A 72,089-nucleotide genomic window follows, 5' to 3' on the forward strand; every position below is an offset into this window, starting at 1 on the left:
GTACAATAGGTAAGTACCTTGTTGAGAAAGCGTTGCTTTACTTAGGAGCCAGTGTGAACTTAATGCCATACCATGTGTACCTTAAGCTAGGACTTGGTGAGATGGAACCTACCCAGATGACACTTCAGTTGGCTGATAGGTCCGTTAAAATTCCTCGTGGTGTGATCGAGGATGTTCTTATAGAGGTCGACAAGTTTATATATCCAGTGGATTTTGTTATCCTAGATACCCAACCTGTCCCTGACCCAGAGAACCAAATACCAGTGATTTTAGGTCGCCCGTTTTTAGCTACATCCAATGCGATCATTAATTGTCGAAACGGTATTATGAATTTGTCTTTTGGTAATATGACCATTGAGCTGAACATTTTTAATATTAGTAAGCTAACCTCTGAACTAGATGATTCAAGCATATCATAGGTGAACATGATAGAAACATTAGTCGAGGAATCATTACCAAATACTTTGTTAGAAGATCCATTAAAGAAATTCCTAGCTCACTTTGGAATTGATTTTGATGATGATAATGTGATTAATGAAGTGAATGATTTGTTAGATTCAACCCCTTTGTTAGATACTAGTAATGGATGGAAACCTAAGTTCGAACCACTACCAGTTTCTAAGTCTACCCTAGTTCCTTCTTTAGAAGAGTCTCCTAAGTTGGACCTAAAACCATTGCCAGATACCCTGAAGTATGTGTTTTTAGGCCCGTCCGAGACTTTACCTGTGATTGTTTCTTCCGACTTGGATAGAGATCAGGAAAGTAGGCTAGTAACCGTCCTTCAAAACAACAAGGAAGCTTTAGGGTGGACCATAGCAGACATTAAGAGTATAAGTCCTACTGTTTGTATGCATCAGATTTATTTAGAGGAAGATACCAAACCTTCTAGGGAGATGCAATGTCGACTAAACCCTAATATGAAAGAACTAGTTCGAACTGAGGTTCTTAAGTTGTTAGATGCAGGCATTATCTACCCCATTTCAGACAGTAAGTGGGTCAGCCCTATTCAGGTTGTTCCCAAGAAATATGGTATTACTGTAGTCCAAAATGATAACAATGAGTTAATCCCGACCCGAGTGACCACGGGTTGGCGTGTTTGTATTGACTATAGGAAATTGAACAAGGTCACTAGGAAGGACCACTTTCCCCTTCCCTTCATCGACCGGATGCTAGAGAGATTAGCTGGACATAGTCACTACTGCTTTTTAGATGGCTACTCTAGATATAATCAGATTGTTATTGCCCCAGAAGACCAGGAGAAAACCACTTTTACTTGTCCCTTCGATACCTTTGCGTATAGACGCATGCCTTTCGGGCTATGTAATGCTCCCGCGACTTTTCAGCGTGCATGATGAGCTTATTTTCTGACATGGTGGAACGGTTCTTAGAGGTCTTTATGGATGATTTTTCAGTGTTTGGTTCGTCTTTCGATGAGTTCTTGCATCATTTGTCACTAGTGTTGACTAGGTGTAAGGAAAAGAATTTAGTGCTTAATTGGGAGAAATGTCACTTCATGGTTCGTTCAGGAATTGTTTTAGGGAATATCGTATCTTCTATGGGTATAGAGGTAAATAAAGCCAAAGTTGATCTTATTAATACTTTACAGGTCCCAAAAACCGTAAGAGATATTAGGTCATTCTTAGGGCATGCAAGTTTTTATCGTCGATTCATTAAGGATTTTAGCTTAATTTCTAGACCTCTTTGCAATTTGCTTGAAAAAGAAGTTAAGTTTGTCTTTGATGATGCTTGTTTAGAGGCTTTTGAGAAGCTTAAGACTTTACTCACTACTTCCCCCATAGTCCAGGAACCCAACTGGAACCTACCATTTGAGATCATGTGTGATGCTTCAGATTATGCAATTGGTGTTGTGTTAGGTCAACGAGAAAACAAATTACTTCATGTGATTTACTATGCTATCAAAACTCTGAATGATGCCCAGTTGAACTATACCACTACATAGAAGGAACTTTTAGCCATCGTGTTTGCTCTAGACAAGTTTAGACCCTATCTCTTAGGTTCTAAGATCGTAATATATACTGATCATGCTGCTTTGAAATACCTTTTGTCTAAGAAGGATACCAAACCTAGATTTATTAGATGGATCCTATTGCTGCAAGAATTTTCTCCAGACATTAGAGACAAAAAGGGCGCATAAAATGTAGTAGTAGATCACTTGTCTAGGCTAGTTGTTAGTTCCCCAAATGATTCCCTTCCTATAAGGGATAACTTTCCTGATGAACAACTGTTCCTTGTCACCCAATCACCTTGGTATGCGAATATAGTAAACTATCTTGTTACTGGTCGAATGCCCCAAGATTGGGGTAAACAAGATCGTTCTAGGTTTTTAGCCCGAGGTTAAGTACTTCTTTTGGGATGATCCTTATTTGTTTAAGTATTGTCCAGACCAGATTATTAGGAGATGTATACCGGAGAGTGACCAGTCTAGTATTATTTCCTTTTGTCATGATCATGCTTGTGGAGGTCACTTTAGTGCTAAAAAGACTGCTGCTAAGATATTGCAGTGTGGATTCTATTGGCCTTCGTTGTTTAAAGACTTCCATAGTTACTGTGTTACTTGTGAGCGATGCCAGAAATTAGGAACCATTTCTCGTAGGAACATGATTCCCTTGAACCCTATTTTAGTTATTGAGGTCTTTGATGTGTGGGGTATTGACTTTATGGGTCCGTTTCCTAATTCTTTTGGTAACCTTTATATCCTTGTCGCCGCAGAATATGTCTCTAAGTGGATTGAGGAGGTTGCGTGTAAAACCAACGACCATAGGGTTGTGATCGAGTTCTTGAAAGAAAATATACTTACACGGTTTGGTACACCGCAAGCTATAATTAGTGATGGAGGTTCGCACTTTTGTAATGGACCTTTTAGGCTCTTGATGAAGAAATATGGTATTACACATAAGGTAGCTACCCCGTATCATCCACAAACTAGTGGTCTGGTAGAGGTTTCCAATAGGGAAATTAAACGTATTTTAGAGAAAACAGTTAATCCTAATAGGAAAGACTGGTCGTCGAGGCTTACTGATGCCTTATGGGCTTACCGTACTTCGTTTAAAACACCCATTGGAATGTCACCTTATCGTTTAGTATTTGGCAAGGCATGTCACCTGCCTGTTGAGTTAGAGCATAGAGCCTATTGAGCTATTAACAAGGTTAATTTTTCACTTAACAAGGCAGGAGTTCACAGAAAGCTCCAGCTCAATGAGTTGGACGAGATTCGAAGAGATGCATACGATAGTGCTAAGGAGTATAAGAACAAAATGAAACTTGTGCATGATAAGAATATTTTACGAAAGTCATTTTCTCCAGGTCAAAAAGTTCTTCTGTATGACACTCGTCTGCATCTATTTCCCGGGAAGTTGCGCTCTCAGTGGACCGGTCCTTTTGTGGTCCGTACTGTTTTTCCTCACGGCCTTGTTGAGATTGAGACACCAGATGGTAGTAGTTCTTCGAAGGTTAACGGTCAGAGATTGAAGCCATTTTTAGAGCCTTTTCATATAGGTGACGTTGAGGAGGTCCCTCTGGAGGACCCTGTTTACCTTGATTGACCATCGAGGCGGTTTGTATGTTGTACAATATTTTTGTGGTTTTTGGTTCCACTCCACCCAGGTACTATCTTTCCAAAATTCTATATTTACTGATTCCTCATGTTATTTACACTTTTGATACTGTTCTTTCATTAGAAACATTGAGGACAATGTTAGATTCAAGTTTGGGGGGTGGGGAAGAAACACTTTTTGGCTTTTAGTTGCAATAAATAAACTCCAGAACCTAGAAATTTATGCCTATTAAGGATAACACTAACCAATCTAAATGGATGGAAGAATTTTGGTTTTAGGAGTTGAGGAACCAATTTGACTAGATGGAAACATATATAAGAGTCTATTCATAAAAGCACAGAGCTCAGGTGTTAGATAAAAAAAAAACATGGTAGTTTCGCCATATCCTCGTGATGGAAACATCGAAAGAATCCTGATCACTTCTTTTTATTTTATTTTTACCATTACTAGGGTGAAATAGAGTGACTGAGATACCAAAAAAAAAGTATTTAGACCAGACCATTAGACCAACCGGAATAAATACAAGAAAGTCGACCACTGGTACCCTTGTATATGCCAGCTGAGTTGACCTAGAGTTAGGATTATCAACCACTGGTACCCTTGTATATTCAAGTGGGTTGATATTAGCCCAGAAAAGTATCTCAGTCCATTAGGATAGGTTCACCCTAGTCAACATAATCTACGCTTTTATCTACATCCATCTTCTTAATCTACCCATGTGATTGGTTGACTCCGGTTTATGATGTCCAGAAACTATCTGAGTAGAGCTCTGTCACTTTATATGAATTTTAGTATGCTTGAGTGCAAACTCGTGTACAACAATTGGAATTTCGCATCAGGGTACTTCCTCCAATAATCAATAAGTATGCCAACCAAGGAGGTTCTTTAGTGCTTTCCAAGGTTCTGCGTAGATAGCTAGGGTCTGGAGTAAAGGTTTTGTGGGTACACCTCTGGTAAACCCTCCCGAGATTAACTCGGTCACTAGGGACACCTAGTGAGTTAGGATTTTATTTCGTAGTTTTGATTTTCTCGGGACTAGCAAATAATAAGTTTGGGGGTATTTGATAGACGTGTTTATGTGTCTAATATATCTCAATTGTATATAGTGTTAGTGCTCGATTTTGTACTTATTTGGTTATTTTATTTATTTGTAGGTGTTTTTGGAAAAATAAGGTTTTGCGGCGAAATTGGCTAAAAATATGGCATTTGGACCTCCGTAGATAGCATACTGGAAGCTCCCCAGAAGTATACCGGAAGTACCTCAGAAATACCCTGGAGGAACACCGAAAAAGTGCGGAAAACATCCCAGAAGAATTGCTAAAGGCACCCCTAATTTGGATAAGGGGCACCCCATTTCAGGGCATGTACTAAAGGGACACCGGAACGGGATAGGGGGAGGTCATCTTTAAAGTTTCAAAACTGGATTTTGGCGGAAAAAAAGGCAGCAGCGACAACAGTTTTTGAGCAGAGATTTGAGCGACTTAGGAGGAGATTCAATGGGCATATTTGGTACCTACGGACTCTAGAAGACATAACAGGCCTAATGCAATCATCTAGATCCATCCAATTGGGCTGGGTAAGTCGGAAAATCCACACAAAGTCAAGACAGCAACACGGTCCATGTTTAGGGTTTGAGATTAGTTTGAGAGATTTAAGGGATTTTCTTGCGTGGGATATACTTCAAATAAGTTGAGTCCAAGTCCTAGAAGATATTTGAGACGAGAGAATAGCTAAAAACAGGGTGTAACGCAACAAGAAGAGGATTATTCTTCAAACTTCCCGTAGAGAATAATGGATATTTCCAACGAGTTTGATCGAGTTTCAAGGTGATTCAAACCCTATAAATAGTTGGGTTTAAGTCATAGAAGGGGTAGAAACCCTTAGGAGAGAGTTTAGAGTTCAGGATAGACGAGAAGAAGAAGTTACAGGAGATATTGCTGCTGCTGCTGCCATTGAAGATCCTGAAGAACACAAAGAACAAACTCGCAGATTCCGTCGTTCTTCAACAGTCTTAATATCAATACCCAAGTATCGTTGTTCTACAGCAGTTTGCATCTATCGATTATATTCAACACTTACGCCTTTGTAACAGTGACGTTGTAACACTTTTACAGCGTCGCAAATTCCTGTTTCATCTTATATTCATCAATAAAAACACCTATTGTAGCCATGAATTTATCTTGTGAGTGTGTTTTTGGGATGAGGAGCTAAACCCATTAGCCGAGACGACGGAGGAAGCCATTGGCACAAAATTTATTGGTATAATTCTAATTTTTCTAATTATTTGCAATATTATTATTTAATTATTTGCATGAATTGAATTTGAATTATTAGTTTTTATTGAATAATTGTGAATTAACTTGATGAAGCATGCTTGGTTTTAATAACTTTTGATGTTTTATATTTTTTGATTACAATTATTACTTCAAAAACATATTTGAGGCAAATATTAGAATTGATTTTAAAGATAGAATTGCATAAAAACTATTTAGAGTTTACTATTTATTTGGTCAATGGTGGAATCCTGGTCTTGGTAATTTTCTCTAAACTTGAATTATTTTATTTATTTTCCTTTTTAAATTAAATCTAAAAAAAATTGTTTTCTTCCCAAGTCTGAAAAGACCCAGTTTTACCACTACAACTACTACAACATCTGAAAATCTATTAATTAGTTTTGCACAATGCTAGATGTCTCCTTTATATAGCCTTCAAATCAGGGTTTTGCCTTAGTTACAAAGCAATCCATATTCACCGTTAGATGAGAACCTGATTCAGATTCAAGCTAATATTTCTCAACCGTTAGATCGAAAAACCTAGCTTGTCACACACATTTTGGTAAACGTTTACTGGGTTCGTGAAAACCATGCCCAAACGTGTACGTGTATGTTGGTTCAACATAGTAACCCAAAAAGGTCAACCATATGAGCATTTCATATTAACCTTGTTCTTCTCCACCATAACTAGTTCAATTGACTCAAATGAACTATTTAAAGAGTTGCTATGAGATCTTATGTAACCACACAAGACACAATTGAAACAAAGATGATTCAATTCGATTGAATCGGCTCATGAACTTTATAGACAAGGTTTGCATAAAGCATTTCTTAGTAATTTAAGTTTCATGTTCAGAGCACATCTTTAGATCATAACCTCTTAAGTTCACAAACAAGTTCGCGGACTTAAGTTAATCGGTTGAGTTTTCCAAACTCAACAGAAATTCTAGGAAAGAGGACTTCCGCCAGTTCGCGGACTGAGTTCGCGGACTTAGCACACAAACGAGTTTTGGAAAATACAACAAAAATTCTCGGTCTACAACTTCCGTCAGTTCGCGGACTGAGTCTGCGGACTGGGTTCGCGAACTTGGCAAGCCAATTCCACAATCCTCCCTATTTCTCTTGATCAACAAAGTTCGAAAACTTCGGTTCAAGGAATACATGATTATGTAATCTAAATTCTTATTTCAATCATTGAGACATTCTCTGAGGACGCTATGTAGCTGTTATTCACAGACCGATTCACGTCAGAGCAATTCTCAAAGTGATTAAAACTTTTCATGACTTTCGTCACTAGGTGAAGATAAACTTGATCAAAGCGAAACGCTTTACCAACACATGATTTCGAGATATAGATAGGCGAAATATACTCGGCTAAAAATATGAAATGTGTATGATCTAGTCTATATAGCATACGACTTTTGTCTCATAAGAAGTAGGAGATAGAAGAGACGGACTTTTGAGTGATAGATAAGTTCAAGTCTCCACATCCCTTTTTGTTGATGAATTTCCACGGTTCCTTGTATAGATCTTCGTCGTTGTATGATGAATCGCCATGAAGTCTTTGAGCTCAACTGCACTTTTCTATCCTAGTTCGAGACTTAGCTATGTAGGCTAGAAATCAAGACTTATAGTTTTGATCACTAACATTGACAAACATGCTTGAGATAGAAACGCATGCGAGGTTGAATGAGCTATGCTCTAAAATATCTTGCATAATATGGTTGTAGGAGATGAACATCGTGACCCTTTGTGGAAATGTGTGCCGGATCCGCGTCATGCACATATAGTTGGGACGTTGGGGCAGAAGAGCGGGGCATTACAAAACCCAGTTCTTCAAGAGAGTCTCCGTACCGATCTTGCGAGACATATATGGGAATGACACAGTCAAGTCTGAGGGATGGTGACATGCCTGGAGATATGATAGAAAACGAGTTGGATTCGGGAGAAGACACAGACCAGGTGGATGTTGATCAAGACTTTTACGACCCATAACAAGATTTTTTGTTGATAGACAATAATTTAATTATGTGCACTTTTTTTAATTTGTGTAAACAGTGAAACACGATTACTTAAACCATCTTTTATTTAATTGAAGAAAATAAAAAAAACAACATAAAAGAAAAACACATCATCTGCATAAGGTAATACATAAACATTACATTGGTTAGACAAGTTACTGAATAACAAAAGTAACATATTTATATTTTTAAATAACTTAGTAGATTATTGGATATATTCGGGATTTATTATTAGATGCGGTCCAAATATCTTGTTACGCTAGACTGACGCAACAGGCCCCTTCCTAGTTTTCCATACGCAATCATTGCCTCTTGAACATTATTATTTGATTTGCGTAGACATATTCTGAAAATCCTACAATTACTTTTGATCCTGGTTATGAGACACCAAAGTGCTTTGTTGGTTCTTTGGTTTACACCCACTCTCGTATGAAACTCGACGGAAACATCGTTAAAAAAAGTTTTTACGACCAAATTCAAAAAATTGGGGTGATCCACGACGGCGCAAAAGCTTCTGACCAGTTGAATATCTTCTTGTTGAGAAAAATTAACCATTTTTCTATCGACAATAAAACAAAATATAAACCAAAGATATATGAAAAGTTTGTGTAAAATTAATCATATATTTGAACAAAGAACAAGGAACGTGAAAAGTCTGGGAGTAAGAAATATGAAAAGTTTGTGTAAAATTAATAATGTCTTCCCGAGGATTTTATAGAGTTTTCTAATTATTTACGCTGTAATGAAACGAATAATCACTAGCCGTTTTATAATTCTAGCTGTAAGATGCAACGGAGTCGTTGTTGATCCAACTGTGGTGAAACTAGAACGGCCAATCACCAATTGTTTTACGGTTAGTCGTTGCTCGTTTCAATTATCAACCGTTTGATCTTCAACGGCTCTTTTTATCTAGTGGCTTATATTTTAAAACGGGTAATCATCACCCGATATTCAACAACTGCAATCTCGAAAACATCCTATATATATTCGAATGTTTCTCATTAAAATTCTCACCACCAAAATATAATTATCACATTACTCCAAATCCTTGAAAATCACTGGAAAATTTGGATGTCTGCAGTTATTTTATTTGGTTTCATTTATTTATTTAACTAGTTCAAAATCAAAATGGTGAATTTTTCACAAGCAGAACATCTGGCTTTAGCAATAGCTTATGTAATGTTTGGTTCCAATTCAACAGTTGGGATGTATCTAGACTATGATACTTTCTGGGACAAAATTGAACCGGAATACCATCACACTTTTTGGACACGTACAAACCGGACTCGGAAAGCTCTTCAAAACAGAATGAGCGCCCTCAAAAGCGATTGTAGAAAATTTGCAACAGTTGTTGTGGCTTATCTCAGGAACCCGCCGAGTGGATGGACTGATGAACAAATAGTAAGCCTTCATAGAAATATTCTTATTACTTGTTTTATTAACTCATACGTTGATGGAATTAACACTTTCCAAAAATATGGTTGCAGTCCGTAGAATCAAAAGTAAAATTCCTAGAAGGGAAGGGTGGAAAACCTTAAAAATATGACGCGATTTTTGCAGTATTGAGGGAGCATGTGGAAGGTTGTGATCCGGAGAATTTAAGGAACCATCATGGACAATCAAGTCAGTCTGCCCAAACCCAAGTCCTATGGTTTTCCCAGAAACTGAAGATGGTGATGCTACTGGTGCAAATACACAAACATAAACACCACCAACAACACAATTTATTGCCAAAGATAAACCGAGGGGACTTAGTAGAGATAAGGATAATATGGAAAATTCAATGGTTAAATTTACAGATGAGGATAGAACAACATGATTATTTATTTTGAGAAAAAAGATGCAGTCAAACATGAAGAGAAGTTAGCTAAAACTGAGATGACACGTCAGTTAGTGGAACATGCGGCAAGGTAAACCTTGGCAAGAGAGAAGAAAGCCCACAACGATGAAATGGTCATTAGGCAGAAAGATATGGACATATTATTATTAGATGTCCAATCGCTTCCTGAATGGAAGAATGGAAGAGATATGCAGTAACTAAGATGCAGGAGGAAATATGTGCTCGGTTGGGATACAATCCTCCAAATTAGTGAACTAGTTGTTTTTTCAATTTGTCAGTTAGTTGTGTTTTTAATTTCCGGTTAGTTCAGTTTAATGTAAAACAAAAAAAATAGTTTAATCCACGCTTTCTTTAATTTTAATATAACTCCGCTGCTCGTTTAAATAGACGATATTGACACGTAAATATTTATTCAAAATTATAACGTAGTACAACGTCTTTTAATTGCTCTTATAATGCATCAAATTTAAAAGGTTTCTTTGTGTCTTCGCGGTATTCGATTCGAGCTTTAGTTTTCTAAAAAATAAACAGAAAACATTAACATAAGAACTCAAACTAAAACATGAGACTAACCAGGTTTTTTATGGTAATTAAAATATACTTACTCGACCTTCGTGTGACGAAGATGTTATTTTTCACTGATCAGGTTGAAGCTATTTTTCACTGAGTTTTTTGATCTTCCATTATCATTTCCGAGAAGATCTTCGAAACCTTGAAAAACACGGTTCTAAAACTCGGTTGATTGAATTTCTTCTCCTGGAATCGTAGCTCAGTTTGTTTTTAATATCCATGCTTCCACAACACCAACATCTTCTTCATTACTAGACCGCATCACGAATATCTTACAACGTTATTGGTTGATCTTACTGGCTATGGAATGAAAGTGCGCTCAATGGAATCCATTTAAGGACTGCAGGCATGAAAAAAATATGACTAGACAACAAATTAAAGAATAACATAATTAAGACTACACGAAACACATCGATATGAAAGCTGGGCAGAATGAGACATTGATCTGAAGAGTCGTAAATAATGATGGAACTTGATTCACATAAAAGGACATGAACACGTATTAGTATTCGTCAAATACAATATGACAAAACGAATATTAAAAAAATCCAAAACTGATTTGAAAACTCGTAATAATACATTTCAATGAATGACAATAAATGCCAGGAACAGAAGTAGATAATAAAAAAGGATGTGAGGTGATATGACGAAACCATACAAATACATTAGTACGTATACTCAACTATAGAATCACAAATAATGTTAAAAATTAATGAGTGATTTGACGAAACAGACGCACGACAAAAATCAATAAAGTGATTTGAAATTTCAATGACCCAAAGAAACCTAAATTTAGTATAAATAATGTTGCTCTCCACCGGAACATCACAACCAAATTAGCAGCATCCTCTTTACTGAATATATCTTCTCCTTTATTTTCTACATCTTCTTTTATTATTTTATAAGTCATGGTTGTCCGATTCACTCCTTCTGAAGATGCAATTATCATTCAGTCATGGATTAATGTCTTTGTTGTCGAAGGATAACATGAATAATGGTTTCAGGGGTCCATTTATGGGAGTTCGTGGTCCAACATTTAATGGTTGGGAATGGGAACCCCAATCACATAACCAGCCAAAGTTTTACAAATCCGATTTTATTCATACAGAATGAGGTTAAGCATTACTTATTAAGCTTTGGTGTTCCACTGTTTATGAACATCCCATCTTGTTGGGACTATGGAGCAGTGTGCAAGTGTTTCCCATTTCAACTAAAACTATATTAAAATAATATTTTAATAAAACACAAATTAATATTTGGTTGTTTCATATAGGAAATGGAGTTGCAAGGCAGATACGAAGCTGCAACCTGTCAGGAATTCAAATTATACGAATGTTATTTACTCATGAAGTAGAGGTTGTCCGAGTTGTATGATCCCGAGGTGGTATGCCGTGATTCTGGTGAAGATGGTAATGAAGATTAATATCGCTGCACCGGCAGCACAGATTTTCTGGCAAACCCTCCCGAGACTACATTCGGCCGTTAGGGACACCTAAAGGTTTAAAAGCTTGATGCACGGGTTAAGTCCAGTCGCGTTACCTGCGACAGTGAGCTAGGTTTAATTTTCAGTAATTATAAGTGTACTACGCTGTGTTATATCTGAATAAAATGAATTTATTTACGCGTATTTCTCGCTTATATTTTCAATTATCGATCTAAATACGACTTATCGACTCAATGTGTACGCTGCACCCCGTTAGGTAGATTGCCATTTTAAGATTTGGTCAGCACAATGCGCCCTGAACACGTTGATCCAACACTACGAAAAAATTTGTATAACAAGAAATCTCGGAACTATCTACCCGGTCCAATGTAAAAAGAGTGTTAACAATCTTTGGTTAAGTAACACTGAAATTGAAAATGAGTGTGAACGAAGTGTAAACGAAAAAATATTAAGGAACGACAATGGATAGCCATTCTCTGAAACTTCAAAACGGTTAGCGAGTAGCCATTCCTTTGGAACAGACAATGGTTATCTGATTTTTTCTTGTAGAACGATTAATGGCTAGCCGTTTTCACCTTTTTGAGAACGGCTAACCATTGCCCATCCCGAGAGTCTTCCCGCTGGGATTTCCACATACCAGGAAAGGGAAGAGGGGCTTTGGACCACAGTTTTTCAGCTGGGAAGAGCTTGGGAAGCTCATAAAACCCGATCCCAGAGGCACAGGTGATATTGTGTGTTTGTGTCAATATATATGGAAAGATAAAAAAAGAAAAAAAATAGTGCTCCTCAGATATTTCCACCACCACAATCTGTATGGGCATATTATTAACTTGAGTTTCCCATTTTGACAAAGACATTTTGAAATGTAAAACCAAAAAAATTGCATATCTTTCATTCATCATGTATTCATCAACAAAAAGAATCCGTTAACACTCCAACCATTTCATTCTTCTTTTCATAATCATCACTATTATTATTGAAACTAGGCATCTGACCATAAACTCTCTACAAAAGCTTCTTGAATGTAGAAATAAGTTTTGGGGACAATAATAAAAAGAAAGCTAAAACTGAACCAAAAAACATTTTGATTATGTAACTCATTGGATCTGCTTCTGTTTCTTCAGAAGTGACTTCTGCAGTTGTAATTGCTTGGGCAGAAGGAAGAGCTTCAATCACAGCATCTGCGAGATCGGATATGAAAGGAGGGCTAAGTCCTAAAGCTGGAACCCTTCCCCAATTTTCTATGCCAGATTCAAGAGCCAATTCCCTGTATTCCATATCAATCTCTTCTAGGGTCTCTATGTGCTCGCTTACAAAGCTGCAAAAGATGAAACAGTTTCAACAAATCTAAATATATTTGAAGATGAAATTCAAAATCACAAATGTTTTTCATTTTAGAAAAATAAATATCAGACAGATAGAGTTAAGATAAGTCATAACAGTACATTTCCAAGCTACTTCTCTTTGTTTTATACTATTCTATCTCCTGTACAGTGAATTTAAGGTCACAATTGCATGGTTCCCCAGCACCATATGGGGTATGGTAGTAACCATCATATGAACTTCACAGCGAATTCCACAAACAAAAGAAGGCGTGAATGACATGGACAGTGGGTTGATTTTGCTAGGTTTAGTAAAAGACTTTATGTGCAGCAGTTTCATGGAAACATGTAAGGTGGTTAGATTTATTGCCTATTAAGTAGTAAGATGTAAGTACCCTTTTAGTCCACAATGGATATAAAGTCTCAACATGTGAGCCAAGTCAAGTCAATGTCTTTTACAGTGGTAATACACTGTTACCGACAAAGAGTAGCGGAAGGTGGAGAAAATTATTGTATAGTTAAGCTTTACCATTGGCAGAAACATTGATGAAGATCGTGGAAGCTAAATGTTGACATGGATTGGGACTCAGTGCAAATGTTAAGTGAAAATTATGTTCTATTTATTTATTTATTATGTGCTTATAGGGAACTCAGATGGGCAGAAACAATGATATAATAACTTATTTCTATTCCACTACCATTCAGGTCCAACAAACGAAAGAAAAACGCACCTTACTGGAACAGCTAAGAGGCTTTTTACTCCATTTTTACCAAGCTCAACAAGAACTTCATCAGTATAAGGCTTCAACCACTGTACAGGCCCCACTCGACTCTAATAAAACAGAATACAATGTTTGGTGAGTAATAGTCCAATTGCTGACTCACACATTTGTAAGGGAGAGCGGAATTAGAAAAACAGCAGCGGACTGAGAAGAAATGAGACAATTTGAAATATAGACAGATTCCAATTAAATATTTCAAGCTAACCTGGTAAGCAAGAGTGTGCTCATTCAAGGTTCCTCTAGCTTTCAGCTCTTGCATGATCAATCTGATGCAATCCTCCATCTGATCCTTGTAAGGATCTCCTGCGTCCTCGACATAGCTAACTGGTACTCCATGTGCGCTGAAGAATATCATTACCTAAAATGCTATCACAAAGGTAAGTAACTAATGGAAGCCACCAAAACAAAAGAACAACATCAATTGCGGAAATTAAGAAATGTTCTCGTTTATGAAGAGGAAACAAACAAGGAAACTACCTCCTCAGGATTAGAGAATTTTTGTAGCTCTTGCTCTATCAAGTTAGCCATGGACTCAATATAACCTCTACGTTGATACCACGACTTTATAATGGAGACAGGTAGCCTTGACAGATATGAGTCTTTGCTGAAACATTGAAAAACTTGGTCAATTAGTCACGGCGACATAGAATGTATATTTTCAATCATAAGATTCAAACACATATTAAGAACTATCGATGAAGAACCACCTGAACATGTCTTGAAGAACACGGATGCTTGACCCACTTGTAGATATGGAGTACTGAGGGTAAAGTGGTAGCACAACAAGTCTCGTGATCTTATCCTTTTTAATCTGTAACAAAGAGGCAATACTGTCAGTCTATTGGAAGTTTGGCGCTATCAACCTTACTTATTCTACTGTTGTCATTAGACCCCATACCATACATTAATCTTAGTGGTTGGTAGATTTAAATAGTTAGTGGTGGTGGTGGTAGGCCACTACGGCTGTCTAGCTAGGTTTGATTGGTGTCGAATGATTCTTCTATGCTTCCTACTTGCAAATGCTTGCTTAGCTAGTAAGTTTATGACCAATGAGACTACAAAGTTGGTCTAGTCACCACCATACAACTACTACATTCGTCATTCCAACTTATGTCAGGTAGGTTATAAAGAGTTAGAATTTAAAACAACTTTACTGCTTGGAATGGAATGGGTGCATTGAGCTATTATCTATCCTTCCACTCCTGTTGTAATAATGATAAAGGAAAAAACACCATAAATGAAAACAGGAAAAGAATAATTTATGTCGTTGTTTGCAGATCTTCTGAACATATGCCAATAGTTGCCTATGCTAAAGTAGCTAAAGTTGCACTTGATTAGTAGCCCTAACAAAAAATATTGTAAAAATGCTAAAGTTGCACTTCATTAGTTTCTGGGTCATCAAAGATTATGCTAGTAACTATTTGCAAGAGACATCCTAATGCAAGAGTAATTATTTTTCATCAAGCTTCAACATATCATGTCCTTTATACAAGTCTCTCCAGTCTCCACTCTTAGGTCCTTCGTTCAATATTAAGATCAAGCAGAACCACCGGATTAAGTGTATATATATCCATATCACTACCCATATTTTACATCTTCATGACTCACATAACAACTCATTTCAAAGAAAAAAGAAGAAGAGACCAAAAAATCAGCAGTTAAGTTAATCGTTCGCTCTCTACAAAGAATGTATTAGTAAATCTCTTTCTTCACAAGTGAAAATCAGTTCCATTAATCACCAAACAATGCCCACAATTCAGCCGGGTGACATCTTCGAGGTTAAAAAAAGTGAATCACATTATCCAATCCATTATGCATCATCCCATTAACGAAATCTCTTTTTGAGGCGTCCAAACAATTTCCTGCCACCACACATCAGATGGAGCTTCAGAAATAGCTGTTCCCAGCTACTTAGGTTAATGTTAACAGCAAAATGCTGAAACTGTTATAACCAAGATTTTTGTGAGTTGTGACTGCCAGATGTGAACCTACTTTCTTATAATCAACTAGAAGATCAAATTTGTCCTACCAAACCCAAAGAATTAAACAAAACTCAAAATTCAGAAGTACCATATAAGATCCCTAATAGTACACCACAATTGCCTGCACGATTAGTTACAAACGCTTGCGCCACAATATATCGTGTGAACCAAAACCTTACGAGATCCAGAACACGCGGATATATTTTGTCAGTGCATTCTTTGAGAGCTTCAGGTGTCTTTGCATAGAGATTTTATAGTCAAAGCACACACAACATTATTTATTGATCACTGTAACAGACGGTGTAATGTACTAGTTTTGGGCTAAAACTAAAGCAAGCACTATCCTTGGTTTTCCAAAACACACAGCAAAAACTAATCATAACATGTTACACTATTTACAGAAAATCAAAATCATAACACAAACAAAAGACCTGATGTCAAAATTGCACAAGGAATGTGCAAATAGAGAAATCAATAGCTACCAAAACAAATAACGACATACCTGATGCACTGCTTCTTCTGTAAATGGGAACCAGTACCGCATTCCAACATATACATTTGCAGACATTTTTTTCTCTTCCAAAGCCATTTTCAGTGCTTCCGCCTAAATCAATATCAAACCAGTTACACTACAGTCCTCCAATTAAATCAGGCAAAACAAAGAGAAAAAAAAACTATTATACCTGTTCATCAGTTATTCTACGCAAAGGTGATCCCCCACCTATAGCAGCATACCCTTCTTTGCTTTTCGGAGCCCTCAAAACTGAGATCAACTGAGCCAAAGGCCGTTGAAGAAACCTAAACAATCTCGGCAATCTAATAATATCCTGCACCAAACATGCCAAATACGTTCAGAATTTGCACCTTCACTATCCTAAATGCGTTTTATTCACATCAAAGGAAAGTAGCATACCGGATCAGCAAATAAATTGAACAAAAACGGTTGCACGTCTTGAAGCGTCTCAGGTCCTCCTAGATTAAGCAGCAACACTCCTAATTTCTCTTCTGCCGCATGAGCGTGTGATCCTTCCAAAGCATGTTCACCATATATATATGCTCCTCCACCTGCACCTGATCCCGCCGCAGAGCATACGATTTCCCGCTGCTTCTGAACTGGACCATACAATAATCCATTCCCTCTACCACCATTCCGTCTCTCCAATTTATCAAAACCTTGTGATCCTTCAGATGAAGAACAACTGATAGATACAACAGATTTCGTCTGCGAACTGCATAACGAAAAAAAACTTAAAAATTCAATCAAATCAAATCAGGAATCGACTAATTCATAAAAACAATTCGAAAAAAACAACTAAACTTACATTGATTGGGATGAATTACGGAGCCGAGAACCAGAAAGATTGAGATTGGGAACAACTCTTGTTGTAATTGCATCCATTAAAATTAGGGTTTCGAGGTCAAAAGAAATATGGAGAAAGAATTTGGGAATTTCTGTTGTTATTTCAACAACTAGTGCTAATAATGATGGAAGGAGACGTGCATTTAGTTAGTACACCTAACTCTGCTACTGCCTATTATACTTGAAAGAGGAAAATTCAGAATTTGAGAAATGGAAGACGAGTTTTCACAACAGCCATGTAAATTTTTGTAAATGGCTGAACTGCCCATTTGGTTTTATTTTGACTAAATGGTTTTTGACTTTTGAATTGTTGGCTAGTGGGATTGTGGTGCCGTGCCGCCATCAGCGGTAGGGGTGGGTCTGTTTGGGTGCGACTCGGTTAGTTATGAACCTTAATGGTCCCCCCCCCCCCCGAAAGAAAAGTTTCATATATTATAAAGGAACTTCACTGGGGTATAGACGCTCCATGGAATCATTTGCTACAATTACATTTAAGAAGGGCAAGTATTGTTCCATATAAGTATTACAATTTTCCTGCTGTTGTAGTTGCCTATCTATTGCACAGTTCGCCAATCTGTCCGCATCCTGGTTTGTTTCTCGGTATGCATGAGTGATCTTGTGTTCTCCCAAGGATTGAAGGTGTTGTTGGATTTTTGATATCATGTTGCGTATGATCCACGGTGTTTGGGTATCTAATCTCTCGATCAGCTTTAGCAAAACGGTCGAATCCGTTTCAAACCACACATTGTTCCATCTTTGTGCCGTTGCCATTTTGGTAGCCAGGAGTAGTGCCCATGTTTCTGCCAGCAGTGTTGTTGTCATTCCAATTGGTGTTTCCATTGCCATTATGACTTCACCTTGTGTATTTCTGCAGAGCCATCCCGCCCCTGCCAAATTTTTTGATCACACCTTGAACGTCTCTACTCGCTCCATCAATGTTTATCTTCATCCATTGCGGTGGTGGTGGGTGTCATTTCACCCAATTTTTTTTTTTTGAGGCCAGTTGTTGATGATGTCGACGTCCTTTTTGAGCCGCCATGTCTAGGAGTTGATGCCGAATCAGTTGTTTTTGGGCCCATAAGTATTCTTGAGATAGCAGTAGTGCAATCTGAAACGTTTGCTTTGGAGTTTGTATTGTTTTTTCGTAAACCCTAGCATTTCTTGCCAGCCAAATATTCCAAACCATAAAACAGGCTAATGTGAAGGCCTTTTTGTTTGGTGAGAGTCGGAGAAAGCTGTTAAAGTCGATTGGCTCTTCCCTGAGAGATGCAGTATGTTGTCTTCAAGCGGCACCTGGTGTTATGCTTCTTCCTTGACAGTGATTTGGTATGTGATCAGTATGTTGGGCTATTCCATTCTGCATAAGGTGTGGCAGAAGATTTATGTTGTTGTATGGATTGCATTCTCTTTTTTCTTCCATCATTTTTAGGTGTTCTCCCATGATCAACTTAATGGTCCTATGATGGTCCTATGATCAACTTGAACAATGAGTTCTGTTTTGTCATGTTTGCCTCGTTCATTCAATGTTATTTAGATGGTGAAGGTTAACGAAGCTTCACCTTATCCAGGATTTCTCTAGGCAAACCAGTTGAACTCGAGTTTAATTAGATTAGAAACATTAAGCTTAACTAGATTAGACTAGAAATACAAAGTGGGGTTTTTTCTGTGTCAAGTCTATCACAAGAAGATTGCAACTTGGACATTATTCAAGGCAAAGGAATGCAGGTTGCAAAATGTTGTTTCCTCTGTAAAAAACTGGAGAAATAGCCACCCATTTGTTTTTCCATCGCACTATCTCGACGGAGATATGGAAATACTTCCTTCATTCTTGAAAAGGGAATGGGTGATGTCGAAGTGTATTGATCTGATTATTAAGGGCCGAAGGGTTAAAATTATCTCAAGTGCAGGTCAAATGCTTTGGCAAGTTCTGCCAGCAACAATCTCTTGGACTATTTGGACTCAACTGATCAGTCAAACAAAAGTGCAAGCATTTTTTTGTGCAGGAGCAATGTAACTTTTACGGGAGATGCTAGGTTGACCGTGAGAAATACCAGGAGAATTCCAGTGGCGCTAATAGAGGGTGGGTCCCACACGACCCCTAAAATTAGTAGGGGTTCACCCCTATTAGTGCCACGGGAATTCCTCGGGTATTTGTTGGCAATCTTGTGTATATACTGCAATAATAATAAGAATAGAGAAGAATAATGCAAACCCAATTAGACAAACCAAAGTCGAGGCAAGGATTATATATCGTCTAGGCTCTATCCTTAAAACAAATTCACCCCGCACTGGTGTTTACGGATTATCGATGTCTGTCTCCCAAGATACAACGACTTACATCTCGATATAGTAACACTCCAAACTTCGAGAAACGGTGAACCAAAACATAAAGTGATGAACTCTCTCTTTGACACAAACCTAATTGATAATTGTACAATGCAGTAGAATGATAATTAGGTTTCTAATTGATTGATCATTCTAATCTAAGTGTGTAGGGTATTGATAGATTATACTAGTACCTCTTCATTGACTCATTGCGATGCTCCATGGAGTTTTGTTCAATGGTTTCGTATGAAAAGTCAAGTCCTTTCATGTTTATGTTTCTGATAACCTTTCGTTTGGTTTCCAAATTGAAACTAACCTAACTAACCGGATCAGAAACTTAATTGGGCCAAACCAATTAACTCCATTAGGTAGTAGACGCGGATTTTCCATTCATCCACGAAAATTGGATTCAATTTTCTGACAGTATTTCTTACCGTCACAATATCATTTTCGAAATTTTATTTCTTAAAAGTTGTTTTGATTTTTTAGTTTAGATTTTCTGTCTGTTTGGAATCAGGTTAATGAGCTTTGGTCAGTTTTCTCTAACTTTGGGTTGTAGTTCTTTGCTTACTCCCTGAAAGCCTTCTTAATATATTCTTACTTTTATCGAGGAAAAAAAATAGAGCAGAAATATTAAAACTCGGAAAAGGAAGTTTCCAAATCGCACATGTTATAACTGCAATTTCTTAATACTAAGTCTAACTAGAGTATAATCATTCACAGCTTCGCAGTTATGTTTTCAATATAGCACGACTTGAAAGAGACATAAGGAATGAAACAGTTCAAGTCAAAACATTACTAACCTCAAGAGGAAGGATGATGTCGTCGATGTAGCTCTTTACTTCTTCATATTCTTCAAGTCTTCGAGTAATACTTGTGTGTCTCATATCCTAATAACTTTCTAGTTTAACCTATACGAAGTTGACTCTAGTACATAATCGAGTGACTCTTCAAATGAGTTTTGGTTCACTAAAATATGACAACCAAACTTGACATACCAATGCTTGGTGGTTTCAACCGAGCAATGCTCTAACAATCTCCCCCTTTGTCAATTTTAGTGATAAAACTCTTACATCATATGGATAAACAAATTACAAGAATTCATTATACATACGCTTGATTCCAAGTTTCAACAACACAATAATCTGCATAAATTCAATTCTTAAATGTCGGTGTTGACATTATAATAACAAAGCTAATAATCCCCCTAAAGGTGAGATAGGTAGATTTTCAATCCGCACATCTTTGTTATTTTCCTCTTGTAGTCTGGTGATATTTTCAATGATGTTGTAGTAAAGAGTTCGTTGAGGCTTGTGAAGGCAATGAATTCTGGACTTAATAGAACTTAAAAATATAGAAAACTTAACTCAAAATTGATTTCAGGTGATTGGAAAATAACCAAGACACTAGATTCCACTATTACACATGAATGATGTCAAATATTTCATAACTCTAATTATCCTTTTAATCCTTTATTTCTTAATCCACAAATAATCAAACATATTCTCAAAAATTAATTGTATCCCCTAAGCATAGATTATCTAACCAAAGCATAACCTATCTAATTGAATCACAACTAATGAAGAAAATTATGTAAACTTTTAAGAACTCTGCAAAAGCAGTGACTGAGTGAATTATAATTAAATATTAGAGAAAATGAAATAGTTACCCATTGTTCATGTGTGAATAGCTTCATCAATTGCCTTGGTTACAAGAGAATTAGCCACTCATCATGTTGGAAACACGCTCAAAAGTTTATTTCATTTATGCTCAAAGGGTTACAAATGATGAATAAGGGAGAATTATAATAAAAATCGAGTTTTCAACGCTTATAACTGTTGCAAAAACCGTTATAAAGAGCCGTTACTGTTGTTGTTGCGTTTTTAAGTCTGCCTGTAAACTGCGACCCACAGAATGAGTTGCTGTCACTGTTCAAAAACGACTGCTGGTGCAGGTCCGTTCTTCGTGTTCTTCAGTTTTGCAGCAGCAGAAATGGCAGCTCTGCAAATTTGATTTTTCGCTCTGTGGTGCTCTTTTTCTCTCCCAATCTCTCCGCCTCCCTTCTCTATGATCCCCTCACCCTATATATACTCAACAACAGCAAAATATCACGCCATAACTCTCACAAATTTTCATTAAACTCGGCAGTGAAGAAAAATATTCTGGGAATATTTTCTTCCCTGTTTTAGCTTCTCACGTGTTTCTATAGCTGCAAAATCTCCTCATTTATCTTCTTCACGGTCCAGAGTGTTGCTAGAGTCATCATACACGAGCAGACACGCATAAATCTTCCAAAACCCGTGAACTATTCTTCTCATGCACGGGCTGCCCTGATTCCTTGGCACGAATTTTCCAGCCAAATTTGATTGAAACAAACACCCATACCAGCTCTTTTATGACATATCACAACTACCCATGAAGTTTCAGCCATTTAGTCCACCTAGAACATCTTCAAATTTCGATCGAAACATTCTCAAAGAGCTGCCACATTTTTCCCGCCAATTTTTAAGTTTCAAATGAAGAAGATGGTGTCCCCCTAACCAGCTGTGGGGTGTGAATAGCAGCTTCCTTTTTGGGGTGCCCCTTAGTAATTGAGGTGCCCCTTAACCAAATCTGGGCTCCGTATAGCAAGTGTCCTCCGGGGGTGTTCCGAGTGATTTTTCGAGCCGATTTTTCCAACAATATTTATTTTCCAAAAATACCTAAAAATACACAAAACACCATAATAAGGACGAAAACGAGTACCAACAATATGAAACATTGAGGACAAATTAGACACATAAATGCGTCTATCAAATACCCCCATACTTATTATTTTCTAGTCCTCGAGCAAAACTAATAGAAAAATAAAATCGAGTTATTCTTGGGAGGGTTTACCAGAGGTGTATCCACAAAACCATACTTCTAATTGGTCACAAGTATCCAAAGAGCTATGAGGACATACATATTCTCAACCTATCTCCAAGTAACTAGAATGCCAGAGAAATTATAGGTGTCAGCTCTAAAGCGGACTGAAGAAAAGGGGAGACACATCCGCAACACTGCTAGATAAAGAGATATCCGCTACACAGCTAGATAAACATTGTAAGATGCGTCCGCTGCTTTACAGCTGGATAAGATTAGGAGAGAGATAAAGATGAGAGGGACATCTGCTACACAGCTGGACTAATTACGTGTGATGAGTTAAACCAGTGCTAGAAAGATCTTGTGCCAGATTGAAAGCGGACTAGCAAAGCAACCAAATGTATCTTTCTTCGACTCTCTCATAGTGCTCAGTAGAAACAACGTCTTCTTCGGTCTTCAACCGTTGATGATAATCTATCGAACCTCATAAAACCTTGACAATTAACTCTTCTCTTTGATTTCTTGCTTGACTTATAAATTTCTACTTCGCTTTGGCCTTATTGAACAAAACGTAATGATGATTTTTTTCATTTTTCATTTTTTTTCATTTTTTTTTTTTTTGGAAACAAAAATTACAAGACAACAATTTACATGGCCATGAGAGAAGGACTTTCAAAACTTGGATCAACTTGTGATGTCTTGGTATCATGGATTCTAACAATTTATATCATTTGCTCTTATAACTTCAACTTTGATTTTTGAATTATTCTTTTCTATTGTTGCTTCTAAACCTAAAACGTCTTCAACTTTCTTCATAGATTTTGATGTCGCTCCTCTTGTTGATGATGATAAGTTTCTACTGAGAGAGAGACTCAATCCAGTAACTAAGACTACATTGTGAGGTTGCTTTGTCTTTCTGACATTTCCTGACCTACTTGCCTTTCCATCATGTATGGTTAGGTCCATCACGGTTACCCTATAAAAGGAACAACTTCTCTCCTGAATTTCAAGGATCTCAATGTCTTTTTCTCTATTGTCTCAAAAGGTTGTTATCCCTAGCATTCCAATTTCTATCTTTTCGGTGAGAAACAGTATGTAAAACCGGATAACATGTGACGCTAGAAGTTTCAAAAGTGCAACTAAAAAGTTCTTCCCCACCCCCAAACTTAAATCTAACATTGTCCTCAATGTTTCTAATGAAAGAGCAATACCAAAAAGTAAAGTATCATGAGGAATCAGTAAAGAGAGAAGTCGAAAAGATAGTACCTGGGTGAAGAGAGAAATCAAAAACTAATATACAACATACAATCGCCTCGATGGTCAATCAAGGGTAAACAGGGTCCTCCAAAGGGACCTCCTCAACATCACCTGTTGGAAAGGGCTCTAAAAAGGGTTTCAATCTCTGACCGTTAACCTTCGAAGAACTACTACCATCCGGTGTCTCGATCTCAACAGCTCCATGAGGAAAGACAATGCGAACAATAAAAGGACCCGTCCACCGAGAACGTAACTTCCCAGGGAAAAGATGCAAGTGAGTATCATACAGAAGAACTTTTTGACCTGGAGAAAATGACTTCCTTAAAATATTTCTATCATGCACAAGTTTCATTTTGTTCTTATACTCCTTCGCACTATCGTAAGCATCAATACGAATCTCGTCCAACTCATTGAGCTGGAGTTTCCTATGGGCTCCTGCCTTGTCAAGAGAAAATTTTAGCTGCTTAACAGCCCAATAAGATCTATGTTCTAACTCGACAGGTAAATGACATGCCTTGCCATACACAAGCCGATAAGGCGACATTCCAATGGGGGTCTTAAGCGCAGTACGGTAAGCCCATAAGGCATCAGTAAGCCTAGACGACCAGTCTTTCCGATTATGATTAACTGTTTTCTCTAATATACGTTTTATCTCCCTATTGGAAACCTCAACCTGACCACTAGTCTGTGGATGATACGGGGTAGCTACCTTATGTGTAATACCATATTTCTTCATCAAAAGCCTAAAATGTCCATTACAAAAGTGCGACCCACCATCACTAATTATAGCTCGCGGTGTACCAAAACGTGTAAGAATATTATTTTTCAAGAAATCAATCACAACCCTATGGTCATTGGTTTTACACGCAACCACCTCAATCCACTTAGAGACATAGTCAACAACGACAAGGATGTATAGGTTACCAAAAGAATTAGGAAACAGACCCATAAAGTCAATACCCCACACATCAAAGACTTCAACAACTAAAATAGGGTTCAAGGGCATCATGTTCCTACGGGAAATGGTTCCTAATTTCTGGAAACGTTCACAAGTAACACAGTAACTGTGGGAGTCTTTAAACAACGAAGGCCAATAGAATCCACACTGCAATATCTTAGCAGCAGTCTTCTTAGCACTAAAGTGACCCCCACACGCATGATCATGACAAAAGGAAATAATACTGGACTGGTCACTCTCAGGTATACATCTCCTAATAATCTGGTCTGGACAATACTTAAACAAATAAGGATCATCCCAAAAGAAGTGCTTAACAAATTCTAGAACGCTCTTGTTTACCCCAATGTTGGGGCATTCGACCAGTAACAAGATAGTTCACTATATTCGCATACCAAGGTAATTGGGTAACAAAGAACAATTGTTCATCAGGAAATTTGTCCCTTATAGGAAAGCAATCATTAAGGCTATCCACAACAAGTCTAGACAAGTGGTCTGCTACTACATTTTCTGCACCCTTTTTCTCTCTAATGTCCGGAGAAAACTCTTGTAACAACAGGATCCACCTAATCAATCTAGGTTTCGTATCCTTCTTAGACAAAATATATTTCAAAGCAACATGATCAGTATATATTACGATCTTAGAACCTAAGAGATAGGGTCTAAACTTGTCTAAGGCAAACAGAATGGCTAACAGTTCCTTCTCCGTAGTGGTATAGTTCAATTGGACATCATTCAGAGTTTTGCTAGCATAGTAAATTACATGAAGTAACTTGTTTTCTCGCTGACCTAGCACAACACCAATAGCATAATCTGAAGCATCGCACATGATTTCAAAGGGTAGGTTCCAGTTGGGTGCCTGGACTATGGGGGCGGTAGTGAGTAAAGTTTTAAGCTTCTCGAAAGCCTCTAAACAAGCATCATCAAAGACAAACTTAACATCTTTTGCAAGAAAATTGCAAAGAGGTCTAGAAATCAAGTTAAAATCCTTAATGAATCGACGATAAAAACCAGCATGCCCTAAGAATGACCTAATACCTTTTACGGTTTTTGGGACCGGTAAAGTTTTAATAAGGTCAACTCTGGCTCTATCTACCTATATACCCTTTGAAGATACGATATGCCCTAGAACAATTCCTGAACGAACCATGAAGTGACATTTCTCCCAATTAAGCACTAAATTCTTTTCCTTACACCTAGTCAAAACTAATGACAAATGATGCAAGAACTCATCGAAAGACGAACCAAACACTGAAAAATCATCCATAAAGACCTCTAAGAACCGTTCTACCATGTCAGAAAATATGCTCATCATACAACGCTGAAAGGTCGCACGGCCGAAAGGCATGCGTCTATACGCAAAGGTACCTAAGAGACAGGTAAAAGTGGTTTTCTCTTGGTCTTCTGGGGCAATAGGAACCTGATTATAACCTCGGTATCCATCTAAAAAGAAATAATGTCTACGTCCAGCTAATCTCTCTAGCATTTGGTCGATGAAGGGAAGGGGAAAGTGGTCCTTCCTAGTGACCTTGTTCAATTTTCTATAGTCAATACAGACACGCCAACTCGTGGTCATTCGGGTTGAGATTAACTCATTGTTATCATTTTGAACTACAGTAATACCGGATTTCTTGGGAACAACCTGAACGGGGCTGACCCACTTACTGTCTGAAATGGGGTAGATAATGCCTGCATCTAACAGCTTCAGAACCTCGGTTCGAACAACTTCTTTCATATTAGGGTTCAGTCGACGTTGCATCTCCCTAGAAGGTTTGGTGTCACTCTCTAAATAGATATGATGCATACAATCAATAGGACTTATACCCTTAATGTCTGCTATGGTCCACCCTAAATCTTCCTTGTTATTCTGAAGGACAGTCGCTAGCCTACTTTCCTGATCACTATCCAAGTCGGATGCTATAACACAGGTAAAGTTTCAGAGGGGCCTAAAAACACATACTTCAGGGTATCTGGTAATGGTTTAAGGTCCAACTTGGGAGGCTTTTCCAACGAAGGAACTAGGGTAGACTCGGGAACGGGTAAAGGTTCGAACTTAAGTTTCCATCCATTACTAGTGTATAACAAAAGGGTTGAATCTAACAAAGCATTCAACTCATTAATCACATCATCATCATCATCAAAATCAATCCCAAAGTGAGCTAGGCATTTCTCTAATGGATCTTCTATCAAAGTTTTTGGTAATGACTCCTCTACTAAGGTGCCTATCATGTTCACCTCTTCTACGCTCGAGTCGTCCAGTTCCTGGGGTAGCTTACTAATGTGAAAGATGTTCAGCTCAATAGTCATATTACCAAAAGACAAATTCATAATACCAGTTCGACAGTTAATGATCGCATTGGATGTTGCTAAAAATGGGCGACCTAAAATCACCGGTATCTGGTTCTCTGGGTCAGGGACAGGTTGGGTATCTAGGATAACAAAATCCACTGGATAAATAAACTTGTCGACCTCAATAAGAACATCCTCGATCACACCACGAGGAATTTTAACGGACCTATCAGCTAACTGGAGGGTCATCTGGGTAGGTTTCATCTCACCAAGTCCTAGCTTAAGGTACACATGGTATGGAAGTAAATTCACACTGGCTCCTAAGTCAAGCAAAGCTTTCTCAACACGGTGTTACCTATTGTGCAAGAAATGGTAGGGGACCCTGGGTCTTTATACTTAAGAGTAGTGGTATTCTGAATAACTGAACTCACGTGAATAGCTAGGAAGGCTTTCTTTTGGACACTAAGCTTACGCTTTCGTGTACACAAATCCTTAAAGAACTTGGCATAAGTCGGAATCTGCTTAATCGCATCCAACAATGGTAGGTTGATATTAACCTGCTTAAAAACCTCTAATATATCATTAAAGTTGGACTCCCTCTTAGTCGGAACTAGCAGCTGGGGAAACGGGGCTCTGGGAACAAAGCCAGGCTCAGCAGGACCCTCATTGGTCTCTTTGGAGACTCTATCAGTCTTCTCATTCTCTGGCTCAGAAGGGTGAACTACACATGTTCACTATTAGGCATGGAAACCTTGTTGTCTATCTCTCTACCGCTTTTAAGGGTTTTAATAACATTTACATGATCGGATGGTCTTTCACCTATTTCATTAATTCCTCTAGGGTTTGGTTGAGTTTGAATATGAATTACCTCTTTCTCTTAAAGACTCATTTATATGACTAACCTGGGTTTTCAACTCGGAAATAGCCTGAGAGTTAGCCTGACCTATTCTCTTATTTTCTTCTAAACCTTGAGAAACAGATTGCTGAAACTGCATAGTGTTACGAGTTAACAAAGCAAGAGACTCTTCTAAACTCATAATCTTCTTATCCGAAGGGTTCTGAAACTGTGCCGGGGCTGAAGGATTCTTAGGATATCCAAAACCTGGGGGAGCTTGAGAGTTACTAGACTGACCTTGATTCTGGACCTTAGACCAAGAAAGGTTGGGATGGTTTCTCCATCCAAGGTTATAGGTTTCTGAATAAGGGTCAAACTTCTGACGGTTATTGAATCTAGTGTTGTTATAAAGAGCATCGGCTTGCTCTTCAACAGTATGGTCTTCCCAAAAAGGCTCTATTCTACCACTAGAATGACCTAATTCCAACGCTTCTAACCTTTTGGCTATGGATGCTATTTTAGCATCTGACTCATAGGATCCTTCTACCCTATTGACATTTCCTCTACTTAGAAGAATTTTTTTCTGAGGTTCCCTATTATTTTCCCATTGTTGGGTCTTATTGGCGATTTCATTCAAAAATGTCATCGCCTCATCAACAGTTTTATTCTCAAACCCACATGTGCATAAGGACTCAACCATGGTTGTTGTTGATAATCTAAACCCTCGTAGAGGATCTGAACTAACCTAACCTTCTCTAAACCATGATGAGGACATTGAGATATTAAGTCATTGAACCTATCTAAATACCTATATAAAGATTCTCCCTCTTGTTGAGCAAAAGTACAAATTTGTGTCCTAATAGACGATGTTTTGTGCCTTGGGAAAAACTTATGTATAAAGGCAGATGTAAGTTCTTCATAGGTTTCAATTGACTCAGAATCCAAACTATACAGCCAAGATTTGGCTTTATCTTTTAAGGAAAAAGGGAATAACCTAAGTTTCAGTGCATCATCACTAAGGTTTTTAATTTTCAGAGTACTACATACTTCCTAAAATTCCCTAACATGAAAATAGGGGTTCTCATTCTCTTTTCCTAAAAAGGTTGGGAGCATCTGTAAAGTCCCAGGTTTGAGTTCATACTTTGCCTCAGTTTCAGCTAACTTGATACAAGACGGACGAGAGGTCCTAGTTGGGTTCAATAAAGCTTTTAAAGTTGCCATTTCTAGCACTACCAAAGGACTAGGAGTACTTTCTTCACAAAGAAGCAGATTCTCAAAACTGAAGTTTCCAAAAACGGGGCTCTCTAAAGAAGAGTCTTCGAGCTCCCCGCCTTCACAAGAAGAACTACTAGGTTTATCACTAATCATACGACCTGGAGTGTTTCTTTTCCAAGCCCGTTCTCTAATGACCTCGTGCATACACTAGAAAAACAAAACGAAAACGAAAATCCCTAAAAGGGAAGGGAAGTTCTATGCAAACACAAACAAGGCTGACTCCACCACAACAAACTTACTGAATTCTAGCAAACAAAAAGCATGATGGCTCCACTTAGATTGTTTCTAGACTAGCTTTTAATCCTTCGAAAGGGAATTCGTTACAATTTAAGCAACCCCTCTGGAATCAATCTGATTCAAAGTAAGTTGAATTGAGGCGAGGGAAGCTCAGTGGAGCTTTGATACCCAAGGCCTCACCGCTGTCACAAGGAGGCGCAGTCACGCATTCAACTCACAGAAACCATCATGAACTTCGAAGTATGCTAGAAGAGTAACCAATATTTTTCGAACGATTTTCCTACTAAGCTCGTTACCCTATAGGTCTCGTTCTATTCCAAATTTTAAAGCTTAGGTTCGCGTTTGGTTTCGTTTTCCTAAGGCGGGCAAGAAGAGAACGGTGATGAAATCCGAACCCTTATCTTGTATGGCCAGTCCTTGCCCTTTATTAGGAATTTAAAACAGTCGTTTTCAGTTCCTCAGCATATATGCAAACGAAGGAATACAGTAACTCGCTGACAGGGGATTCGCGAGTGTTTCGAAAAACTTACCTCCCGTTCCATACGTGGGATGAACCGTTGTCGTCGACTCGGGCCACAACTCCTATGTTGTGTACGAACCCGAGGGGCCGAGGTGATATCGTAATCACCGTCCTTCTCTGCAAACAGTTTAATATTTAATCTACCCTTCCGTAGGGTTTAAAAAATTAATGTCCAAATGTCCAAAGTCCAAAAGAAAGGTTCAAAAAATAAAGTGCAAAAAGAAAAAGAAAAATACAAAATAAAAATAATTTCTAATACAATCTAATAAAATAACAATCTCTTTTTTTTTCTCTCTTTTTCTATAAAATAAAAAAAAATTCTTCTTCTTTAGCTCCTTTAGCTTTTCCTTTTACTTCAAGTCTTTAAATATTCGCCAAAAGCTTTGGCAAAAAAATTTTTCACTCCAAATTCCCAAAATCTGAAAGGAAAAGACAAAAACCCAAAAACGTAAAGAAGAACAAAAAAAACTAAAAAAAAAATAAATCTAAAAACTCTATCCTAAAGACAAGCCCGCGTTGGCGGCGCCAAAATTTGATGATATTTTCAATGATGTAGTAGTAAAGAGTTCGTTGAGGCTTGTGAAGGCAATGAATTCTAGACTTAATAGAACTTATAAATATATAAAACTTAACTCAAAATTGATTTCAGGTGATTGGAAAATAACCAAGACACTAGATTCCACTATTACACATGAATGATGTCAAATATTTCATAACTCTAATTATCCTTTTAATCCTTTATTTCTTAATCCACAAATAATCAAACATATTCTCAAAAATTAATTGTATCCCCTAAGCATAGATTATCTAACCAAAGCATAACCTATCTAATTGAATCACAACTAATGAAGAAAATTATGTAAATATTTAAGAACTCAGCAAAAGCAGTGACTGAGTGAATTATAATTAAATATTAGAGAAAATGAAATAGTTACCCATTGTTCATGTGTGAATAGATTCATCAATTTCCTTGGTTACGAGATAATTAGCCGCTCATCATGTTGGAAACACCCTCACATGTTGATTTCATTTATGCTCAAAGGGTTACAAATGATGAATAAGGGAGAATTATAATAAAAATCGGGTTTTCAACGCTTATAACTGTTGCAAAAACCGTTACAAAGAGCCGTTACTGTTGTTGTTGCGTTTTTAATTCTGCCTGTAAACTGCGACCCACAGAATGAGTTGCTGTCACTGTTCAAAAACGACTGCTGGTGCAGGTCCGTTCTTCGTGTTCTTCAGTTTTGCAGCAGCAGAAATGGCAGCTTTGCAAATTTGATTTTTCGCTCTGTGGTGCTCTTTTTCTCTCCCAATCTCTCCGCCTCCCTTCTCTATGATCCCCTCACCCTATATATACTCAACAACAGCAAAATATCACGCCATAACTCTCACAAATTTTCATTAAACTCGGCAGTGAAGAAAAATATTCTGGGAATATTTTCTTCCCTGTTTTAGCTTCTCACGTGTTTCTACAGCTGCAAAATCTCCTCATTTATCTTCTTCACGGTCCAAAACACGCATAAATATTCTCACCCTAGAGTCATCATACACGAGCAGAACACGCATAAATCTTCCAAAACCCGTGAACTATTCTTCTCATGCACGGGCTTCCCTGATTCCTTGCCACGGATTTTCCAGCCAAATTTGATCGAAACAAACACCCATACCAGCTCTTTTATGACATATCACAACTACCCATGAAGTTTCAGCCCTTTAGTCCACCTAGAACATCTTCAAATTTCGATCGAAACATTCTCAGAGAGCTGCCACATTTTTCCCGCCAATTTTTAAGTTTCAAATGAAGAAGATGGTGTCCCCCTAACCAGCTGTGGGGTGTGAATAGCAGCTGCCTTTTTGGGGGTGCCCCTTAGTAATTGAGGTGACCCTTAACCAAATCTGGGGTCCGTATAGCAAGTGTCCTCCGGGGGTGTTCCGAGTGATTTTTTGAGCCGATTTGTCCAACAATATTTATTTTCCAAAAATACCTAAAAATACACAAAACACCATAATAAGGACGAAAACGAGTACCAACAATACGAAACATTGAGGACAAATTAGACACATAAATGCGTCTATCATAGTCCAAATAACCACAATCATCATATGATATGTTTCTCCACCTTATTCAATGCTTTACTCTTTCGTTAGATATAACGTTTTAAGCACAATTGTCCTTTCCTTAGTGAATACCAATCACTTGTTTACTCCATATATTTCTCCCCCTTTTTGTCACAAAATGACAAAGGTTCGAGCAAATAAAGGACAAACCGAAAGGATCTTACAAATCTAAAAGACTTGTACAACCTATAAGAGTTAAGCACGAAGGTTTCACATACCATTTTAGATAACCAATATCAAAACTGAAGCTACAAGTAATTTAGTTTTAATATGTTATGAAGGAAACAATTTCCCGAAGCAATTTTCCCTAATAGTTTAACAAATTGACTAATCACCTTAGTTCTTTTTGCTAAACCGATTGTACAGATACAATCGGTTGTTTGATAAGATCAAAATAAAGATCAGAATTAACTTTATTTTTCTCATCAGGCTCTAATTATTCAAACAATAACTTAGACCTTTCACTTTAAACAAGACAAGTACTAAGCTAGTTAACTAGTATTTACTGTTAAGGCATTCGATTAGACTTGAATAACCGAATCCTTCACTTTGATAAGTCTAACTAAGATCAGAATTAACTTTTAAGTAAAAACAAGACATTTTCATAAACTTGTCAACTTTTACACAAAGAAATCTTGTTATTTGCAACATTTCTACCACAAACATCTATAATTCTTGAGAAATTCTCTCTCGCCAATCATATTTGACGTTTACCTTAAGTTTTGTTCTTTTATTTATTGCATATTGCATAAGCAAATCAGGCTTTTCCAACCAAAATAAAAAATCAATCCAAAAAATTAGCGCGACCTTCGGACGCATAACCGACAATATTAACCAGTCCTACCCCAGAGAGAATCCTGGCTCCGTCCCTGTATCTAGGCTAAGTTTATTCTAGAATATTCAAATATGTAAGATAAGTAATGTCGGTCTTCTAGATGCTCATAGGTCACTGGGATACAAGATAAGAAGACGCATAATGATGAATGAAGAATTTATGGTTTTTCTCGTGTACACGACAACATTTTGGTACCAACACTTTTCTCGTCTGTCAAAAGAAAACCTTAAACTTTAAATAGCTTAAACTAGCTTTAAATAGCTTCTTCCAACACTTTAAACCTTAAGCTGCTTCGGTGCTTCCTATGTTGTAATCTGGTGTACTCTGTTTGGTTTTAATATAATGTTACTTTGAAAAAAAAAACTTTAAATATCTTGGTAAATCAAATTTGTGGTCTTAACACATAACGACGATAGTTTAATAGCTTAATTTTGTTGTGTCCAAGAGGCTTGATTATCCCACCCTGTTGCAATCTTCCTCCATAAATGAGAATGAAATTTGGAAGTATTATCCCGGCTTATTTCAAAAGGTGTTATTGACAAATTGTTGAAGTGTTCTTTTTTTCTATTACTAGGACTGCCCATGTTATGTCCTATTCACTTTTGGGAAATCGACTTAGTACGACTGAAATAAGCTTGCATTGCCTATTCTTTACAAAGACTTTGAATATCAATTTCTGAATAACAACTACAATCCTATGAAAAACGAAATTACTTACTCTCTCATTAAAGTCATGGTTGGCTATGCAGGACCGTAATCTTGTCGGTCGTAAAGGTTTTTTTTATTACTTTTGAATTGCAAGATTTCATTGAAGAAGTGTAGTTAGTATTTAACCTTTGTCAAACATCTGTTAATGAAATAATTTTTTGCTGAATATATTTGGAATAACTTGAGAGGATTATCTATAGATTCTTGAGTAGTTATATCTTCAACAAATTAATTCAACATGTTTTAGGATTCAATCCATCAATAAAATTTTACAAATCAAAACTTCGTAACAGTGAAACTATTTGAGACTTCCATAAGACACTGCTTGAAGAATTAATTTTAAGATGGGGAGGGATATCAAGTTTTAATTGACATGTAAAGAAATAAAAATGAAATTTAAACGATGAATTTCCCAACAAAGACTGGATTGAATGAAAATTTGAAGAAATTACAAAGAAATTGAAGAAAGTTGATCTACTTCTAGAACATTAATATCATGACCATTGTATTAAGCACAGCTTCAACAATTTTTGTCCGAGATCCCAAACCTCATCAGGAAAGACTCTCAAAACATAAATCCAAATTCGAAGCACACAAACTAAACCTAAATGAGAAGAAAATAAATCCCAGAGGAAACCTAGGCTAATTATGTTAGGCGTAGACTTAATTATGTTTCTCAGAGGAAACCTAGGTCTATAGACGAAGACTCTAGAATCAAGTAGGACACAAAATGTCAGGGATTGAATTTGCCAGTTTAAAGAGCATCTTTAGTTATAGTTTTCAATGATAAGGGGTTGCTTAGAATTCAAGCAAAGATAACCTGGGAATCAAGCAAACATTATTAGGTCTTTGAAATATAATAGAAGAATGGACCGGTTCTGGAACCGTGTATAATGACTGCTCGATTTGGCAAGTATGCCAAAGAACTAAAAGCAATTTGACGTTCATTTAAACACCTAAAAATTTGATCATGATGCACATACATAAGTGTTTGAATGATCAATCAAGTATTAGAAGTGTTTGAGAGAATAAATCCCAAACCTAACTGAAAAGAAAATAAAACCAAACCTTCTGACAACAAGGCAAAAGACGCCTTTCATAACTCATATACAACGAACATTCAAGGATTAGGATAGCGAAATAACATAACTACTCCTAAAAAAAGACTTGGTGCATAAAAAGGACTTGGTGCATAAAAAGGAATAACAACCTATAAGGAAAACACAGAGACTTCAAGTATGCAGGAATCAATGTCAAACACAATAAACACATCGGAAAAAACTTGGAAAATGGTTTTTTGTTTAGGAGTTTGGGTTAAAGGGTTGAGAAGTTCGTCTTTCTAGTTCATGTATATCCACCAATTTGTTTTAATCTTTAATTTTGTAATATTTGCTAATGAACAATAGATTTTCTCAATTATAGCACGACTTTCAGATAATCGTGTTTTTCAATCTTATAATTTTGCATGCAACATGATCCTTCGATGCATCATCTATTAGCTCGCCAAGTATAAAGGAAAATAAATTATTTTCCAATGGATTTGTTTTAATTAAAATCTATATAATGAAGGAATAAAACAGACATATATAGACGGCTTCTCAGAAAACCTACACATTTTACATATTTACACAAATATAAAAGTGTTATGGACAACACTCCAGGAAAACACCTTAAGAATTCCTAAACTATCTACGTATTTTCTAAAAACTATATTAATACCCCTTAATCTAAGGGGTATGGATGTCCAACGGATTTTCAAAATTACATCCTGGCCCAATCTTAATCCGTTGGATTTCAAAAATCTCATCCGCATCTAACCCTTTAATGGACGTCCGAACATCCATCCGGCAAAATATGGTTGGCCACGGTTAAATCTGCCGATTACGGACCAAATGCTCCCACTTACCTGCAAATGCAAAGAAATCAGTGTATGAAAGTGTTCGACAAAATAATACAATTAAATTATTAATGGATGAAATTCGTGGATTCAAGCAAATCATCCTGGCTAAATTGGGGCCTACGCCACTTAGTTGGGGCCTATAGATTTCTTCATCCCCCCAATAGAGAATGATAAGGGGGGTCTCAAAGATTGTAAAATCACTAAATTAACCCTTAAAGAAACTGTTAGATAATAGCTCGGTCAACCTCGCATGTGTTGCTATCTCAAGCATGTTTGTCAATGTTAGTGATCAAAACTATAAGTCTTGATTTCTATCCTACATAGCTAAGTCTCGGACTAGGATAGAAAAGTGTAGTTGAGCTCAAGGACTTCATGGAGATTCATCATACAACGACGAAGATCTATACAAGGAACCGTTGGAACTTCATTAACAAAAAGGTATGTGGAGACTTGAACTTATATATCACTCAAAAGTCTATCTCTTTTATCTCCTACTTCTTATGAGACAAAAGTCGTATGCTATATAGACTAGATCATACACATTTGACATTTTGAGCTGAGCATTCATTGCTTATCTTTTATCTCGAAATCGTGTGTTGGTAAAGCTTTTCGCTTTGATCAAGTTTATCTTCACCTAGTGACGAAAGTCATGAAAAGTTTCAATCACTTTGATAATTGCTCTGACGTGAATCGGTCTGTGAATAACGGCTACATAACGTCCTCTGAGAATGTCTCAATGATTGAAATGAGAGTTTAGATTACATAACCATGTATTCCTTGAACCGAAGTTTTCGAACTTTGTTGATCAAGAGAAATCGGGAGGATTGTGGAATTGGCTTGCCAAGCCCGCGAACTGTCGGAAGTTCTCGATCGAGAATTTCTGCTGGGATTTTCCAAAACTCGTTTGTGTGATCAGTCCGCGAACTCAGTCTGAGAACTGGCGGAAATTCTCTTTCCGAGAATTTCTGCTGAATTTGGAAAACTCAACCGATTAATTTAAGTCCGCGAACTTGTTTGTGAACTTAAGAGGTTATGATCTAAAGATGTGCTCTGAACATGAAACATTAAATTACTAAGGAATGCTTTAAGCAAACCGTGGGTATAATGTTCATGAGCCGATTCAATCGAATCGAATCATCTTTATTTCAATTGTGTCTTGTGTAGTTACATAAGATCTCATAGCAATTGAACAACTCTTTAATTAGTTCATTTGAGTCAATTGAACTAGTTATGGTGAAGAAGAACAAGGTTAATATGAAATGCTCATATGGTTAACCTTTTGGGTTACTATGCTGAACCAACATACACGTACACGTTTGGGAATGGTTTTCACAAACTCAGTAAACGTCTACCCAAGTATGTGTGACAAGTTAAGTTTTCAATCTAACGGTTGAGAAATATTAGCTTGAATCTAAATCAGGTTTTCATCTAACGGTGAATATGGATTGCTTTGTAACTAAGGCAAAACCCTGATTTGAAGGCTATATAAAGGAGACATCTAGCATTGTGCAAAACTAATCCCCACACGTCGGTGTGCTACTAGTGCGCCCGCTAGAGTCGATCTCCATTAACCTTTGATTTTCTTCTCTAAAATCAGGTTAACGACTTAAATACTTCATTAGGATTGTGAAGCCAGACCGATACTACTTTATCTTAGTTGTGTGATCTGATCTTGCATCTTCTACCGTACGAGTACAATCGATTGATTGGATTGAGATCGTGAGAGTTCTACGATAGGCTAGATAAAGAAGTCACAAACATCTTCGTCTCACTGTTTGTGATTCCTCGAAAATCCGCTTGTGTAGGCAGGAAGGATTGTAGAGAGGTGATTGATTAATCTAGGTTGTTCTTCGGGAATATAAGACCGGATTATCAATTGGTTCCTTTTACCTTGATTTTATATCTAAAGACGGAACAAAACCTAGGGTTTATCTGTGGGAGACATATTTATCCTCTTATAGACTTTTCTTGTGAGACAGATCTGTTTATTATCAAGTCTGTGATTTTGGGTTACAACAACTCTTGGTTGTGGGTGAGATCAGCTAAGGGAATCAAGTGCGCAGTATCCTGCAGGGATCAGAGGCGTAGGGGTACAACTGTACCTTGGATCGGTGGGAGACTGATTGGGGTTCAACTATAGTTCAGTCCGAAGTTAGTTTGCAGTAGGCTAGTGTCTGTAGCGGCTTAATACAGTGTGTATTCAATCTGGACTAGGTCCCGGGGTTTTTCTGCATTTGAGGTTTCCTCGTTAACAACATTTTTGGTATCTGTGTTATTTTTTTTCCGCATTATATTTATATAATTGAAATAATACATGTTGTGTGTTCGTGATCATCAATTGGAAATCCAACCTTTGGTTGTTGATTGATATTGATTGATCCTTGGACATTAGTCTTTGGTACCGTACAAGTATTCCTTGTATTTGATAAAGATTCGCTATTGATTTTAGCTTGAGTAAAAATCAAATCAAGAGAGAAATATTGACTCCTTGAGATATTTTTATCTAGATTGAGTCTGACTGTCTAGTTGATCCTTTAACAAATTATTTCGGAGTTAGTCCATACAGATTGCTAATCGAAATATTGGGTGGTGTTGTTAGACCCCCCGCCTTTTCAATTGGTATCAGAGCAGGCAAACACTTTAAAGACCTCATAAGTCTGTGTTTGTGGCAATCTGAGTCTATGGACAGAATCTCATACGCATACCAAAATGCCTCCTAAAGCTGTCAACTTTGTCAAGTGTCTCGGAAATACCTCAAAGGGTCACTCCTTAGATGATTCTTCCGAATTTCGAGGTAGGAAGACTGTTCCATCCTGTGTTGGTCATTCTTCCTCCAATGAGACGTTGGACATAATGGCAAAAGATGAAATGGAGCTCACCAGAATTTCAAAAAATTCTATAGAGTTTGTTGATCTCAAGGATCATGTACAGCTCATGGATGAATTCGAAAAGTCTATTGATCGTGAATAAGTACTCTACAACATTATAGGGTCATTCTCGAAGGAAATTGAGAAAATTCTTCAAGAAAAAAATATACAGCGTGAAAATATTTGTGTTCTTGAAAAGCTGGTCAAAGAAGGATCAATTAGAGAAAATTGTTTGATTAAGAAGCATTCATCCGATCTAGGCAGACTTCGTGTTGAGATGGAGAAACTTGAAGCATCGCTTGTCTTAGCCCATGGAAAGTGCAAATCCTTGGAAAAGGAAAACTCTGTTTTGAAGAAAAATACTTCTGCACAAACTAATTCTCATGAGTTACCGTATAAAATGAAATTTTATCCAAGAGAAGATTGTGTCAAGAAAAGTTTCCATAACTTACAATCTTCTCCCGTGGCTATGAAGTTTAAACAAGTGCTAGTTGTTGCTTCTCCTCCACGAATATGTACCTTCTGTGGAAAAGTAAATCACTATGCTATCCACTGTTTTGCTAGAAAGAAACGTGTTTCTGAACTCCACAAGTTGCTTCTTTCTACTGTCAATGGAGTAAATAGTCGAACGACTACTACAGTGAAGATCCCTTTCACAGGAAACCAGGTATCTTATAAGAATGATCTCTCTCCTAGAAATCATTACATGACATTTGTAAATTCTCGTGTTATAAATGAAAGTATGTCATGTGCTTATAAGAAAACATCTGATAAATCTAAGTCTAGTGTGTGGAGACGAATTTCAGAAAATCCCCTAGAACCTATTTCTAGAGGTCCTAGACTTTGTCATCAGAAGGGTTTCCCGCCTGTGATTCCTAGAAGGACTGCGAGACACACCCTTCTTCCTGGAAGCTGCAGTGAAAGGATAAGAATTGCTGAAATAAGATATCCTAGAAGAATTTATAGGTACTCTCTCAGAACTGATGGTGAGACTATGTCTCCCTCTGCTACCTAGCAGCAGAATATTCTATCCTTGTGTCTAACTTGAGAGATACAAGGATGAGGATTTGAGAGATGCTCAAGTATTGTGCTATATTTTCTCTAGGATTGTATATCCCTTGTTGTAATGATCTTCTCTAGTATCATTTTCCTTTTGTCACTTTGATCTTTTGGGATGGTGGACGTTTTGGAAGCTGCACAGTATCTCTTTCTAGGGCCATTCTTGGTCGGCCACAAACGCCTGTATCTCCTCAAGAAAATCTATGGTTTCTACCCAGGGAATTCACGAACATATATAAATCTTATAGGTGTCTCATTTTTCTTCAGAAAGGAGCTCTATGGAAACTGTTCCCAAATAAGAAATTAACCTTATGGTTGAGGATGATCTCAAAGGATGTGATTCTGGTCAAGAGTTAATACGGAAGAAGATACTTGAAAGAAAAGAGTATAACACTTGGATTGGTTAATCTGTCAAGGATTTGATTCACGTTCAGGATGAAGTTAAAAATGAACTGGCTAACCTTCAATGGCAGATAAACCCGCTGATTGATGGATAGGCGAAAATCCTTGGTACTCAGAATATCTTGATCAGAAATCAGAAGAAAATCATCCTTGACTGTGCAAAGGCTCGTCATTATGCTCGCACTATTGATCGAAAAGTCAACGTTCTAACTTTTGAACATGGTGCCTCTACGGTCAACATGGTCAAGGATATCAGTGACTCCTACCTTGATGGACCATTTCAGAGGTATGAAATCATAAAGGAAAACTGAGTCTTATATGCCTAGTAAGTCTTTTTTTTTTGGATTAGTTGGAAGAATAACTAGTGCTTTGAATAACGATGATTGTGATTACACATAGCTATTTTTGTTTTCATCGTCTTATGTTATTTTTTTAGATTTATTGGTTATTAAATTCTAAAAAATTTTGGAGGATGATGTTTATTGTAGTATTTTAATGGTTTGTGATGTTGCAATATTTTTATGGGATATGTATTGTTTACGACTGTGAACTTGAAGTTCCCATATTGCAGTCAAAAGTAAAGTCGTTCATGAATCGATATTCGTATGGATAAAAGATGGACTTTTGACATATACAAAAGTTAAGCCTATGTAATCATTAATTTGATGGAAAATAGGATAAAATATTTTGTTCAACAAGGATAAAGTTTAATATGTCGTTATGATGGAAAATAGAATAGATCCTTGTATGTTATCCATGGTATTGATCTTCATTGATCCATTTTATTATGTTTTACCGTGAAGGCTCCATTGTGTGTCTTATGTTGAGCACCTTACAACTAAGTCGATTTACCTTGGCTTTGTTGGTTGTTCCATAAGATGCTATATGTCGAGCATTAGGAACTAAATTAATCAACTAGTTTGGTTATTTAGTTAATACTCCATAAGTCTTATTTCTTATGTCAAGTACATGTACGGTTAAGGTTGTCATATTCTATGATGAACTTAGTCGGGGTTCCATAAGTTCTCTTATGTTGAGCCCAAAATAATTAAATTGATTACTTCGGTGATTAGTTTGGTTATTTGTATTCCAATTAGATTAATTATAGGTTCTCTTGTAATTAATCTAGTTGAGTTTTCATATATTCCACAAATTCTTGTGTTGAGTATATAAAAGGCTACACTATCATGTTCTTTGGTTAATGTAGTCAATATTCCGTAAGGTTTTCCTTATGTTGAGTATTTGAACGGTTAAGTTAGTCATCTCCGTGTGATTGACTTAGTCGTAGCTCCGTGAGTTTACTTATGTTGAGCACATTCAATTAAATTGATCACTTTTGTGGTTTGATTTAATTGCGTATTCCAATTGAATTAATCATGGGTTTACTTGTGATTAATTTGGTTGATTTTTGGATATAATAAATCATTCTCATGGTTTTTGGTGTCCAATAAAAAATCCTTCTTTTCTTTCGAAATTAAGGTCGCTCTTATTGTTCTCTCGAGAATGACATCAAATGGGGGAGAGTTCTTTTGAACTTGTGCTTAATGGTAATATCTTGCGGGGAGTGCGGCTGTGGAATTTTATAGGGATTATCTTGTGTCTTAAAACTCCTTGATGAATGTTGTTAGCTTCGGCTATTAGATTGCATCTAAATTAAGTTGGTATGTATTTTTCTTTTGGTCATGAAATGTATCTTGTGGAAATTTCATTATGATCCCATTCTTGTACCTTTGCCAATTTTATTGACAAAAAGGGGGAGAAATATTATAGTTCACACTACAAATACATATGGTTTTCAGATCATTGTGTAAGGGGGAGTGGTTTCCATGATCGAGATGGAGTATTGACTGAAGGGGAGTGATACATATCACCGTAGTATTATTTTTAAAGTCGTGATACAATTGGACTTTGATGTTATATAATAATACTATGACACTGTATAATAATGATCGAGAATCTCGATTTCTCTTATTGTTATAGCTACGGATCTTCAAAAACGATGGTGCTAAACTTACAACCTTTGGGATCATTGGAGTACTTGGAAGGACGAAGATTTCAAGGAACGTTGAAGATTAGACTATGGAATAGGAGCCACTAAAGTTTATCTTTCTTGTATTCCATATGTATTAATAGTTTTGTCACTAAAATTGACAAAGGGGGAGATTGTTAGAGCATAGCTCGGTCAACCTCGCATGCGTTGCTATCTCAAGCATGTTTGTCAATGTTAGTGATCAAAACTATAAGTCTTGATTTCTAGCATACATAGCTAAGTCTCGGACTAGGATAGAAAAGTGTAGTTGAGCTCAAGGACTTCATGGAAATTCATCATACAACGACGAAGATCTATACAAGGAACCGTGGAACTTCATCAACAAAAAGGTATGTGGAGACTTGAACTTATCTATTACTCAAAAGTCTATCTCTTCTATCTCCCACTTCGTATGAGACAAAAGTCGTATGCTATATAGACTAGATCATACACATTTGACATTTCGAGCTGAGCATTCATTGCTTATCTTTTATCTCGAAATCGTGTGTTGGTAAAGCGTTTCGCTTTGATCAAGTTTATATTCACCTATGGACGAAAGTCATGAAAAGTTTTAATCACTTGGAGAATTGCTCTGTCGTGAGTCGGTCTGTGAATAACGGCTACATAGCGTCCTCTGAGAATGTCTCAATGATTGAAATGAGAGTTTAGATTACATAACCATGTATTCCTTGAACCGAAGTTTTCGAACTTTGTTGATCAAGAGAAATCGGGATATTGTGGAATTCGATTGCCAAGTCCGCGACCTGTCGGATGTTCTCGACAGAGAATTTCTGCTGGGATTTTCCAAAACTCGTTTGTGTGCTAAGTCCGCGAATTGGCGGAAGTTCTCTTTCCGAGAATTTCTGCTGAGTTTGGAAAACTCAACCGATTAATTTAAGTCCGCGAACTTGTTTGTGAACTTAAGAGGTTATGATCTAAAGATGTGCTCTGAACATGAAACATTAATTTACTAAGGAACGCTTTATGCAAACCGTGGCTATAATGTTCATGAGCCGATTCAATTGGATCGAATCATTTTTGTTTCAATGGTGTCTTGTGTAGTTACATAAGATCTCATACAATTGAACAACTCTTTAACTAGTTCATTTGAGTCAATTGAACTAGTTATGGTGAAGAAGAACAAGGTTAATATGAAATGCTCATATGGTTAACCTTTTGGGTTACTATGCTGAACCAACATACACGTACACGTTTGGGCATGGTTTTCACAAACCCAGTAAACGTCTACCCAAGTGTGTGTGACAAGCTAAGTTTTCAATATAACGATTTAGAAATATTAGCTTGAATCTAAATCAGGTTTTCATCTAACGGTGAATATGGATTTCTTTGTAACTAAGGAAAAATCCTGATTTGAAGGCTATATAAAGGAGACATATAGCATTGTGCAAAACGAACCCCCACACGTCTGTGTGCTACTAGTGCGCCCGCTAGAGTCGATCTCCATTAACCTTTGATTTTTTTTCTCTAAAATCAGGTTAACGACTTAAAGACTTCATTGGGATTGTGAAGCCAGACCGATACTACTTTATAGTAGTTGTGTGATCTGATCTTGCATCTTCTACCGTACGAGTACAATCGATTGATTGGCTTGAGAGAGTGAGAGTTATCCGATAGGCAAGATAAAGAAGTCACAAACATCTTCGTCTCACTGTTTGTGATTCCTCGACAATCCGCTTGTGTAGTCAGGAAGGATTGTAGAGAGGTGATTGATTAATCTAGGCCGTTCTTCGGGAATATAAGACCGGATTATCAATTGGTTCCTATTACCTTGATTTTATATCTAAAGACGGAACAAAACCTAGGGTTTATCTGTGGGAGACAGATTTATCCTTTTGTAGACTTTTTCGTGTGAGACAGATCTGTTTATTATCAAGTCTGTGATTTTGGGTTACAACAACACTTGGTTGTGGGTGAGATCAGGTAAGGGAATCAAGTGCGCAGTATCCTGCTGGGATCAGAGGCGTATGAGTACAACTGTACCTTGAATCGGTGGGAGACTGATTGGGGTTCAACTATAGTCCAGTCCGAAGTTAGTTTGTAGTAGGCTAGTGTATGTAGCGGCTTAATACAGTGTGTATTCAATCTGGACTAGGTCCCGGGGTTTTTCTGCATTTGCGGTTTCCTCGTTAACAAAATTTATGGTGTCTATGTTATTTCTTTTCCGCATTATATTTTATATAATTAAAATAATATAGGTTGTGCGTTCGTGATCATCAATTGGAAATCCAACCTTTGGTTGTTGATTGATATTGATTGATCCTTGGACATTGGTCTTTGGTACCGTCCAAGTATTCCTTGTATTTGATAAAGACTCGCTATTGTTTTTAGATTGAGTAAAGTCAAATCAAGAGAGATATATTAACTCCTTGAGATACTTTTATCTAGATTGAGTCTGACTGTCTAGTTGATTCTCTAGTAAAGTATTTCGGAGTTAGTCCATACAGATTGCTAATTGAAGTATTGGGTGGTGTTGTTAGACCCCCGCTTTTTCAGAAACCTTAATTATTCTAACACAAACACAAATACAAAATTATAACTTAATTAACAAATACAAAAATCATTAATCAAAACTCAACTTATTTTCCAATTTTCATCAAAATTAAAACTAAATCCTAATCAATCACAAACAACAATTAAAATCTAATTTCCTTTTGGTTTATAAAAAGAAAACCCAAAAACAGACAATTCAAGTGATTGAGTTAAATCCCTTTAAACCCTTCCTTTTAAGAGATATTCAATAATGATTTACCTCTAAAACTTTAAAATTCACTCATCAAGTTTTATGAAAATCCACCCAGCATCGGTTTGTATGTGCACCATAGTAATCCGATTATGGACTTAATCGGTTTTTAGTGTGAACCTACATAACCCGATTCTGGGTTGATTTGATGAACATCAACTATAATCGGATTACATTAATTCACACATCAACCGATTCTGACTTCTTGTTCGGATCATTGTGGACCATATGTAATACGATTTTGTAGTTAAAAATCTCTGTACCAACAATCGGATTACATTATTGTTTATATAAACCGATTCTGAAAAAGTTACATCAAACTACCTCCAGAATCGGGCTTTATAAACGTATTTGAAGTCCGATTTTGGAAAAAAATTCATGAGTCCAAGTTACCCAAAAAAAAAGAAAACCACTTTCATTCATTAAGCTTGGTTCAGTTTGTAAAATATAATATAAGAAAGCGACAAAATATAAGCATCCGATAGATCAAGTTTTTAACATAAGGAAAATACTCATTCCAACAAATGGAGACCATCGAATTGATCCGGCTCGATCAATTCCTTCCATCGCCTCATGTTGGGATCGTATTTTTTTAGCCGCTCCTTGGTGACCTCTATGACCTCATTAAACCTATCTACCGGTGGTAATGGACAATCATCACATACTCTAAGACCGATGTAATGTATGTTGTTATGGTTGAATAAAAAAATTCTCCGATCCTTAAGCGATTCATCCCAAATGGTGTATTTTGGTGCGTATGTATAACATGATCCCTTAACAAATATATGAACAATGCAACTCCACGTTTCCGCCTAGAGATGACCACATAGAGGCATACACATCTAATGGTCTCGAGTAATTGGTCTATTCCCCTTTGGCCCTTGTACTCTAGCAACCATTTTTTCAAAAATCACTTCCTTGTCTTGTCTTGTTTTTCCTTCCTTCATCATCGATATGTAAAATTCCTTGTCTTCTTGTAGGTGCAATGCCATAATATTTCTAAAGTATTGACATTGGGTTAGGTTCTCATCGTCCGCCAAACTTATATGGCCTATTTGTTCTGACGCAACATGATAACCATAATTCCCATCCGCATCCATGTCGCCGGTGGATAACACATATGGCTTAATGATTTCAGGAAGTTTCGAGTAATACTCCTCGAATATGGTGTAACACGCTCGATGGGGTCTACCTCGTTCATCCCTAGGTGTGCTTCCATCACCAAGACCGGCCCTTATAGTCACCATAGAACCCTTTTGTCTTGCTTGTCCCTTCCATGCACGTAACCTTGATACTCGTGTTGTACTCGCTTGGCTCTCTTGAGAAGGAACAATAACATTGTTTCACGCTTGACTTTCTTGAGAAGGATCGATTGGAGCCTCATGTTACGAAGGAGCGATTGGATCATTTTAAAGGACCACATTTGCGCTACTTGTCCCTCTTTCTCCCTTCTTTGGTAGACCCTTTTTCCTCTTATCCGGTGCCTCTTCATTCTCAATTTGTGAAGGAACGTTTGAAACATTTGTATTGGCTTGTGCGTTACTTGTCCCGCTTTCTCCCTTCTTTGGTCGACCCCTTTTCTTCTTAGCCGGTGCCTCTTCATTATCAATTTATGAAGGAACGATTGAAACATTTTTCTTGTCTTGTGCACTACTAGTCCCACTTTCTCCCTTCTTCGGTCGGCCCCTTTTCTTTTGAACCTCCGCCTCTTCATATTTAGCGTCTTCACACTCATGTTGACAAAAGAGTTTTTATGACTCAATAACGGGTTTTTTCCGGTTCTCATTGCAACCTTAAACTCGTTCCTTTCTTCCTTCCTATCCATGTTGGTAGGTGGTCTAGCCGTCGGAGGTAGCACCGTTGGTTCTCCGACCGGTACCATATGGGGGTTAGCGGCTAGTTTTAAGCCGTGCATCAAAACTTTTCGTCCCAAACCATTCTTTTTTGCGAATTTGTCGATGAGTTTTCTTCCAATATCCGTGTCCACAAAGGATTCGAGTGGTTCTTCGGTTGAGGGTGGTTTGAAAGTAAGTTGCTTCCAAAACGGATCAATTATTTCAAAAGGAATTCCTTCTTGGTACTTCGAGATCATGTGAAGACACGGAAATCCGAAGGCCGTCATCGTCATATATGAACATACAATTCTTCTTCTCCCCATCTCCTTTTCCACATAATATTTGTAATTGTTCATCATAGAAATGATAGCCCAATGAGACACCCTATAGTTTAAACGTCTAACCAACCAATTGTAATATTTGTAGCTTGTGATGATTTTCATCCTACTCTCTTCCATTTGAGCGGTTATCTTGATGATATCGGCCTTGGTGTATTCATGGATGGCTTCTTGTACCGTAACCATGGTGTTTTGGCTCCCTCGGAGCAAGCTTTTCGAACGTCCATGAGATCCTTCCGCGATACTTTTCGCCTCATTCTTGTAATGCATGTGTTGGTAGGTGTAAGCATACACAATTTCTTCCTTGTATGGATCCAACAATTCCTTCAAGCAATAAACCACACATTTCTCGTAATCTTTCTTCCATAGCCCAATAAAACTCTCCAAGTAGGATTCGAACTCGGCCACGGACATTGAGTGTACCATTAAATCCCAATGATCTTAAAAGCCTTCCATAGTAACCCATTCGCTTCATACTCCGATTTCCTTTTCTTCTTGTCCTCCTCTCTTTGTTCCGGAGTTAGTTTTTAAAGACGCTCATCTTCGGCCTTTTAACGAGCGGCACCTTTTTATGGCTTTGACTTTTGAATATGACCCCTACAATTACTTCTAATATTGCATTGTATGTGCCATGTGCAAAGAAAATGCTTAACATCCGGAAAAGGCTGATTTTCGTGATTATTGATGTGAAGCAAACGGATTATGCACATAACCAACAAAAACCGATTTTCGGCACGTACCCATCGCGCCAAAAATTTACTACAAACGGGTTATATGATGACTAACAAAGACCGATTGTTGTACCCAATTTGGGGATTTTACCCAGAATCGGTTTATGTCATGCTATCTAATAGACATATTCTGGGTTAAAGTTTTGAAATTTTTTCCCTTGCGATTGGGACATGCAAATACATGTTTGTAGATCGTTACAACTCATACCTGTTTATTAAGAGCATTATCACCTTCTTCTTCCCGACGAAATTGTTCTTGTGCTTGAATAATATCCTCAAGCATTCTTTGGTTGACATTCTCTTCTTCATTTAACAAATTATCCAATTCGGTAAGATCAAAATCATAATTATCTAATGCATCCACTTCTTCATCACTACTACAATCTTCACCATCACTATAGAGTTTCATTTTTGCTAAGAAAATTACAAACCCTAGTTTTTCTTTTTTCCCTCTAATTCTTTTTTCCCTCCAAACCTTATTAAAGAAAATGACTTTCTACTCTAATCCTAACACTATAATCAAACTCAAACACTAATTAATTTAAAAAATATTTACTTAATAAGGGCATATTTGGCATTAACATAAGTAGTGGATAAGGGGCTTCCACAAATTACTTGCTAATGACCCTATTTTGTCATGTACCTATAGGCCCCAATTAAGTGGCATAGGCCCCAATTTAGCCAGGCAAATCATGAATTGGGAATCCACTTATTCAAGTATTTAAATTACATTAGGCTTACAACAAACTGGATATCTTTTTTTGTACATGTGACATCGACATCAAACAATTTTATTACTTGCTTGGTAAATCTTGGGGCAAAATAAAACAACTTGGAAAATTATGAGAAAGCGTAAGAGGAAAAAAGAGAAAAAGTAAAACTTGATGTTGGAGAACAACTAATATTCACACCCAACATCGAATCAAGTCTCTTCTGACATACGAAAACTTGAATTCTTATCGGCATTTTTGAAAAAGTGGGGGTTTAACAACACCACCCAATATTTCGATTAACAATCTGTATGGACTAACTTCGAAACACTTTGCTAGAGAATCAACTAGACAGTCAGACTCAATATAGATAGAAAGTATCTCAAGGAGTTATTATCTCAATCTCTGGATTTGATCTTTACTCAAGAAAATAGAAATCTGCGAGTCTTTATCAAAGAGAGATAACTTGGACGGTACCAAAGACCAATGTCCAAAGATCAATCAACTATAATCAACAACCAAAGGTTGGATTAGAGAAATTGATGATCACGAATGCACAACCTGTATTATTTCAATTATATAAAATATAATGCGGAAATGAAATAACACAGACACCATAAATTTTCTTAACGAGGAAACCGCAAATGCAGAAAAACCCCGGGACCTAGTCCAGATTGAATACACACTGTATTAAGCCGCTACATACACTAGCCTACTGCAAACTAACTTCGGACTGGACTATAGTTGAACCCAAATCAGTCTCCCACCGATTCAAGGTACAGTTGTACTCATAGGCCTCTGATCCCAGCAGGATACTGCGCACTTGATTCCCTTAGCTGATCTCGCCCACAAACAAGAGTTGTTGTAACCCAAAATCACAGACTTGATAATAAACAGATCTGTCTCACACGAAAAAGTCTATAAGAGGATAAATCTGTCTCCCACAGATAAACCCTAGGTTTTGTTCCGTCTTTAGATATAAAATCAAGGTAACAGGAACCAATTGATAATCCGGTTTTATATTCTCGAAGAACAACCTAGATTAATCAATCACCTCTCTACAATCCTTCCTGACTACACAAACAATGAGACGAAGATGTTTGTGACTTCTTTATCTTGCTTATCGGATAACTCTCACGATCTCGAGCCAATCAATCGATTGCACTCGTACGATAGAAGATGCAAGATCAGATCAAACAACTATGATAAAGTAGTATCGGTCTGGCTTCACAATCCCAATGAAGTCTTTAAGTCGTTAACCTGATTTTAGAGAAGAAAATCAAAGGTTAATGGAGATCGACTCTAGCGGGCGCACTAGTAGCACACAGAGTGTGGGGATTAGTTTTGCAAAATGCTAGATGTCTCCTTTATATAGCCTTCAAATCAGGGTTTTGCCTTAGTTACAAAGCAATCCATATTCACCGTTAGATGAAAACCTGATTTAGATTCTAATATTTCTCAACCGTTAGATCGAAAACTTAGCTTGTCACACACACTTGGGTAGACGTTTACTGGGTTTGTGAAAACCATGCCCAAACGTGTACTGTATGTTGGTTCAACATAGTAACCCAAAAGGTTAACCATGTGAGCATTTCATATCAACCTTGTTCTTCTTCACCATAAATAGTTCAATATCAAATGAACTAATTACAGAGTTGTTCAATTGCTATAAGATTTTATGTAACTACACAAGACACAACTGAAACAAAGATGATTCGATTCGATTGAATCGGCTCATGAACATTATAGCCACGGTTTGCATAACGCATTCCTTAGTAATTTAATGTTTCATGTTCAGAGCACATCTTTAAATCATAACATCTTAAGTTCCCAAACAAGTTCGCGGACTTAAGTTAATCGGTTGAGTTTTCCAAACTCAGCAGAAATTCTCGGGATGAGATTTTCCGCCAGTTCGCGGACTGGGTTCGCGGAATGAGTTCGCGGACTTAGCACACAAACGAGTTTTGGAAAATCCCAGCATAAATTCTCGGTCGAGAACTTCCGATAATTCGTGGACTGACTCTGCGAACTAGGTTCGCGGACTTGGAAAACCAATTGCACAATCCTCCCGATTTCTCTTGATCAACAAAGTTCCAAAACTTCGGTTCAAGGAATACATGGTTATGTAATCTAAACTCTCATTTCAATCATTGAGACATTCTCAGAGGACGTTATGTAGCCGTTATTCACTGACCGATTCACGTCAGAGCAATTCTCAAAGTGATTGAAAAATTTTCATGACTTTCGTCACTAGGTGAAGATAAACTTGATCAAAGCGAAACGCTTTACCAACACACGATTTCGAGATAAAAAATAAGCAATGAATGCTCAGCTCGAAATGTCAAATGTGTATGATCTAGTCTATATAGCATACGCCTTTTGTCTCATAAGAAGTAGGAGATAGAAGAGATAGACTTTTGAGTGATAGATAAGTTCAAGTCTCCATATACCTTTTTGTCAATGAAGTTCTGCGGTTCCTTGTTTAGATCTTCGTCGTTGTATGATGAATCGCCATGAAGTTCTTGAGCTCAACTACACTTTTCTACCCTAGTCCGAGACTTAGCTATGTAGGCTAGAAATCAAGACTTATAGTTTTGATCACTAACATTGACAAACATGCTTGAGATATCAACGCATGCGAGGTTGACCGAGCTATGCTCTAGAAATCTCCCCCATTGTCAATTTTAGTGACAAAACTATTAATACATATGGAATACAAAAAAGATAAACTTTAGTGGCTCCTATTCCATAGTCTAATCTTCAACGTTCCTTGAAATCTTCGTCCTTCCAAGTACTCCAATAATCCCAAAGGTTGTAAGTTTAGCTCCATCGTTGTTGAAAATCCGTAGCTATAACAATGACAGAAATCGAGATTCTCGATCATTATTATACAGTGTCATAGTATTATTATATAACATTGACGTGACTCAATAATGTTGTAGTAATAAGGTTCGTTGAGGCTTGTGAAAGCAATGGATTTTTAGACTTATAAAACTTAAAAATAAAGAAAACTTATTACAAAATTGACTTCAAGATATGAGAAAATAACCAAGACACTGATTCCACTATTACACATGAATTAATGATGGTAAATAATCCAAAACTCTAATTATTTTTTAAGTCCTTTATATCTTAATTCACTAATAATCAAGCAAATTCTCAAACATCAATTGTATCCCTTAAGCATAGATTATCTAAACAAAGCATAACCTATCTAATTGAATCACAACTGATTAGGAAAATTACGCAAACAATTTAAAACTCTGCAAAAGAAGTGATTGAGTGAATTATAATTAAATATTAGAGAAAATGTAATAGTTACCAAATTATTCATGTGTAAATGGCTTCCTCTTTGCCTTGGTTGTGAGAGAATTAGCACATCATCATGTTGGAAACACGCTCGAAATTCATTATTATTGCTCAAAAATGGTTTACAAATGATGAAAAGGGAGAAATATAATGAAAACCGAGTTTGTAACAGTTATATGTGTTACTGTTTCTCTAAGACCCATGCCTCTGTGTCGCAAACGCTGTAGCAAATAAGTCTGCCTCTGATTTACGACCCTCGGTTGTGAGTCGTTATCACTGTAGAAAAACGACTGTCTTTGTTGGTATGTTCTTCGTGTTCTTCAGCTATGCAACAGCAGAAATGGTGACTCTATGCAACTTCAATTTCTCACCTCTGTGATGTTCTAAATCCTCCCAAAACTCTCTCCCCGCTTCTCTTGCTACCCCAGGATGATATTTATACTCAACAGGCGAAGAAAATCCTGCGTAATAACTCACAGTAATCTCTCTTTATTCGGCAGTGAAGGGTAATATTCTCGGAATATTTTCTTTCCAAAAATCCTTCTCCTACACGTCTGTTGCTGTTGAATCTACCTTATTTACCTCTGACACGCTCCAAATTGTTGCTCGAGTCAACAAAACATGCTGAGAAATCGTTCAAACTCATGCAATCCTGTGAAATAACTCTCCCATGCACGAACTGCCCTGTTTTCTTCCACACGATTATCTAGACAAATTTTATTCAAACGAATACCCATACCAGCTTTCTATTGTCATATCACGTTTATCCATGAAGTCTCAGCGATTGAGTTAACCTCTAACCCCTCCGAATTTCGATCGAAAAATCCACAGTTTGAGAATGAAAATTTCCCGCCAAAAAAAATTTAAACGAAGAAGAAAGGGTTGTCCCTTATCCAACAGCTGGGGTGCGAATAGCAAATAAGGTGCCCCTTAGTAATTGAGGTGCCCCTTAACCAACGGTGAGAGTCCGAATAACACGTGTCCTCCAAGGGTGCCCCAGGCAACTTTTCGAGCCGAAATTTCGAAAAATATTTATTTCCAAAAAATACCTACAAACACACAAAACACCATAATAAGGACGAAAATGAGTACTAAACAATACGAAACATTGAGGACAAATTAGACACATAGATGCGTCTATCAAATACCCCCAAACTTATTATTTGCTAGTCCTCGAGCAAAACTAATAAAAAATAAAACCGAGTTAATCTCGGGAGGGTTTACCAGAGGTGTACCCACAAAACCATTACTTCTAATTGGTCACAAGTATCCAAAGAGCTATGAGGACATACATATTCTCAACTTATCTCCAATTAACTAGAATGCCAGAGAAATTAAAGGTGTCAGCTCTAAAGCTGACTGAAGAAAAGGGGAGACACATCTGCAACACTGCTAGATAAAGAGATATCCGCTACACAGCTAGATAAACATTGTAAGAGAAAGACTTTCAAAAACTTGGATCTTCGCAACTTGTGATGTCTTGGTATCATGAATTCTAACAACTTATATCATTTGCTCTTATGACTTCAACTTTGATTTTTGAATTATTCTTTTCTATTGTTGCTTCTAAACCTAAAACGTCTTCAAATTTCTTCATAGATTTTGATATCGCTCCGCTTGTTGATGATGATAAGTTTCTACTGAGAGAGAGTCGCAATCCAGTAACTAAGACTACATTGTGAGGTTGCTTTGTCTTTCTGGCATTTCCTGACCTACTTTCATTTCCATCATGTATGGTTAGGTCCATCACGGTTACCCTCTAAAAGGAACAAGTTATCTCCTAAATTTCAAGGATCTCAATGTCTTTTTCTCTAATGTCTCAAAAGGTTGTTATCCCTAGCATTCCAATTTCTATCTTTTCGGTGAGAAACAGTATGTAAACTTAGCTAACCGGATACCATGTGACGCTAGAAGTTTCAAAAGTGCAACTAAAAAGTTCTTCCCCACCCCCAAACTTAAATCTAACATTGTCCTCAATGTTTCTAATGAAAGAGCAAAACCAAAAGTAAAATAACACGAGGAGAAGTTGGAAAGATAGTACCTGGGTGAAGAAAATCAAAAACTAATATACAACATACAACTTCCTCGATGGTAAATCAAGGGTAAACAGGGTCCTCCATAGGGACCTCCTCAACATCACCTATAGGAAAGGGCTCTAAAAAGGGTTTCAATCTCTGACCGTTAACCTTCGAAGAACTACTACCATCCGGTGTCTCAATTTCAACAGCTCCATGAGGAAAGACAGTGCGAACAATAAAAGGACCCGTCCACCGAGAACGTAACTTCCCAAGGAACAGATGTAAACAAGTATCATACAGAAGAACTTTTTGACCTGGAGAAAATGACTTCCGTAAAATATTTCTATCATGCACAAGTTTCATTTTGTTCTTATACTCCTTCACACTATCGTAAGCATCTATACGAATCTCGTCCAACTCATTGAGCTGGAGTTTCCTATGGGCTCCTGCCTTGTCAAGTGAAAAATTTAGTTTCTTAACAGCCTAATAAGCTCTATGTTCTAACTCAACAGGTAAATGACATGCCTTGCCATACACAAGCCAATAAGGCGACATTACAATGGGGGTATTAAACGCAGTGCAGTAAGCCCATAAGGCATCAGTAAGCCTAGACGACCAGTCTTTCCGATTAGGATTAACTGTTTTCTCTAATATATGTTTTATCTCCCTATTGGAAACCTCTACCTGACCACTAGTCTGCGGATGATACGGGGTAGCTACCTTATGTGTAATACCATATTTCTTCATCAGAAGCCGAAAAGGTCCATTACAAAAGTGCGACCCTCCATCACTAATTATAGCTCGCGGTGTACCAAAACGTGTAAGTATATTATTTTACAAAAACTCAATCACAACCCTATGGTCATTGGTTTTACATGCAACCGCCTCAATCCACTTAGAGACATAGTCTACGGCGACAAGGATGTATAGGTTACCAAAAGAATTAGGAAACAGACCCATAAAGTCAATACCCCACACATCAAAGACCTCAACAACTAAAATAGGGTTCAAGGGCATCATGTTCCTATGGGAAATGGTTCCTAATTTCTGGCAACACTCACAAGTAACACAGTAACTATGGGAGTCTTTAAACAACAAATGCCAATAGAATCCACACTGCAATATCTTAGCAGCAGTCTTCTTAGCACTAAAGTGACCCCCACAAGCATGATCATGACAAAAGGAAATAATACTGGACTGGTCACTCTCAGGTATACATCTCCTAATAATCTGGTCTGGACAATACTTCAACAAATAAGGATCATCCCAAAAGAAGTGCTTAACCTCGGCTAAAAACCTAGAACGATCTTGTTTACCCCAATGTTGGGGCATTCGACCAGTAACAAGATAATTCACTATATTCGCATACTAAGGTGCTTGGGTAACAAAGAAAAGTTGTTCATCAGGAAAACTATCCCTTATATGAGGGGAATCATCAGGGGAATCAACAACTAGCCTAGACAAGTGGTATGCTACTACATTTTCGGCACCCTTTTTGTCTCTAATGTCTGGAGAGAACTCTTGCAACAAAATGATCCACCTAACCAATCTAGGTTTCGTATCCCTCTTAGAAAAAAGATATTTCAAAGCAGCATGATCAGTATATATGACGATCTTAGAACCTAAGAGATAGGGTCTAAACTTGTCTAAGGAAAACACAATGGCTAACAGTTCTTTCTCGGTAGTGGTATAGTTCAACTGGGCATCATTCAGAGTTTTTCTAGCATAGTAAATCACATGAAGTAATTTGTTTACTCGCTGACCTAGCACAACACCAATAGCATAATCTGAAGCATCACACATGATCTTAAAGGGTACGTTCCAGTAGGGTGCCTAGACTATGGGGGCGATAGTGAGTAAAGTCTTAAGCTTCTCAAAAGCCTCTAAACAAGCATCATCAAAGACAAACTTAACATCTTTTGCAAGCAAGTTGCAAAGAGGTCTAGAAATCAAGCTAAAATCCTTAATGAATCGACGATAAAAACCTGCATGCCCTAAGAATGACCTAATATCTCTTACGGTTTTTGGGACCTGTAAAGTCTTGATAAGGTCAACTTTGGCTTTATCTACCTCTATACCCTTAGAAGATACGATATGCCCTAAGATAATTCCTGATCGAACCATGAAATGACATTTCTCCCAATTAAGCACTAGATTCTTTTCCTTACACCTAGTCAACACTAATGACAAATGATGCAAGCACTCATCGAAAGACGAACCAAACAATGAAAAATCATCCATAAAGACCTCTAAAAACTTTTCTACCATATCGGAAAATATGCTCATCATGCAACGCTTAAATGTCGCAGGGGCGTTACATAGCCCGAAAGGCATGCGTCTATACACAAAGGTACCTAAGGGACAAGTAAAAGTAGTTTTTTCTTGGTCTTCTGGGGAAATAACGATCTGATTGTAGCCTGAGTAGCCATCTAGAAAACAGTAATGACTATGTCCAGCTAATCTCTCTAGCATTTGGTCGATAAAGGGAAGGGGAAAGTGGTCCTTCCTAGTGACCTTGTTAAATTTCCTATAGTCAATACAAACACGCCAACCCGTGGTCACTCGGGTCGAGATTAACTCATTGTTATCATTCTGGACTATAGTAATACCGGATTTCTTGGGAACAACCTGAACGGGGCTGACCCACTTACTGTCTGAAATGGGGTAGATAATGCCTGCATCTAACAATTTAAGAACCTCGGTTCGAACTACTTCTTTCATACTAGGGTTTAGTCTTCGTTGCATCTCCCTAGAAGGTTTGGTATCTTCCTCTAAATAGATCTGATGCATACAAACAGTAGGAATTATACCCTTAATGTCTGCTATGGTCCACCCTAAAGCTTCCTTGTTGTTTTGAAGAACGGTCACTAGCCTACTTTCCTGATCACTATCCAAGTTGGAAGCAACAATCACAGGTAAAGTTTCAGACGAGCCTAAAAACACATACTTCAGGGTATCTGGCAATGGTTTTAGGTCCAACTTAGGAGGCTCTTCTAACGAAAGAACTAGGGTAGACTTAGAAACTGGTAGTGGTTCGAACTTAGGTTTCCATCCGTTACTAGTGTCTAACAAAGGGGTTGAACCTAACAAAGCATTCACCTCATTAATCACATTATCATCATCGAAATCAATCCCAAAGTGAGCTAGGCATTTCTCTAACGGATCTTCTAACAAAGTGTTTGGTAATGACTCCTCAACTAATGTTCCTATCATGTTAACCTCTTCTATGCTCGAGTCATCTAGTTCAGAGGGTAGCTTACTAATATGAAAGACGTTTATCTCAATAGTCATATTACCAAAAGACAAGTTCATAATACCAGTTCGACAATTAATGATCGCATTGGATGTTGCTAAAAATGGGCGACCTAAAATCACTGGTATCTGGTTCTCTGGGTCAGGAACAAGTTGGGTATCTAGGATAACAAAATCCACTGGATAAATAAACTTGTCGACCTCAATAAGAACATCCTCGATCACACCATGATGAATTTTAACGGACCTATCAGCTAACTGAAGTGTCATCTGGGTAGGTTTCATATCACCAAGTCCTAGCTTAAGGTACACATGGTATGGAAGTAAATTCACACTGGCTCCTAAGTCAAGCAAAGCTTTCTCAACACGGTATTTACCTATTGTACAAGAAATAGTAGGGGACCCTGGGTCTTTATACTTAGGAGTAGTGGTATTCTGAATAATGGAACTCACGTGACTATCTAGGAAGGCTTTCTTTTGGACACTGAGCTTACGCTTTTGTGTACACAACTCGTTAAGAAACTTGGCATAAGCGGGAATCTGCTTAATCGCATCCAACAATGGTAGGTTGATAGTTACCTCCTTAAAAACCTCCAATATATCATTAAAGTTGGACTCCCTCTTAGTTGGAACTAGCAGCTGGGGGAACCGGGATCTGGGAACAAAGCCGGGCTCAACAGGACCCTCATTGATCTCTTTAGAGACTCTATCAGTATCCTCATTTTCTGGCTCAGAAGGGTGAACTACATCATGTTCACTTTCAGGCATGGTGACCTTATTGTCAACTTTCTTCCCACTCCTAAGGGTTGTAACAGAATTCACATGATTGTACGATTTCTCTCCTTTTGGATTAGGATCAGTATGACTAGGGAACCTTCCATCTTCTCTCTCAGTGAGGAACTTAGCTATTTGGCCAACTTGAAGTTCTAATTTAGCAAGAGACTGGGAACTATTCTTAAAATTCTGCTTGGTTTCCTCTTGAAAATTAACCTGGCTCTTTATTAACATTTCCTGGTTTTGTGATAGCATATCCTGGCTCTTTTTTAATATACTAAGAGATTCCTCTAAGCTAGTAATTCTATTTTCAGAAGGGTTCTGGAACTAGGCTTGACCTGAAGAGTTCTTAGCATAACCAAAACCTGGGGGAGGCTGAGAATTATTAGACTGACCTTGATTCTGGCCCTTATACCAAGAAAAATTAGGATGGTTTCTCCAACCAGGATTGTAGGTCTCTGAGTATGGGTCAAACTATTGACGGTTCTCAAACCTAGCATTGTTATAGACAGCATGGGCTTGCTCTTCACTAACCTGACCTTCCCAAAATGAGTTATCGGGCTCTATTCCACAACTAGAGACTTGAGAGGCTTTATTGGGTTCAACAAGAGACCTATGTTTAGGATGATTTAATTCCAAAGATTCTAACCTTCTAGACAAAGCAGCAAACTTAGCATCTGACCCGATGCTTGTATCTACTAACTTGGTGCTACTTTTATTGACCAAGAGTCTTTTAGGGGGTTCAACACAAGACTCCAACTGTTGGGATTTTTCAGCAATAGCTCCTAAGAAGGTAAAAGCATCATCAGCATTTTTACTAGTGAACTCACCAGCGCACATAGACTCGACCATGGATTTGGTCGAATAGTCTAAACCATTATAAATAATTTCAACAAGTTTCATCTTATCAAACCCATGGTGAGGACACTGGGATAGGATATCATTGAATCTCTCTAAAAACCCATAAAGAGACTCCCCTCTTGTTGCACACTAGCACTAATTTTCTTCCTAACAGCTGCAGTTTTATGCTTAGGGTAGAATTTCATATAGAAAGCAGCAACAAGTTCCTGCCATGTTTCAATGGACTCAGGTGGTAGGTTGTTCAGCCAGGTCTTGGCTTTATCTCTCAAGGAAAAGGGAAACATCTTAAGTTTCAAAACTTCATTTGTGAGGTCTTTTATTCTAACTGTCCCACAGATTTCCTCAAAGTCCCTAATATGAAAATAAGGGTTCTCATCATCTTTTCCTAAGAATATAGGGATCATCTGAAGAATACCAGGTTTTATCTCGAAATTAGCCGTATTGGCCGGCAATTTAATGCACGAAGCTCGGTTGGTCCTAGTTAGGAACATGTAATCTTTCAAAGTTGCCATCGCTGGCACAGCTGAAGTACTATGGGTACTTTCCTCACAAAGAGACAGATTCTCAAAACTGAAGTTTCCAAAAACGGGGTTCTCAAAAGAAGAGTCTTCGAGCTCCCCACCTTCACAAGAAGAACTACTAAGTTTATCACTAATCAAACGACCTAGAGTGTTTCTTTTCCAAGCCCGCTCTCGAATAACCTCGGGCATACACTAGAAAAAAAAGAAAAAAAACCTAAAAGGAAGGGAAGTTCTATGCAAACACAAACAAGGCTGACTCCACCATAGCAAACCTACTGATTTCTAGCAAACAAAAAGCATGATGGCTCCATTTAGATTGTTTCTAGACCAGCTTCTAATCCTTCGAATGGGAATTCGTTACAATTTGAGCAAACCCCTCTGGAATCAATCCGAGTCAAAGTAAGTTGAATAGAGGCGGGGGAAGCTGCGTAGAGCTTTGATACCCAAGGCCTCACTGCATTCCAAGGCGGCGTAGTCACGCATTCAACTCACAGAAACCATCATGAACTTCGAAGTATGCTCAAAAGAGTAACCAATATTTTTCGAAGGACTTTCCTATTAAGCTCGTTACCCTATAGGTCTCATTCTATTCCAAATTTTAGGTTTAGGTTCGCGTTTGGTTTTGTTTTCCTAAGGAGGGCAAGAAGAGAACGGTGATGAAATTTGAACCCTTATCTTGTATGGCCAGTCCTTGCCCTTTACTATGAAATTAAAGCAACCGTTTTCAAGTCCTCAGCATATATGCAAACGAAGGAATACAGTAACTCGCTGACAGGGGATTCACGAGTGTTTCGACAAACTTACCTCCCGTTCCAGATGGGGGATGAACCGCTGAAGTCGACTCGGGCCACAACTCCAATGTCGTGTACGAACCCGAGGGGCCGAGGTGATATCATAATCACCGTCCTTCTCTACAAACAATTTAATATTTAATACTACCCTTCCGTAGGGTTTAAAAATAAAAAAAAATGTCCCAATGTCCAAGTCCAAAGTCCAAAAGAAAAGGAAAGTCTAAAAAAAATAAAAATAAAAACAAAATAAAATGTCTCTCTTTTTTTTCTCTCTTTTTTAAAAAAACAAAAAAATAATTCTTCTTTCGCTCCTTTCGCTTTGTCTTTTACTCCAAGTTTTTAAGTATTCACCAAAGCTTTGGCGAAATTTTCTTTCGCTCCCAATTCCAAAATCTGTAAGGAAAAGACAAAAACCCAAAAACGTAAAGAAGAACAAATAAAATAAAAACAAATAAAAACCTTAAAAATCTAAAAACTCTAGCCTAAACACAAGCCCGCGTCGGAGGCGCCAAAAATTCATGTGACTTAATAATGTTGTAGTAATAAGGTTCGTTGAGGCTTGTGAAAGCAATGGATTTTTAGACTTATAAAACTTAAAAGTAAAGAAAACTTATTACAAAATTGACTTCAAGGTATGAGAAAATAACCAAGACACTGATTCCACTATTACACATGAATTAATGATGGTAAATAATCCAAAACTCTAATTATCTTTTAAGTCATTTATATCTTAATTCACTAATAATCAAGCAAATTCTCAAACATCAATTGTATCCCTTAAGCATAGATTATCTAAACAAAGCATAACCTATCTAATTGAATCACAACTGATTAGGAAAGTTACGCAAACAATTTAAAACTCTGCAAAAAGCAGTGATTGAGTGAATTATAATTAAATATTAGAGAAAATATAATAGTTACCAAATTATTCATGCGTAAGTAGCTTCCTCATTGCCTTGGTTGTGAGAGAATTAGCACATCATCATGTTGGAAACACGCTCGAAATTCATTATTATTGCTCAAAAATGGTTTACAAATGATGAAAAGGGAGAAATATAATGAAAACCGGGTTTGTAACAGTTATATGTGTTACTGTTTCTCTAAGGCCCACTCCTCTGTGTCGCAAACACTGTAGCAAATAAGTCTGCCTCTGATGTACGACCCTCGGCTGTGAGTCGTTATCACTGTAGAAAAAAGACTGTCTTTGTTGGTATGTTCTTCGTGTTCTTCAGCTATGCAGCAGCAGAAATGGTGACTCTCTGCAACTTCAATTTCTCGCCTCTGTTATGTTCTAAATCCTCCCAAAACTCTCTCCCCGCTTCGCTGCTACCCCAGGATGATATTTATACTCAATAGGCGAAGAAAATCCTGCGTAATAACTCACAGTAATCTCTCTTTATTCGGCAGTGAAGGGTACTATTCTCGGAATATTTTCTTTCCAAAAATCCTTCTCCTACACGTCTGTTGCTGCTGAATCTATCTTATTTACCTCTGACACGCTCCAAACCGTTGCTCGAGTCAACAAAACATGCTGAGAAATCTTTCAAACTCATGCAATCCCTTGAAATAACTCTCCCATGCACGGATTGTCCTGTTTTCTTCCACACGATTATCTAGCCAAATTTGATTTAAACGAACACCCATACCAGCTTTCTATTGTCATATCACGTCTACCCATGAAGTTTCAGTGATTGAGTTAACCTCTAACCCCTCCAAATTCCGATCGAAAAATCCACAGTTTAAGAATGAAAATTTGCCGCCAAAACAAATTTAAACGAAGAAGAAAGGGTTGTCCCTTAGTAATTGAGGTACCCCTTAACCAACGGTGAGAGTCCGAATAACACGTGTCCTCCAAGGGTGCCCCGGGCAACTTTTCGAGCCGAAATTTCCAAAAATATTTATTTCCAAAAAATACCTACAAACACACAAAACACCATAATAAGGACGAAAACGAGTACTAACAATACGAAACATTGAGGACAAATTAGACACATAAATGCGTCTATCAAACATCAAAGTCCAATTGTATCACGACTTTAACAATAATACTAAGGTGATATGTATCACTCCCCCTTAGTAAACACTCCATCTCGATCATCGAAACCACTCCCCCTTACACGATCTGAAAACCATATGTATTTGTAGTTTGAACTACAACATTTCTCCCCCTTTTTGTCAATAAAATTGGCAAAGGTACAAGAATGGGATCATAATGAAATTTCCACAAGAGACATTTCATGACCAAAAGAAAAATACATACCAACTTAATTTAGATGCAATCTAATAGCCGAAGCTAACAACATTCATCAAGGAGTTTTAAGATATAAGATAACCCCTATAAAATTCCACAACCGCACTCCCCGCAAGATATTACCATTAAGAACAAGTTCAAAAGAACTCCCCCCCCATTTGATGTCATTCTCGAGAGAACAACAAGAGCGACCTTAATTTCGAAAGAAAATAAGGATTTTTTATTAGACACCAAAAACCATGAGAACGATTTTCTATATCCAAAACTCAACCAAATTAATCACAAGTAAACCCATGATTAATTCAATTGGAATACGCAACTAAATCAAACCACAAAAGTGATCAATTTAATTGAATGTGCTCAACATAAGTAAACTCACGGAGCTACGACTAAGTCAATCACACGGAGATGACTAACTTAACTGTTCAAATACTCAACATAAGAAAAAAATTACGGAATATTGACTACATTAACCAAAGAACATGATAATGTAGCCTTTCATATACTCAACACAAGAATTTGTGGAATATATGAAAACTCAACTAGATTAATTACAAGAGAACCTATAATTAATCTAATTGGAATACAAATAACCAAACTAATCACCGAAGTAATCAATTTAATTATTTTGGGCTCAACATAAGAGAACTTATGGAACCCCGACTAAGTTCATCATAGAATATGACAACCTTAACCGTACATGTACTCGACATAAGAAAGAAGACTTATGGAGTACTAACTAAATAACCAAACTAGTTGATTAATTTAGTTCCTAATGCTCGACATATAGCATCTTATGGAACAACCAACAAAGCCAAGGTAAATCGACTTAGTTGTAAGGTGCTCAACATAAGACACACAATGGAGCCTTCACGGTAAAACATAATAAAATGGATCAATGAAGATCAATACCGTGGATAACGTACAAGGATCTATTCTATTTTCCATCATAACGACATATTAGACTTTATCCTTGTTCAACAAAAGATTTTATCATATTTTCCATCAATTTAATGATTACATAGGTTTAACTGTTGTATATGTCAAAAGTCCATTCGTCCTTTCATCCATACGATTACCGATTCATGAACGACTTTACTTTTGACTGCAATATAGGACCTTCAAGTTCACGGTCGTAAACAATACATATCCCATAAAAATATTGCAATATTACAAACCATTAAAATACTGCAATAAACATAATCCTCCAAAATTTCTTAGAATTTAATACCGATAAACCTAAAAAATAACATAAGAAGATGAAAACAAAAATAACTATGTGTAGTCACAATCATCGTTATTCAAAGCACTAGTTATTCTTCCAACTAATCCAAAAAGAAGACTTACTAGGCATATAAGACTCAGTTTTCCTTGATGATTTCATACCTCTGAAATGGTCCATCAAAGTAGGAGTCACTGATATCCTTGACCCTGTTGACCGTAGAGACACCATGTTCAAAAGTTAGAACGTTGAATTTTCGATCAATAGTGCGAGCATAATAACGAGCCTTTGCACAGTCAAGGATAACTTTCTTCTGATTTCTGATCAAGATATTCTGAGTACCAAGGATTTTTTCCTGTCCATCAATCAGATGGTTTATCTGCAATTGAAGGTTGGCCAGTTCGTTCTTAACTTCATCCTGAACACGAATCTAATCCTTGACAGATTCACCAATCCAAGTGTTATACTCTTTTCTTTCAATCATCTTCTTCCGTATAAACTCTTGACCAGAATCACATCATTTGAGATCATCCTCAACCATAGGGTTAACTTCTTCTTTGGGAACAGTTTCCATAGAGCTCCTTTCTGAAGAAAAATGAGACACCTATAAGATTTATATATGTTCGTGAATGCCCTGGGTAGACACCATAGATTTCCTTGAGGAGATACAGGTGTTTGTGGCCGACCAAGAATGTCCCTAGAAAGAGATACTGCGCAGCTTCCAAAACGTCCACCATCCCTAAAGATCAAAGTGACAAAAGGAAAATGATACTAGAGAAGATCATTACAACAAGGGATATACAATCCTAGAGAAAATATAGCACAATACTTGAGCATCTCTCAAATCCTCATCCTTGTATCTCTCAAGTTAGACACAAGGATAGAACATTCTGCTGCTAGGTAGCAGAGGGAGACATAGTCTCACCATCGGTTCTGAGAGAGTACCTATAAATTCTTCTTGGATATATTATCTCAGCAATTCTTATCCTTTCACTTCCAGGAAGAAGGGTGTGTCTCGCAGTTCTTCTGGGAATCGCAGGCGGGAAACCCTTCTGATGACAAAGTCTAGGCCCTCTATAAATAGGTTCTAGGGGATTTTCTGAAATTCGTCTCCACACACTAGACTTAGATTTATCAGGTGTGTTATTATAAGCACAGGACATACTTTCATTGATAGCACGAGAATTTACAACTGTCATGTAATGATTTCTAGGAGAGAGCTCATTCTTATAAGATACCTGGTTTCTTGTGAAAGGGACCGTCACTGTAGTAGTTGTTCGACTATTTACTCCATTGACAGTAGAAAGAAGCAACTTGTGGAGTTCATAAACACGTTTCTTTCTAGCAAAACAGTGGATAGCATAGTGATTTTCTTTTCCACAGAAGGTACATATTCGTGGAGGAGAAGCAACAACTGGCACTTGTTTAAACTTCATAGCCACGGGAGAAGATTATAAGTTATGGAAACTTTTCTTGACACAATCTTCTCTTGGAGAAAATTTCATTTTGTACGGTAACTCATGAGAATTAGTTTGTGCAGAATAATTTTTCAGTAAAACAGAGTTTTCCTTTTCCAAAGATTTGCACTGTCCATGGGCTAAGATAAGCGATGCTTCAAGTTTCTCCCTCTCAACACGAAGTCTGTCTAGATCGGATGAATGCGTCTTGATCAAACAATTTTCTCTAATTGAGCCTTCTTTGACCAGCTTTTCAAGAACATAAATCTTTTCACGCTGTATATTGTTTTCTTGAAGAAGTTTATCAATTTCCTTAGAGAATGACCCTATAATGTTGTAGAGTAGTTGTTCACGATCAATAGACTTTTCGAATTCATCCATGAGCTGTACATGATCCTTGAAATCAACAAACTCTGTAGAATTTTTTGAAATTCTGGTGAGCTCCATTTCAGCTGTTTCCATTATGTCCAACGTCTCATTGGAGGAAGAATGATCAACACAGGATGGAACAGTCTTCCTACCTCGGTATTCATAAGAATCATCTAAGGAGTGACCCTTTGAGGTATTCCCGAGACACTTGACAAAGTTGACAGCTTTAGGAGGCATTTTGGTATGCGTATGAGATTCTTTCCACATACTCAAATTTCCACAAACACATACTTATGAGGTCTTTAAAGTTTTGCCTGCTCTGATACCAATTGAAAAAGTGGGGGTCTAACAACACCACCCCATATTTTATTAACAATCTGTATGGACTAACTCCGAAACACTTTGCTAGAGAATCAACTAGACAGTCAGACTGAATCTATATAGAAAGTATCTCAAGGAGTTATTATCTCAACCTCTCGATTTGATCTTTACTCAAGCAAATAGAAATCTGCGAGTCTTTATCAAAGAGAGATAACTTGGACGGTACCAAGGACCAATGTCCAAATATCAATCAACTATAATTAACAACCAAAGGTTGGATTAGAGAAGTTGATGATCACGAACGCACAACCTGTATTATTTCAATTATACAAAATATAATGCGGAAATGAAATAACACAGACACCAGAAATTTTGTTAACGAGGAAATCGCAAATGTAGAAAAACCCCGGGACCTAGTCCAGATTGAATACACACTGTATTAAGCCTCTACCGACACTAGCCTACTGTAAACTAACTTCGGAATGGACTATAGTTGAACCCCAATCAGTCTCCCACCGATCCAAGGTAAAGTTGTACTCCTACGCCTCTGATACCAGCAGGATACTGCGCACTTGATTCCCTTAGATGATCTCACCCACAACCAAGAGTTGCTATAACCCAAAATCACAGACTTGATAATAAACAGATCTGTTTCACACAGAAAAGTCTATAAGAGGATAAATCTGTCTCTCACAGATAAACCCTAGGTTTTGTTCCGTCTTTAGATATAAAATCAAGGTAACAAGAACTAATTGATAATCCGGTCTTATATTCCCGAAGAACAGCCTAGATTAATCAATCACCTCTCTACAATCCTTCCTGACTACACAAGCGGATTGTCGAGGAATCACAAACAGTGAGACGAAGATGTTTGTGACTTCTTTATCTTTCCTATCGGAGAACTCTCACGATCTCAAGCCAATCAATCGATTGTACTCGTACGATAGAAGATGCAAGATCAGATCACACAACTACGATAAAGTAGTATCGGTATGGCTTCACAATCCCAATGAAGTATTTAAGTCGTTAACTTGATTTTAGAGAAGAAAATCAAAGGTTAATGGAGATCGACTTTAGCGGGCGCACTAGTAACACACAGACGTGTGGGGATTAGTTTTGCACAATGCTAGATGTCTCCTTTATATAGCCTTCAAATCAGGGTTTTGCCTTAGTTACAAAGCAATCCATATTCATCGTTAGATGAAAACCTGATTTAGATTCAAGCTAATATTTCTCAACCGTCAGATCGAAAACTTAGCTTGTCACACACACACTTGGGTAGACGTTTACTGGGTTTGTGAAAACCATGCCCAAACGTGTACGTGTATGTTGGTTCAACATAGTAACCCAAAAGGTTAACCATATGAGCATTTCATACCAACCTTGTTCTTCTTCACCATAACTAGTTCAATTGACCCAAATGAACTAGTTACAGAGTTGTTCAATTGCTATGAGATCTTATGTAACTACACAAGACACAACTGAAACAAAGATGATTCGATTCGATTGAATCGGTTCATGAACATTATAGCCACGGATTGCATAAAGCATTCCTTAGTAATTTAATGTTTCATGTTCAGAGAACATCTTTAGATCATAACCTCTTAAGTTCACAAACAAGTTCGCGGACTTAAGTTAATCGGTTGAGTTTTCCAAACTCAGCAGAACTTCTCGGGATGAGAACTTCCGCCAGTTCGCGGACTAGGTTCGCGGACTGAGCACACAAACGAGTTTTGGAAAATCCCAGCAGAAATTCTCGGTCGAGAACATCCGACAGTTCGCGGACTTGGCAAGCCAATTCCACAATCCTCCCGATTTCTCTTGATCAACAAAGTTCGAAAACTTCGGTTCAAGGAATACATGGTTATGTAATCTAAACTCTCATTTGAATGATTGAGACATACTCAGAGGACGCTATGTAGCCGTTATTCACAGACCGATTCACGTCAGAGCAATTCTCAAAGTGATTGAAACTTTTCATGAATTTCTTCACTAGGTGAAGATAAACTTGATCAAAGCGAAACGCTTTACCAACACACGATTTCGAGATAAAAGATAAGCAATGAATGCTCAGCTCGAAATGTCAAATGTGTATGATCTAGTCTATGTAACATACGACTTTTGTCTCAAAAGAAGTAGGAGATATAAGAGATAGACTTTTGAGTGATAGATAAGTTCAAGTCTCCACATACCTTTTTGTTGATGAAGTTCCACGGTTCCTTGTGTAGATCTTCGTCGTTGTATGATGAATCTCCATGAAGTCCTTGAGCTCAGCTACACTTTTCTATCCTAGTCTGAGACTTAGATATGTAGGCTAGAAATCAAGACTTATAGTTTTGATCACTAACATTGACAAACATGCTTGAGATAGCAACGCATACGAGGTTGACCGAGCTATGCTCTAACAATTTTTACTATTCCTAAAGCTCTAGAGCTAGCCTGATTTTATAAGGAAACTACCTCAAGCTGTGTATTAATTGCCGCCTTCTTTAAATCCATCCCCCTTTTATAATACCGAGTTGGATGCTCTCATGCTCCAGCAAAAAGTAAAATCCAGTGGAAAGAAAAAATGGTAAAAGATAAATGACTGTTGGAAGTTAAACCAAGATATGGTGATTTGGTTCGTGGATCAACATATGATGTTGATCCAGTCCAAGTGGATCAACTGCTGTTGTTGACACAGTCAAGTTGGATCAACGTACGTTGTTGACACACTGTGCGATATTCGGAAATTGGATCTAACTTGAGAAGCAAGTTGTGTCGGTTGCTGTGTTTAGAGTTTTACTATAATTTCTTTATGTTTCTAGATGTGTGCTTTATTTAGAGTTTGTTTTTATTAGGAAAGTTCTTTGAGTGATTGTCAAGTTTGTGAGACTATAAATAGGCTGATCCATAAGAATTGTACACCGAATTTGATTATCAATGTAGTCTTTTATTTGTTTCCGTGTGTGCTTTCCTCTCTCTTGCTCGATCCTTCATTTGTTATCAGAGCAAGGTGAGAGGGAGAGAGAGGAGAGGGAGAGAAAGAAGAAGTATTTTGTGTTTTCGGTGATAGAGAAAGTTAAAGAAGTTTTGGTTAGTTGCACTAAGTTCTGGTGATAATAAAATTTGTGTTTTTGGTTTGAGCTGAGAAGATGGTGTAGTTCGTAGTTCTGCTGCTGAAGCGTTTGTTGGTTATTGAATCACATCCCGTGGGTTCAATATGTCATCACTAAAACTAGGTCAAAGCTGAGTTATCGTCCATGATTTGGAAGTCGTGATAAACAAGTTGGTGACGCTGATACCCTAACAAGGTTAAGAAGGCTGCATTGATAATCAAGGGTTTATGGAGATGATCTCAATTGCAGTTATTGGATGTTTGTGAGATGATTGTCGTTATTGGTTTGGTTGATCAAGTTAGTTACTGCGATGGTTCTAAGATAAACAAGGAAACTAGGTCAAGGTAACATCGGGATGTTAAGGTTTAAAAGTTGAAGAAAGAAGAACAGTTGGCGGAGAGTTGTTGTGGTGTTTGTGGATTTCCTGCGAAGATTGAGTTGTAGCTGCTACATCAAATTGATGGTGGTGAAAGAAAGACGGAAAAGAGATGAATATGGTAGATCGTATCTGACTTGGTTGGAGTCTGTATGAATTGAAGAGAGCTTATGATCGTGAAAACAGCTAACAGGCTGTTGCTAATGGTTTGTGGGTCTTTGCCAAGGTCGAAAGTGAGATGACAAGAGTTAGTCACTGCCAACAGAAGTGACGTGATGTAGCCAAGTTTGAGAAGATGATGATGCATGAGATTGATCGATGGAGTTACTGCAATCGTTGATGATCAGTAATTTGATGAAATTTGGATGAGAACTAGAATTGGGAAGCAGCGGTAGTAGATGACAAAAATTGATGATAGATTGCTATTTGCAGGAGGTGCGGGGTAGGCTGATGGTTGCTCGAGTTGTTTAATGTGGTTAGAGGCTTTTTTGAGAAGTAGATCAAACGGAGTTATGATGCGAAGTTGCTGGAGATATGGTGTTTCACGACCTAAAAAACACGACCTAGAAAAAAATACAGGTGAGAATAGGTAGTGTTGCCAGTGTTATTAAAAGATTGTAACAGGTTTTGGTAGGTGTTACAAAGAACAATCATAATTGCAGGAGAACAATTACAGAAGCGTAACAGAAGTAAGTGTTACAGTTTGTGACAGTAAGCGTAACAAAAGTGTTATAACAGTGAACAAAGGTGACAGTTTTCTGGCAGAGCGTTGCAGAAAGCAGATTTGATGATTGTTGAGGTAGTAAGCAAGGGTTTCTGTGGCAGAGCAAAGGAGGATTTTAGAAGGTGAAAAATATTTGGGTGAGTGGTTGATTCAAAGGGTTAAGTCATGAATTCTAAATCAATGGGGATGGAAGATCAAAACTGGTATTGCAGTCAAGAGGACTGGTACAGTTTGATGGCGGATCAAAGGTATCGAGGTCAAAAAGGACTGATACGGTTTGATTAAGTTGACTAGAATTCATAAACTTAGAATTACAAAGAAATTTGGGTGGCTATGTTTGATCTTAAGGGAGGATGGTATCAGGTTAAGCTCAAACAGGGTGATTGAAGAGTTTATGGCAAAAACTTAGAGATCTTGCAAAGTGTGGCAGACTTTGTGTTAGTTATTGCTAGTGGCAGAAGCGTAACAAGAGAAAGATTGTGAGAAAATCTTGAAGAACAAAGAAGTGTGAAAGTCTCGACTTTAACAAGCGTGACTGGAACAAAGAAGACAAGAGAAGAAGAAACAACAACAAGGTTATGAAGAAAGAGAAGTTTATCACCAGGTGGTGATGACAGAGTGAAGAGAAGAGACGTCACAAGGTTGTGATCGTGAGAATTGAAGCAATCCCAGTGTGGGGATTTGGCTAGAGTTGTGCGAAGCAATCCCAGTGGGGATTTTGCTAGAGAAGTGAACAAATTTCAGTGTGGAATTTGAGAAGTGAAGACAACAATAGTGGGTTAAAATCCCATGAGTTGTAAACTGAAATGATACTTGTAAATATTGAAAAATGAGGTGAGCTCGATCATTACAGTAGTTGAAAAAGCGGGGGTCTAACAACACCACCCAATATTTTGCTTAGCAATCTGTATGGACTAACTCCGAAATACTTTGATAGAGAATCAACTAGACAGTCAGACTCAATCTAGATAAAAGTATCTCAAGGAGTTATTATCTCTCTCTTGTTTTGATTTACTCGAGCTAATAGAAATCAGCGAGTCTTTAATTAAACACAAGGAATAACGTGGACGGTACCAAAGACCAATATCCAAGTGTTAATCAATGAAATCAACAACAACAAGGTCGTATCTCTAATTGATTAAACTTCAACGCACAACCTGTATTATTTCAAATTATAAAGATAAAATAATATAATATAAAAATTGAAATAACACAGACACCAGAAGTTTTGTTAACGAGGAAACCGCAAATACAGAAAAACCCTGGGACCTAGTCCAGATTGAATATACATTGTATTAAGCCGCTACAGACACTAGCCTACTCCAAGCTAACTTCAGACTGCACTATAGTTGAACCCCAATCAGTCTCCCACTAATTCAAGGTACAGTTTTACTTCTACGCCTCTGATCCCAGCAGGATACCGTGCACTTGATTTCCTTAGTTGATCTCACCCACAACCAAGAGTTGCTGCAACCCAAAATCGCAGATTTGATAATAAACAAATCTGTCTCGTACTGAAAAGTCTATCAAAGGATAAATCTATTTCCCACAGAATAACCTAGGTTTTTGTTCCGTCTTATGATATGAAATCAAGGTGAACAGGAACCAAATAATCCGGTCTTATATTCCCGAAGAACAGCCTAGATTAATCAATCACCTCACAACAGTCTTACTTGTATAAACAAGAGAACGTCGAGGAATCACAAACAATGAGACGAAGAAGTTTGTGACTTCTTTATCTTGCCTATCGGAGAACTCTCACGATCTCAATCCAATCAATAAGATTGTACTCGTACGATAGAAGATGCAAGATCAGATCACATAACTACGATAAAATTAGTATCGGTCTGGCTTCACAATCCCAATGAAGTCTTTAAGTCGTTAACCTGGTTTTAGAGAAGAAAACCAAAGGTTAGAGGAGAATATATTCTAGCGAGCGCACTAGTATCACACATACGTGTGGGGATTAGTTTTGTCCAATGCTAGATGTCTCCTTTATATAATCTTCAAATCGGGGTTTTGCCTTAGGTACAAAGCAATCAATATTCACCGTTAGATGAAAACCTGATTTAGCTTCAAGCTAATATTTCTCAACCGTTAGATCGAAAACTTAGCTTGTCACACACTTGAGATATACGTTTACTGGGTTTGTGAAAACCGTGCCCAAACGTGTACGTGTATGTTGGTTCAACATAGTAACCCAAAAGGTTAACCATATGAGCATTTCATATTAACCTTGTTCTTCTTCACCATAACTAGTTCAATTGAATCAAATGAACTAGTTAGAGAGTTTTTCAATTGCTATGAGATCTTATGTAACTACACAAGACACAATTGAAACAAAGATGATTCGATTCGATTGAATCGGCTCATGAACTTTATAGCCGCGGTTTGCATACTGCATTCCTTAGTAATTTAAGTTTCATGTTCAGAGCACATCTTTAGATCATAACCCACTAAAGTAGGCAAACAAGTTCGCAAACTTAAAGCAACCAACAGAGTTTTCCAAACTCAGCAGAAAATCTCGGCAATGATACTTCCGCCAGTTCGCAGACTAGGTTCGCGGACTTGTACTACACGAACGAATTTGGAATCCCAACAGAAATTCTCGGAACAAGAACTTGCGTCAGTTCGCGGACTTGGCAAAGCCAATTCCTCCAGTTTCTCTCAATCAACAAAGTTCGCATACTTCGGATTAAGGAATAGGACTTATGCACATATGTGTTACCACACAATGCTTATATCC

The 72,089-nt window shown here is 37.5% G+C and overlaps 1 protein-coding gene across 1 annotated transcript; it reads right to left on the reverse strand.

Annotated features, from left to right (window-relative positions):
- Positions 1-12,579: 12,579 nt before the first annotated feature.
- On the reverse strand, positions 12,580-17,416 carry LOC113349397 (ferrochelatase-1, chloroplastic-like). Its single transcript, XM_026593373.1, has 9 exons — positions 17,132-17,416; positions 16,723-17,038; positions 16,493-16,636; positions 16,312-16,413; positions 14,535-14,638; positions 14,305-14,431; positions 14,033-14,185; positions 13,777-13,877; positions 12,580-13,041 (listed from the first exon to the last, which is right to left on the reverse strand). The coding sequence occupies exons 1-9, from the start codon at positions 17,206-17,208 to the stop codon at positions 12,729-12,731; spliced, it is 1,437 nt and encodes a 478-aa protein (XP_026449158.1). The 5' UTR covers positions 17,209-17,416; the 3' UTR covers positions 12,580-12,728.
- Between the last annotated feature and the right edge of the window lie 54,673 nt (positions 17,417-72,089).

The sequence above is a fragment of the Papaver somniferum genome, chromosome 2 (assembly GCF_003573695.1).
Source record: "Papaver somniferum cultivar HN1 chromosome 2, ASM357369v1, whole genome shotgun sequence".
NCBI classification, from domain to species: domain Eukaryota; kingdom Viridiplantae; phylum Streptophyta; class Magnoliopsida; order Ranunculales; family Papaveraceae; genus Papaver; species Papaver somniferum.

Coding starts and splice junctions, on each gene's coding strand:
- LOC113349397 (XM_026593373.1), bottom strand. CDS start 17,208: ATGGATGCAATTACAACAAGAGTTGTTCCCAATCTCAATCTTTCTGGT. Junction 16,637..16,722: donor TCAATTTATTTGCTGATCCG/GTATGCTACTTT, acceptor TGTTTGGTGCAG/GATATTATTAGATTGCCGAG. Junction 14,639..16,311: donor CAGAAGAAGCAGTGCATCAG/GTATGTCGTTAT, acceptor TCTTTGTTACAG/ATTAAAAAGGATAAGATCAC.